The sequence below is a fragment of the Phalangium opilio genome, unplaced genomic scaffold, assembly GCF_054372755.1.
Source record: "Phalangium opilio isolate 3A_F unplaced genomic scaffold, DU_Popi_V2 ptg000013l_1, whole genome shotgun sequence".
In the NCBI taxonomy this organism is placed as follows: domain Eukaryota; kingdom Metazoa; phylum Arthropoda; class Arachnida; order Opiliones; family Phalangiidae; genus Phalangium; species Phalangium opilio.
In genome coordinates, this window is record NW_028324148.1 from 4,926,962 (window position 1) to 4,998,100 (window position 71,139).

The 71,139-nt window shown below is 37.7% G+C and overlaps 6 protein-coding genes across 11 annotated transcripts; 1 reads left to right on the forward strand and 5 right to left on the reverse strand.

Moving 5' to 3' along the window:
• Window positions 1-6,906: 6,906 nt before the first annotated feature.
• On the reverse strand, window positions 6,907-11,188 carry LOC149707900 (uncharacterized). 3 transcript variants are annotated; one of them, XR_016380711.1, is made up of 2 exons: window positions 11,078-11,188; window positions 6,907-7,810 (listed from the first exon to the last, which is right to left on the reverse strand). XR_016380711.1 is itself a non-coding variant. In XM_089864180.1 (2 exons), exon 2 carries the CDS (start codon window positions 10,351-10,353, stop codon window positions 10,048-10,050), a length of 306 nt encoding a protein of 101 aa, XP_089720306.1. In that variant the 5' UTR covers window positions 10,354-10,395; window positions 11,078-11,188; the 3' UTR covers window positions 9,666-10,047. The 3 variants fall into 3 exon arrangements, 2 of the variants coding, with proteins under 2 accessions (XP_089720306.1, XP_089720305.1); XM_089864180.1 differs by lacking the exon at window positions 6,907-7,810 and adding an exon at window positions 9,666-10,395; XM_089864179.1 differs by lacking the exon at window positions 6,907-7,810 and adding an exon at window positions 9,666-10,535.
• Window positions 11,189-12,131: 943 nt separating this feature from the next.
• LOC149707901 (uncharacterized) lies at window positions 12,132-14,638 on the reverse strand. The gene is made up of 2 exons (XM_089863833.1): window positions 14,511-14,638; window positions 12,132-13,700 (listed from the first exon to the last, which is right to left on the reverse strand). Exon 2 carries the CDS (start codon window positions 13,524-13,526, stop codon window positions 12,132-12,134), a length of 1,395 nt encoding a protein of 464 aa, XP_089719959.1. The 5' UTR covers window positions 13,527-13,700; window positions 14,511-14,638.
• Window positions 14,639-16,898: 2,260 nt separating this feature from the next.
• Window positions 16,899-28,725, reverse strand: LOC149707902 (uncharacterized). Its single transcript, XM_089862506.1, has 9 exons — window positions 28,682-28,725; window positions 28,356-28,601; window positions 28,152-28,257; window positions 27,916-28,080; window positions 27,609-27,744; window positions 27,308-27,525; window positions 26,355-26,629; window positions 18,655-18,835; window positions 16,899-17,353 (listed from the first exon to the last, which is right to left on the reverse strand). Exons 4-9 carry the CDS (start codon window positions 27,946-27,948, stop codon window positions 17,129-17,131), a joined length of 1,068 nt encoding a protein of 355 aa, XP_089718632.1. The 5' UTR covers window positions 27,949-28,080; window positions 28,152-28,257; window positions 28,356-28,601; window positions 28,682-28,725; the 3' UTR covers window positions 16,899-17,128.
• A 15,013-nt stretch (window positions 28,726-43,738) lies between these two features.
• LOC149707903 (uncharacterized) lies at window positions 43,739-44,838 on the reverse strand. Of its 3 annotated transcripts, none has more exons than XM_089864169.1 (2): window positions 44,743-44,838; window positions 43,739-44,674 (listed from the first exon to the last, which is right to left on the reverse strand). In XM_089864169.1, exon 2 carries the CDS (start codon window positions 44,650-44,652, stop codon window positions 43,927-43,929), a length of 726 nt encoding a protein of 241 aa, XP_089720295.1. In that variant the 5' UTR covers window positions 44,653-44,674; window positions 44,743-44,838; the 3' UTR covers window positions 43,739-43,926. The 3 variants fall into 3 exon arrangements, with proteins under 3 accessions (XP_089720295.1, XP_089720294.1, XP_089720296.1); XM_089864168.1 differs by having other exon boundaries at window positions 43,739-44,679; window positions 44,743-44,810; XM_089864170.1 differs by lacking the exon at window positions 44,743-44,838 and having other exon boundaries at window positions 44,307-44,409; window positions 44,487-44,667.
• A 107-nt stretch (window positions 44,839-44,945) lies between these two features.
• LOC149707904 (uncharacterized) lies at window positions 44,946-48,234 on the reverse strand. Of its 2 annotated transcripts, XM_089864166.1 has the most exons (3): window positions 46,864-48,234; window positions 45,652-46,791; window positions 44,946-45,084 (listed from the first exon to the last, which is right to left on the reverse strand). In XM_089864166.1, exons 1-3 carry the CDS (start codon window positions 47,075-47,077, stop codon window positions 44,954-44,956), a joined length of 1,485 nt encoding a protein of 494 aa, XP_089720292.1. In that variant the 5' UTR covers window positions 47,078-48,234; the 3' UTR covers window positions 44,946-44,953. The 2 variants fall into 2 exon arrangements, with proteins under 2 accessions (XP_089720292.1, XP_089720291.1); XM_089864165.1 differs by having other exon boundaries at window positions 44,962-46,791.
• An 18,221-nt stretch (window positions 48,235-66,455) lies between these two features.
• LOC149707905 (uncharacterized) lies at window positions 66,456-67,372 on the forward strand. The gene is made up of 4 exons (XM_089863834.1): window positions 66,456-66,465; window positions 66,584-66,759; window positions 66,958-67,214; window positions 67,279-67,372. The coding sequence occupies exons 1-4, from the start codon at window positions 66,456-66,458 to the stop codon at window positions 67,370-67,372; spliced, it is 537 nt and encodes a 178-aa protein (XP_089719960.1).
• Window positions 67,373-71,139: the final 3,767 nt, after the last annotated feature.

The window sequence follows — 71,139 nt, forward strand, 5'->3', positions numbered from 1 at the left end:
AGGCGAAGTCACGAATAATCGGTTGGAATCTTACAACCAAAAAATCAAAGGCATCTGCAGGCGCAACGCTGCCCTGGATGACTTTTATCGCGATATAAAGGTTCTTTGCACCTACGTAGAAAACATCAATGACCACGAAAAGTTCCAAGCCAAAACGAAAAAGGAATTCCATCGCTACACTTTTGAAAACTCTAATTTCCAAGATGCAGCTCGTGAAATTTTCGATAAAGTTGTCCCGGTATATTCGGGAAAAGTGGTCGAAAACCTCATGAAAGCGGGATCCAGCAAAAGTACATGTACTTCAGTCGATAATAGCGATTCCATTGTCATCAAAATTGATAACCTACCCCAAGTTATATCCAACGGTATTACTTGCACTTGTTCAACCTTCTCAAGAAATACCCTGCATTTACATTTTTATCGCCCGTATTCAACTGGGAAAGGCTATTTTCTCGGAGGAAATTTTGTCGAATAGGATTTCCAAAACAAGATGGGTTGAAGGCCTGAAATTCACGAGTGTTGCCCAAAAACGTTCCATTTTTAAATGTCAATATCCATCGAAACCAAACAAAAGCAAAACATCACAAGAAAAATACAGTGAAGCCATGCCCATTCTTCAGACTCTAGGCAACATTTTGTCTTCCTGCGGTCAAGAAACCTTTCAAAGACGAATGAGGATTATCACGAAGATGACTGAAACTTGGTCTGAAAGAAAAGATTTCAAACTCTTCATTGATCATAAAGAATATGATCCCGATAAGGTCATCGAAGATGTGGGCGAAGACAAGGGAGATGATGATAGTGATAAGAAAGATGATAATAGTGATAAGGGAGATGTTGATTGTTATAAGGGAGATGATGATTGTGATAAGGGAGGTGATGATTGTGATAAGGGAGGTGATGATAGTGATAAGGGAGATGATGATAGTGATAAGGGAGATGATGATAGTGATAAGGGAGATGATGATAGTGATAAGAGAGATGATGATAGTGATAAGAGAGATGATGATAGTGATAAGAGAGATGATGATAGTGATAAGAGAGATGATGATAGTGATAAGAGAGATGATGATAGTGATAAGAGAGATGATGATAGTGATAAGAGAGATGATGATAGTGATAAGAGAGATGATGATAGTGATAAGGAAGGTCTGATAAATGAAAGTGATAATGGAGAAGATGCAAAAGATGAAAAGAAGAATCGGGAAAAGGGCAAGGAAAGTCTGAAAAAATATCGAAATAAATTAAAACGGAAGAGTAAAACTCAAGAACAGAACAGTGAAATGCGAAGGAACTTGAAAGATGATTTTGACGAAACGGAACCGATTGAACAAGTTGGGAAAACCAAAATATTACCTCTCCGAGTCAAGAGGTCTACTACTACAAACTTATTTACCTAGATATGGAATTATTTCTCTTTTTTGAAGTAAAAATTTACGAAATATTGAAGCAATATTCCAAGCATAGCGAATATACAGTAAAGCAGACGACATTTTACATCCAATAAGGATAAATCTTGGACACATGGAAATCAGTCAATGGGGAAAAGATCAGGAAATGAAGTCTACGCTTCAGCTGTTTACCGTATATTCTGATAGCTACATTCACAACTGGTTTGCAGTGTAAACACTATCGTCTCGTCTCACCTCAACAATATTCTTAGTTTGCCAACATGAATTTTAACGTTAAATAACACCAAATCTAAATTGTAGCTAGACGCACTAATAGTCAATGCGCGCCATAAAGAGAATAAAAGTCTGTAGCTACTACCCGTTTATCATTAGCCCTTTTACTATTCTAATTGCCACCATGATCTTTTCTTCTATTATAAAACCTTAACCTGATTATTTAATAGTGTATTTAACTTTCGGCTCACTCTGAACCGTTGATGTCTCTTCATTTCAGACACGAAAATCAAAGCCCAAAATTTACTTCACCTCAGGCCTCAATTATTTACTCTTTGTTTCACTAAGCCTATTGCGGATGATACTTAATATACCCGCCGGAGTCTAGGTCTTAGTTTTCTTCATGAAATCACTAAACCAAGGATAATTCTATATACAGATGTAGTATAGCTTAAGTAATATATAAACAGCCATTTCAAATAACAATATTAAAAAAAATCTTTGGAATATCAAAATGAAACAGAGCTTTAAAGCTACAAAAGTACTAAATGCATCATAATTACGAAAAATACTTCCACATATTCACTTTATATTATGGAAAAAGGGAATATTAAGGTTCTGTATGATTTCTTAACACATCAACACAAGGCTAACTGCTAACGCGACGCACTAGTGTAACAATGGACGGACACACACAGACAAAAACATAGACTGCTTTTTAACTCTTTCCGTATTAATTTTGAGTTGAGAAACAAGATTATCTTTAATATTTAAATAAATATAATTATTTTTAATTATTTTAATCTTCAATAATTAACATTAATAATAGTTAAATCGTTTAAAATAAAGTTATACCTATTATCATCTCAAACTTTGCTAATATTGACGTTTAAAGTGAAGGGTACCCCTCTTGCCCGCTTTCTTCAAATTTTGGGGTATATATACGATTCGTTTCCATTTTAATAGTAAGGAAAAAGCGCAATTGCGAAAACCTTTGGTGGCGATCCCACCTTAGGGAGGCTAGACGTTTCTCGTAACCCTAGCTGATCGCCGCGTATATCCTAAAACCAAACGATGATAATGGAGTAGAAGCCAATGAGACAGATTGGTGTCTATGTGGAATAGACGGAAGACCAGTAGATGGTGGTGTTTAGAAGCCAGAATGTACAGACTGGTGTCCAAGTGGGATGGACAAAGACCAGAAGATGGTGGTGATTAGAAGCCAGTATGTATAGACTGGTGTCCAAGTGGGATGGACGAAGATCAAAAGATGGTGGTGATTAGAAGCCAGTAAGTACAGACTGGTGTCCGTGTGGGATGGACAAAGACCAGAAGTTGCTGGTGTGAGAACTCAAGTAGAGGAGCCATTTCCGTGACTGTGAAAGCAGTTCGGAAATGGCGAACACGTTTGCTCCGATTTGGAAACTGCGAACGCGGTCACGTGGGTGTAACAACAGACACACACACAGACACCCATACACAAACACACAGACAGACAGACACACACACACAGACACACACGATCGTTACAGAACCTCTCCGTGACATACGTCACTCGGAGAGGTAAAAATCAATCAAAATGGCAAAATTGAGCTCTTTGCCAGAAATTAGGGAACCTTTAAAACTAAGCGTTGTAGGTAGGCCCAAGGGCATTTTCCAAACGGTAATCGGACTCCGCAGAAAACGCCTACCGAAGAAACAGAATTTATGCGGTACTGAGTCAAGCCCTATTAGGGCGAGAAGTAACCGACATTCTTTAACGCCTGTTAAGGTGGGAGATGAAGTGTACCCGGAAAGTACTGAAAGAATAGAAGAAGCAGAAATTTGGCTTACAAAACCTCGAGTTTTAACCAAGGAACATGAACTAAGTGTTATTACGAGAGCCTATATCTTTTGCGAAGTAATAGACGCTGCTCAACTTATTTTAAAGGCACAGTTCAAAAATATAACAGCCGGACTGAACTCTTTGTTTAGAATTAGTACAGGCATCGGGAAGCAAGACATCCCTTTTATTCAAAACAATGTAGAGAATGAAGGTTTTTTTGTTCAAATTTACAATGTCAGAAGCCATTTGTTTTGCGCAGCCGGATATTACGGGGAAGAAGAAGCTAACATATCAATTTACGATTCCCTCACTTATCAATCTTTGGCGCACAGAATTCAAAGGTTACCACAGTTGGTATCGCTTTTAAGTGGACAGTTCAAGAATACGAACGTTGAAAAATTGAACTTGAAATATGTTAAGGTGACCGAACAGGTCGAAGTAGAGTGCGGCGCTCATGCCATTGCAAATGCCTTGAACGCCTGTTTAAATATAGAGCCAGGAACAGTAGAATATCATAAGGCCGATGACGCCATGAGAAAGCATTTGCACAGTTGCATGGAAAAAAACCATTTAACTCCGTTTAGTGTTCGTGTACACGATCCCACCTCTTCAAATGTGTTATACGAAAGTTCACACAAACTCGTGTACTGCGTTTGCAGAAAACAATACACAGGAGCTCGCATGATCCAGTGTGATAAGTGCTCGGAGTGGTTTCACGAAACGTGTGTGAAAACCTCCAAAAGACGGCCCAAAAAGGAATGCAAATGGTTTTGTGAATTTAGATGTGAACCCGACACAATTGATATCTAATTCACAAATATCTGAATGAAAAAATAATGTCCTCTATCGTTCATACCTTGTAAAATAACAAACAATTAATGTGATTTTTTTTTCTTTTTTTTTATCTTTTTACATCTTTCTGAAGAAAACTGATCTTATGCTCATCTTAACAAATATATTTTAGTTCATTAAAGTTTTATTGTGGTATTAGAAGTTTATTTATAACTTAGGTCTTTTCGTAGCTTTTTCCCACCAGGGAGGGAATCAATTTCCCACTCGGACTCTGCGTATGAGTAAGTTCTTACAGGGAAAGTATACAAAAAAACACATTTACATAGATAATTTGTAGATTCAAATATGTATGCCTCGTTGAAATAATCTTAACTTGATCAACTTTACACAATCAGTTTTATTAAAAAAAACTTATGTAGAAAATGTTACCGTGTGAACGCACCTTGATACTCAATCTTTCTCTTTCAGAAACACGGATTTAATAAAAACTAAGAATTAAATATTATCGTGTGAATGCATCTTGATGCAAATATCTAGGCTGGCGCACAACCGCCCCCCCCCCCCGGAGCGGCCGTGTCTATTTTGGCCTGAAGGAATTTGCATCACAAAAAAATGGCGAAAATAGCTGGCCGTTTGTTAACTTACTCTTTTGGTCTGATAATTTTGACGCCTGAAAAACAGGCCTAAATAGTAAGGTCCGCGCGGCCGTGTCTATTTTGACGCCCGAAAAACAGGCGTAAATAGGAAGGTCCGCGCGGTCGTGTCTATTTTGGCCAGAGGGAATTTTACGCTCAAAAAACAGGCGATAATAGCTGGCCGTTTGTTAACTTTCTATTTTGGCCTGATAATTTTGACGCCCGAAAAACAGGCGTAAATAGGAAGGTCCGCGCGGCCGTGTCTATATTTTTGGCCTAAGGGAATTTTACGCTCAAAAAACAGGCAATAATAGCTGGCCGTTTGTTAACTTACTATTTTGGCCTGATAATTTTGACGCCCGAAAAACAGGTGTAAATAGGAAGGTCCGCGCGGCCGTGTCTATTTTGGCCTGAGGGAATTTTACGCTCAAAAAACAGGCGATAATAGCTGGCCGTTTGTTAACTTACTATTTTGGCCTGATAATTTTGACGCCCGAAAAACAGGCGTAAATAGGAAGGTCCGCGCGGCCGTGTCTATTTTGGCCTGGTAATTTCGCCGCCCGAAAAACAGGCTTAAATAGGCTGTGAGTCCCAGAGAGCTATTTAGGCCTAGCATGAAAAACAGGCCTAAATAGCTCCGTCGGCCTCCTACACTATTTAAGCCTGTTTTTCGGGCCAAAATAGTGGGCCGCTTAGGGGCCGGCTAATTATGCCCGAAAAACAGGTATAAATAGCCCATGGATTATTTCCGCCCCGAAAACAGGCCAAAATAGACACGACGTAATAGGCCTTTGCAAGTTGGAAATTTCGAACACGATGAATACTTTACTAATTACATTAAACGACGTGATTTTTAAAACACAATATTCAGCGACATGTCATGTACCACTTTTCCTTTTTTTTCAAGCAGACGAACTCCTAAGACGGCTTGTTTTGGTCACAGCCGACTCGATCACGCTTTTGGCTGCACGAGCTATAGAGAATTTGGAAATGCCCGCCCAACGAATTTTTTCCTATGTAAAAGCGCTTACGAGGAATTTTCTGTTTTTTCGCTCGAAAAATCAAAGGAGTCAGCTTTTAACATGCCCGTCTATGGGAGGACCACCGTTTTTTTACCCTAATTTTGCAAATACTGGTTCAATATCTTGAAATTTTAATGAGATGTGCAAAATAAAGCTTGTTATTTTTGTGCAAAGCATCAAAAAAAGTTTCTCTTTTATAGTTTTTTGTGAGAAATTAAAACGGTTTTAATGTGTTTTCTTCGGTTTCACTGTTTCGAATCTCTTGAAATTTTAGGGATAGGTATAATGAAGGGTTTTAAATTATCGTGCAAAGTTTTAAAATAAATAGTTATTTAGTTCTCTCACGCCAAGAAGAACCGCAGGCGGCAGTGTAAGTGGACTAGCCTCCCGCGTTTAGCGAACGCAAGCTCCATCTAGTGAGAACAACTCTCCTAATATGGCGGCCCTTCCCCTGTGCGTTGGTTTCTCTTCAAGTATTTAATGGAATGGTCCATTAAATGCAATTCTTAACCTTACTAGCACAATTAAATACAATGCTCGACAATAAGATTAATAACTCCTTCCTTTTAAAACACTAACAAGCGAACATATATCATCACCATACCACAATCCCTCCCTTCAATGGCGAACCGCAACTTCCATACTACCAAAGGCGATAATGTGGCACGACTACTACAGGAAGGTCGGACTAATAGCCACATCGTAGATATACATCAAACGATGTGGCTACTTGTATAGAGATAGGAGATAGTTGCATTATCAGTGTCAGTGTTTCGATTTCACAAATTAAAATTCAAAACGCAAAAACTTTCAAAGATTGCCATCTTTTATTTATGTCTCCATTAAACAGTACAAAAGAAACGTTATTGAAAAAATGTAACAAGTACAATCGCAATTTTAAAGGACTTATTTAAAATTGCGTAAATTCAGAAAAAACATTTCTTGAACATGAAATTAGTTGAAAACATTTTTTGTTAAATAAAAACTACAAACATGTGAACGTTTATTTGGAATAAAGCTTTGAACAAAAACCCAGCAAAACTAGTAACTTTAAACAATAATAACTAAATAAGAGAAAACTAAACGTGAAAAAAAATTAGTATGCAATTCTATATTATTTTCTAAAAATTGCGTAGCTTTTGAAAGCAAATTATTGAATACGAAACTAATACGAAGATAACACAAGTGATAACCATGTGTGGGTTAATTTGAAAAAATGCTTTGGAAAAAAACCCCTGAAAATTGGGATTAATTTTCCCCTGTCACAGTGTAATCACTAAACAATATTTATGTAAGGGTGTAACTACAACTGCGCGCAATTCTAAATTACTTATTTAAAAATGCGCAGTTTTTAATAAAAATTATTCTTGGCACAAAATTCAATGACAACTCCTTTTGTTTAGAAAACAAATGCGCTAATTTGAACGAAAAAAAAAAACAAGAAACACAAGTAAACATTTGTGAAGTTACACTCGTTTTAACAACTTAATCTGAGCAATTGGGATCCAAGTCAGGAAAAAGCTGAATTAAAATACCAGCAGTGGTGTCCTCACTATATGGAAAGTAAATTGTGTTCTTCAATCTATTAAGGAGGTGTTTGGCCAAGTTCTCACTGACAACGGTACGAGTGAGGTAATATTTCAACAGATCTATATCGTAATAAGCCAACGTTTCGGTAATGGGAAGATGATAAGGAGATAACAAATTCTTGGCATAACTCTTGGGGTCAATACTGTCAATTACCATTTTAATGGATATATCGTCTTTGTTGCGAGCCAATTCAGAAATGATGTCATAAAAGAACGTTGAATCGATGGCTTTATTTATTTAACTCTTCTTTTGGGAATCTGGTCCAACAATATCTGAACAATAGCATACGGTTGTAGCGTCTGACAAAACTGAAGGATCCATCTGCAAAGTTTATCAAATCATAGCCATTTGTAGCTTCTATCGATCCTTTTATCTTGCAAATGTGATGGTCAAACGCCTTTACAAACTGCGTATTTGGCCACGCAAAGAATAATATAAGATCCATTAACTGTTCCGGCAGTTCTAAATGCGACACTAATTCACACATTTGCGTGCAATTTAACTGACTCAATAAATATCCCACAGCAGGTTCTTCTGAAAATTTTAAAAGTTCTTCTCTGTCATAAGTTGGCGCCTTAAAGGGAGACTCTCAGCTGAAAATCTTAGTGCCATGTTTTATTTTTTCCTGGTTTGTTTCAATTAAATATGAAGCCTCAAATTTTTTTCTGATTTTTCAAACAATTTTTTCAATGAAAATTAAATTTTTTAAAATTTGTTAGGCTTAGCAATGGGTCTCGATTTTAGCGCACTTACCTACCGGCCAATAAAAACCTCTTTAGGGATAGAGCCAAATCAGCCAATCCCGTGAGGGTTAGAAAATATTAAGTGGTATGTTGTCTGCTTCAAACCAGGCTTGGAAATAAGGTTTATTTCTGAACTAGTCCTCCGGACCAGTGACCCCTGATGTCTTAAATATGAAACTGGTCCCGGGACCAGTGACCCTTCCCCAATTTATTTTTCTACTGGTCCCAGGACTTGTGGTCGTTCTCTCTTCTAAAAAAATCTCTCTCGGCTTAGGGTTGTATACACAACAGGACTCCTGGAGTCGAAATTTATGTCAAAATGAAAATAATTAAAGAGGTCCCCATATCAATTTTTAATAAAAGTAGGAATTAATAAACTAGTCATTGGGACCAGTGACCCTCGCGTTTTGAATAAAAAAAGTGGTCCAAGCTATTAATAAACTGGTTTTTGACCTGTAAACCTGTCTTATTTCCTAGCCTGCTTCAAACAGGAAAAGCAGGGCGGGAAATAAGTATTTTTTCAGAGTGGGCTCGTTACCAGTGACTCCGCGGGGCCCGTCGTCTGCTAAAGTTTGAGGAGGATAGTAATTGTGTTGCAGCTTGACTCTGCTGAGGTGTAAAAGATGGGTTTTTAATTTTTTCCATCTCGAAGATCACAAAAAATAATAGTAACAATAATCTAAGAGCACAGATCTTCCCATTCCAAAGGCTAATAACTAGACACTCAAGATATACAACAAAATACGACCCGCCACATTTTAATATAATAAGATTACGAGAGTAATTTGAGTTTAAGTGAAACGTATAAAAGCGTAAACCTGCTAATTACTAAAGTTTCTAATCCGCTTATCGTTAAACGATCGAAAACGCGTCTTTCTTTCGAGTGCTAAAAAGTAGAATACATATTTCTGAACATAATGCAGACGACGCAAATGAGACTCGTCCGAGAAAACCTTTGGGGGCAGGGCCGGAAATAAGAAAAATTTGTTATAGGACATATGATGTGTCCAGTGACCCCCTGTTTGACTGGAAAATTTATAGGACATTGTCACTGGAGTGTGCAAAAATGGTGTCGCTTCTCCATAGTCAAGGTATCAAAACTTCGGAAAATTTATAGGTCAAAATGTCCAGTGACCCCCTTAGTTTTTAAAAAAATTATGGGACATTTTGAAATTTTATTGGACAATGTCCAGTGTCCTGTGCTTATTTCCGGCCCTGTTTGGGGGTTCACTCTTATAAATCGCGGGCGTTGATTGGCCGGTAGGTCGCTTTATCAAAATTCAAATGCATGTTTTGGATACAAAACTTCAAATATTGTTTGATACTATAAATAGCGCTTCAAAAAATCTGAAAAAATTCAAGGCGGCATATTTTAACATAAGGAATCAGAATAAAAATACTTAATTTTTGCCAATAGTGTCCCTTTAATAATATTTATGGCCTCAATTTTTCTTCTTCTGTTAAATTATTAAACAAAAATTGTACTGTTGACTCTCTAACTTGCAAACTATGAAAAACCATGACGAAAAATTGAACATCAATTGTCGTAAAAAAAGATGGGTCTAAAAAGGAATAATCCGGCGGGTCCAGCAAGAGCCCTCCTAATTTATAAATCCAGTATCTAACCATCAAATTTTCATCATCATCGAAATCTTTTAAATGCTGTTCTTCTCTGATTCTTGGCCACAATTCCATAATTTTATCCTCCAAACAATAATCACATGCCATTTTAAAACTGAATGACAAATCAAGGTCAGTTTGATTCTCTAGTAGTAACCTGGCCATCTTGAGCCGATTTAATGAGCCTTCAACAGTCTAGCTCAAATTGGAGAGTTGGTGATCCAAGGTAATATAAGTGACGTGGTCTTTAATTTCGTTAAGCCAATGAAATATTTCATCTCCTACATCATTCAATATCATTAGGGTCATTTCTTTAAAAAGTGTTGGTATGTTGGAACGATTCAATTCGGCAATTGCTCCGTCGTTCAGTGACTCGAGGTTTAACCGAAAACGCAGAGGATATCGCAAGGACTTTTTAATTGAACTAACCCATACTAACGAGGCGAATTTAGTCAGGGCTTGGCGTTGTAGAGAAATCATAGGCAGTTTGGCAAGCTCCATTTTGAATTGTTCAATACGGCTTTTAATAATTGGGCGTATTCCCTATGTGTTAATACTTGATGTATCGTTTCTTCAAAATTTCCAATAGCGAGTAATAATGTTAACTAATTTTTTTTTCATATGAATCTCTAATCCGTTCATCAGAAATTCTCCCTTTTGTTTAAATGCGTCTGACCTAAAACCTAGAACTAGATGTTATAAGGAATTTCTTCCATGCCAAACCAACATGCATTAATGCAGTCATTGCAAAATAAAACACAAATGAACGCAGCCAGAGCAAAATAAAACATTAAAAAAAAAGGGATTTCGAAAATGAAATACAATTCTATGCATTTTGCAAGAAGATAGATAAATAGATGGCTAAAAGGCATCACGATGGTACCCATAGTTAATTGTAGTTTCCGACAATTATCTTCAATTTGTCTAGCTTCCGAGATTCAAACAATGGTTTAAAATATGTATGGATTTAACAGCCACAGTAGAGTATGATGAAATACTAATTGAACGAGTACATCAAACAAATATATTTAAGTTAATGCCAAATTAAAGGAAATGCTACCCCATATGCCTCCCAAAACAAGCTCTAATTTCCTTCTAGAAAACGGATGAGAATTTGAGAAAGGACTCTATTTCCGCCCAAACGCCAAGTTTTCCAGCACAAAATAAACATCTATAAAGTGGCTTCGGCACAAAAGTTAATTTAGAACCAAGTAATTATAAATACCTTTGCAAGTTGCCAATTTCGAACACTCGATGAATACTAATTACATTAAACGACGTGATTTTTAATACACAATATTCAGCGACATGTCACGTTTCCCTTTTTTTTCAAGCAGACGAACTCCTAAGACGGCTTGTTTCGGTCACAGCCGACTCGATCACGCTTTTGGCTGCACGAGCTATAGAGAATTCAGAGATGCCCGTCCAAAGAATTTTTTCCTATGTAAAAGCGCTTACGAGGAATTTTCTGTTTTTTCGCTCGAAAAATCAAAGGAGTCAGCTTTTAACATGCCCGTCTATGGGAAAAACACCGTTTTTTTACCCTAATTTTGCAAATACTGGTTCAATATATCTTGAAATTTTAAGGCTTGTTATTTTTGTGCAAAGTGTCAAAAGTTTCTCTTTTATAGTTTTATTGTAAAATAATTGAAACGAAAATTAGCCATGATTAAAGGGCTAATAGCCACATTGTAGATGTGGCTACTTATAAAGAGATAGTTGCATTATCAGAAACAGCGTATCGATTTCACGAAATTAAAATTCAAAACGCACGAGTACCATCTTTTATTTATTATGTCTCCATTAAAGAGTACAAAAGAAAATTATTGAAAGAATGTAACAAGTACAATAGCAATATTTAAGGGACTTATTTAAAATTGCGTAGATTTCGGAAAAAAATCATTTCTTGAACATGAAATTAGTTGAAAACTTTGTTTGACAAAATTGTGTAGCATTTGAAAAAAAATTATTGAATACGAAACTAATAAGAACATAACAAAAATAATAGGCATGTGTGGGTTAATATAAAAAATGCTTTGAAAAGAAAAAACCTCTGTCACAGTGTAATCACTAAACAATAAACAATATTTATGTAAGGATGTGACTACAACTGCGCTCAATTCTAAATTACTTATTTAAAAATGCGCAGTTTTTTAAGAAAAACATTTCTCGGCACAAAATTCAACGACAACTTGTTTTGTTTAGAAAACAAATGCACCAATTTGGAAGAAAACAAAAAAAATAACAAGTATGTGTTAAGTTACACTCGTTGCAACAACTTAATCTGCGCAATTGGGATCTAACTCTGGGAAAAGTTGAATTAAAATACCAATAATGGTTCCCTTCATACCTAGAAAGTAATCAGGATTCTTCAATTTGTTAAAGATTTTTTTCGCCAAGTTCTTACTGACAACAGTACGAGCGAGGTAATATTTCAACAGATCCGTATCGTATGCAGCCAGCGTTTTATTAATGCGAAGATGATAATGAGATAACAAATTCTTGGCATAACTCTTGGGCTCAATGCTATCAATTAACATTTTAATGGACACAGTGTCTTTGTTGTTAGCCAATTCAGAAAAGATGTCATTAAATTTCATTGAACGCGTAGCTTTCTTTAATACTTCTTTTGGGAATCTAGTCCAACAATATCTGAACAAAATCGTGCGGTTGTAGCGTCTGACAAACTCGAAGGCTCCATAAGAAAACACCAAATCGTTGCCGTTTGTAGCTTCAATAGCGCCATTCATTTTGCCCATGTAATGGTCCAATGCCTTTAGAATATGTGTATTTGGCCACGCAAAGTCTGATATGTTCATCAATAATTCTTCAGGTGGTTTAAATTTGGATAATAATTCACACATTTGCGTGTAATTTAATTGACTCAATAAATATCCCGGACGTGATACTTGTGAATGTTGGAGAAGGTGGTCTCTTGCATAATTCGATTTTTTAAAAATAATATCCAAGGCCTGAATTTTTTCTTCTTCAGTTAAATTATTAAACAGAAATTTTGCTGTTGAATTTCTAAATTTTAAATCATAAACAACGTGGACGAAAAATTGGACATCAATTGAAGTTCCATCTAACAAACGGTCTAATAAGAAACTATCCAGCGGGCCCCCCAGCAAGTATCCGTCTAGTTTATAAAGCCAGTATTGTACCATCAAATTTCCTTGTATCATCGATATTCGTTCATCGAAATCGTCTAAATCCTGTTCTTCTTTGATTCGCGGCCACAGTTCCCTAACTTTATCCTCCAAACAGTACGTACATGCCATGTGAAAACTGAATGACAAATCGAGGTCACTTTGATTCTCTAGGAGTAAAGTGGCCATCTTGGGTCGATTTAAAGAGCCTTCAATCGTCCAACTCAAATTGGTGACTTGGTGTTCCAGGGTAATGTCAGTGACGTCGTCTTCAATTTCAGAAAACCAATCAAATATTTCACGTCCAACTTCAGGCAATATCATCATGGTCATCCCTTTAAACAGTGTTGGTATGTTGGAGCGTTTCAATTCGGCAATTGCTGCGTCGTTCAGTGACTCGAGTTTTAACCGAAAACGCAAAGGATATCGCAAGGATTTTTTAATTGAACTAACCCATACTAACGAGGCGAAATTAGTCAGGGCTTGGCGTTGTAGAGAAATCATAGGCAGTTTGGCAAGCTCCATTTTGAATTGTTCAATACGGCTTTTAATAAATGGGCGTAATCCCTATGTGTAAATACTTGATGTATCGAATCTTCAAAATTTCCAATAGCGAGTAATAATGTTAACTAAATTTTTTCGATATGAATCCGTAATCCATTCATCAGGAATTCTCCCTTTTGTTGCAATGCGACTGACCTAAAACAATAAAACCTAAATAAGAACTAGAGGTTATTAGGAGATTCTTCCACGCAAAAAAAAAAAAAAACATGCATTAATGCAGTCATAGTAAAATAAAACACAAATGCACGCAGCAAAAGCAAAATAAAACATTCCAAAAGGGATTTCTAAAATGAAATACAACTCCTTGCATCTTGCAAGAAGATACATTGCTAAAACGCGTCACGATGGTACCTATAGTTAATTGTAGCATAAGTTTATAAGATATGTTCCATAAGTATGTCACTACTTCGTAATGTTAGAGGCTTAATGAGAGCTAGTTCAAGAACGACGTGAGAATTGACTACACTCGGTTTTGCAGTCCATCCTCTTCTTAAGTCTGTACTAAGCCTTTGACAGCGCCTCACTAGGCGTCGCTTTACGAGAATCTATGACGTTTCACCTACGTCACTTCATGACAAGCTCTCATTAACGAGTGACACACTTATGGAACATATCTTATAAACTTATGATCGTAGTTACCGACAACTATCTTCAATTTGTCTAGCTTCAGAGCTTCAAACAATGGTTTAAAATATGTATGGATTTAACAGCCACAGTCAATTTAGTCAAACGTAAGGGTATGATGAAATACTAATTAAACGAGTACCCAACTAACATATTTAAGTTGATACCAATTAAAGGAAATGTCGCCCCACATGCCTCCCAAAACAAGCTATAATTTCTTTCTAGGAATGGATGAGAATTTGATAAAAAAAATTCTATTTCCGCCCAAACGCCAAGTATTCCAGCACAAAAGTAAATTAAGAACATTTTAATTATAAAAACCTTTGTTAGTAGCCAATTCCGAACACTCGATAAATACTTTACTAATTACATTAAACGACGAAATTTCCAATAGAAAATATTCAGCGAAATGTCACGGTTTCCCATGGTTTTCGAGCAGACGGTCCGAGTCTCTCACCAGTCACCACAGCCCACTCGATCACGCTGGCTGCCCGTTCAATCGGACAAAAATCGAGAATATGCCCGGTTAGTACTACTTGGTCAAAGGAGTCTAAAATTTAGCCTTAGGTCTAAGGGGAAAATGCCGTTTTTTGGGGTAATGTGGATCAAATGTCGCGAAATGTAGTTGCGTAGTAATGTTTTCTAAAGTCCTACAAATTTTGAAGTTTTAAGCGTAAATAGTCTTTCTGTAAGCAATTACGACTAGGCCCAACCGATAACGTTCGTCAAAGGAGCCTAAAATTTGCATTATTTCTATAGGAAAATGCAGTTTTTTTGAGGTCGTGGAAGCAGGCTTTAATGGAACAGGATTAGAAATAAGACAGCTCAGACATAATAAACATAGCCCCAATTCTATCTCGCGCCAAGTTTGAAAATTACAGTTTTCCTGTTCAAAGACTTTCGTAAAGTTATCTCTTAAAGTTCATCACTTGAAAATGGAAACGGTCGATTGGAACCGAGGCTGTTAAAATCGCTTCGAACTGGTAATGAAGAGGGTTCAAAACTAGTTAGGCAGACCAGTTCTGAACCGAACCAACTCCCTTGCAAGTTGCAACCAAGGTCTATAGAGTTGCCGCTAATGATGCGCTCGCATACCGAAAAAAGAGAGGAAAACTTTCAAAAGCGAAAACTGCTGCCCCGCTCCTATTCTTTATAGGCTTTTCGATATATAAACTAAAGTCTGAGTGATACCTATGTCAATTCCAAAACTACTATACGAAGTATATCAAGGTCACTCTAAATTTCAGTCTGACTGTTTAAAGTAGACACGCGGGGGGAAGTAAATAAGCTTGGGTTGGAAAAAATACTTATTTGCTTGCTGTGAATAGTATTAAGAAAGTTAGTAAAGAAATACCACTCTAATAATGTTTAAAACTTAATTTTCCAAATTAAAGTTTCTTTACAAATATGTACGAAGGGATAATCGGTGTACGCCTTATGACTGCAGCAAATTAAAATACAAAACTTGATGATTTTTCAAAGATTATAAACTTTAACTCTTCTCAATTTTTCACTAAACATTAAACAAAATTTGTGAAATGATGCAGGTAACTACAAGTGCAATTATAAATTCCTTTTTCAGAATCATGTATACCTAGGCATAGTTTGAAAAATAAAATAAAAGTTGTATAGCAAGTGGTAAAAACTGTTTAACAAAAACATGAAATAATCGAGTAATTTCATCAAAGATTAATGAAATAATGTAACTACACTTACATTTGCAAATTACTTAATTAATTGCACGGTTTTTTAAGAAAATTATTGAATTTTAAAAATGAAGACATTAAGTAACGGCTACTTAATTATCGCAGGAAAAATCTGAACTAAAATGTCAGCAATGACTTCCTTAAAATTATTTAATAACGCGTGTCTCTCTGATATCTCAAGTAGGTTTTCGGCCAACTCTTTACTGTAAACGGTTCGAGAGAGGTAATATTTCAAGAGATCCGAGTTGTAAATGTGCAAAATGGTGATAACGTTTAAACCATAACCAAATAACAAGTTCTTGGCGTAATCCTTGGGTTCAATGCTATCAATTACCATTTTAATGGACACAATATCTTTGTCGCGAGCCAGTTGACCAAAGATTTCAAACAAAAACGTTGAACGACAATCTTCCATTGCTTCTTTTAATTCTTCTCTTGGGAATCTGGTCCAACAATATCTGAACAAAATCGCTCGGTTGTAGCGTCTGACAAACTCGAACTCTCCATCAGCAAACTCTACCAAATCATTGCCGTTTGTAGCTTCAATGGCGCCTTCCATTTTGTCAATGCAATGGTCCAATGCCTTGAGAATATGTTTAGTGCTCATTTTACCTAACCACTCAATCGATATAAGTTAATCAGATTTTAGCGGGCTAAGATAGAATGTTTACGTTCCCAAGAAAAATTAATTCCGTCGGGAACATTAAGAAAAGACGATTGTTTCATTGGACTGAATCCAAAATCCACCAAATGGCGGTGTTTGCGGTTGTATTGGGAGATCGTGTCATTAAACCGAAAGTTTTTAAGATCTTCGTCTTCCGTCATACCATTCCATTTTGTATTCTTTTACTTTTTGTAGTCTATGTCCACTAACTTCACAAAGACAGTTTATATTCTTCGAGTAAAATATTATTATCTTCAAGGTTGCACGGGAAGGTGCATTAACGTTTCATTATTAAAAAAAATAATAATTATAGTCGTCACTATCATTTGGGCCTGTAAAATGGCAACTGTTCATACTCTTTATGAAAAGAGATTTTATGAAAGCTTCTCAGTTAATGATTGGTAAATAATTTCATGAAACAATAAAAACGACACCGAGAAGCGGGCGGGTTCTCGCATGATAAGTTAAAGAAATACAATAAATCATATCGACAAGCTTAACACGTTATTTAAGCAATCACCCATGTGATAGGTTGCAATTGTAAAATTCTCATTTGAGCAATTAGGTTTTTACGAGCGAGCGGAATGGCTTGACCGCCAACTCTTTTTGTTCTGAAAGTTTAATTCACTAAAAATATTATTTGGTGCAGTTTTCAATTTAACCTGTTTTTGCTTCCACTCGATGGGACTAGATGTCTCGCTAATGTTCCGTTGCACAGAATCCCATAGGATATATATTCCCTTCGACCGGAATAAAAAAACCATTGAGTCCCTAGGAACAGCCATTAATTCCCACTGAAAAGAAGTACAAAAATTTACACTTTCCCAATGAACAGAAATTAAATTTCTATTGAACAGAAATACGAAAGTGATACTTTCCCAATAAATAGACACCAAATTCCAATCGTATCAAAGAGCAAAACTGGAACCAACCCATGGTTTAAAGGAAATTTTATTGTGTCCAAAGGAGGCTCACACTGAACGGTCAAGGGAAAATTAACAATTTGGAAAAGATAGCAACTAATTACTTGGGTCAATAATTTGGAAAAGATGAAAACTAAATATTAGGGCATATATTTTTAAGTTTTAGGGCCAACATTTTTGAGAGGTGGCAACTTATTAGTAATAGTTCTACGCGAATGCGATTTGACATTTATTTTCAGTTCACAAACCTAACCCCACCTCCCTTTTCCTAATGTATAAAAAATCATTTTTAATTCACATACTAAATTGAGAAAATACTATATTAATAATGTGATAGTATTTAGAGCTCGGCATTTTCTATCCATTATCCACAAATTGGTGGATTATTTATAAACAAATTTGTGGATTATAATACGATTTGACACGTAAGTTTTGTGGATAATTATCGAGTATGGATAAAGATAAAATAACGTGGATAATGGATAGATAATGCCGAGCTCTAATAGTATTGTATCTAAAATACCTTTGGATATGAACCTTATTGACGCATCATTTAACGTATTTATTTGTCTAACCTAATCTAACCAAACCTTACCCGTCTTATTGTTTGCCGAATCTTCATTGTTGTTGTTACGCATACTAGCTTAACTAAGATATTTACGACACTTATTATCTCCTCCAAGGTTTAGACCCGAGTCTTTGAATTGGAAGCCTCACGCTCTGTGGTGATTCGAAATCCTGAATCAAAATTTAAAAAAAAATAACGGGTTTCTACCCTTTGGGACGTTTCGTCTTAATGCGATTTCTGTCCATTGGAACCTAACTTCCTAATGGAATTTCTGTCCATTGGAACCTAACTTCCTAATGGAATTACTGTCCATTAGGAAAGATACACTATGGAAAATCTGCCCATTGGGAAAGATCGTCCTTATGGAATTTCCGCCCATTGGGAAAGATCGTCCTTATGGAATTTCTTTCCATTGGGAAAGCACGACCCAGTTTGATTTCTATCGACAGGGAATTCTAGCGAATTGGATTTTTATCCAGTGGGTTTCTGTTCAATGGGAGAATTCCGATTTTTTTTACATCATGTTCCATGCTAGCTAATTTCTTTGAACATTAATTAAGGATTAAATCCCCAGTTGAGAGATCGAATTTATTATAGAAACTACCAATGATAAACTTGCTCCAATCAGTAAAACAAGAAAGGGCAATTTCAGGTTTCTTATTCCAAGTTCTTCCGTTGTCGTGGTTTTCAATTCATTGTACATCTTTTGTATGCAGTCTTCGCCATTTCTCATGAACTGGCCTTCCAGATAAGGCGGAATACCAGATTCGTAATAGTGTTGCATGCTATAAAAGTTAATAGGTATTAAGTTAAGATATTAGTTCGGCATTTTCAATATAACTGATCAACACTATTGTAATATATATTTTTCCCCCGGAAAATAGTGTGTCACTGGGGTTTAGATGAGAGTAATTCGCTTATGTCGCTGTTGGATCTAGATAGGTCTGGAAGACCTAGAGATGTGAGTCGGTAATTTACCGTCCGTAAATTACCGGTAATTTACCAAATACCGCGTAAATTACCGTTTTATACCTTACCGTAATTTTACAATGGTAATTTACCGGTAAATTACGGCGGTAAATTACCGTGGTAAATTACCAAACATTTTTATTACGCCTTAAAACTTCATTTTACACTTAAATTTACGATCAATTATTTCTGTGTTTACTTTCAAAATGACTCACTAGGCGCTACTCGCTAGCCAGTACTTACAAAGTTGCACTAGAAATTAGTCTTTTAATAGATTTTTAGTTAGAGATCAGATTAGAAGGCCACGGCTGCCGTCTTGGAAGCAAAAGCCGCAAATACGTGTAAAGCAGTCAAGATAGTGCTCACAATTAAACGTTGTTTAAAGTAATGGGATTGTAAGTACAGGGAAATATAAATTACCAAAAATTGCCGGCTGAACGGTAATTTTTGTGTTCCCTAAATTTCAATCGGTAAATTACCGGTAATTTATCGGTAATTTACCCGGTAAATTACCGTTTTTTAAAATTACGGTAATTTCACATCTCTAGGAAGACCTGTGGTGGGAAATGCTCGGCAGCATAGAGCCCTAATTCGAGACGCTAAAACTCTTGAGTTCTTGTCGATAAGACAATTACGAGACCGTTGGGAAGTTAGGGCCGGTGTTCGGGTTACCGCCCCAACTGTTTGGGGTAAATTAAAGAAGGCGGGCGTAAGGCGATGCAGGTCCGCAAACAAGCCATCTTTGACGCTAATGCATAAGAGAATACGCCTCCAGTTCTGCAGGGCACTTTTAGCCTGGCCAAGGGAAGATCTAGAACGATACATCCTATTTTCGGACGAAAAGGTTCAGCGACTAATGTCAATTAATTTTAGTCAAAGCTGTTAGCTGTTATGTCTTACTCTACCCGTATTATTTTATAGACGTTCCAAAGTTCATCTCGTCGCCTGTTGTGTGGGTCTCGAGGGTCCAAAACCAGCGATACGTTTCTGAGTATGCGAACGACACCAAAACCAGCCGTCGTTTTAACGTGAACGTTTGGGGTTGCATAGGCGATGGACGAGTGGGAATATTGCAACCAATTGAGGGTCGTCTCAACGGCAACGCGTATATAGATATCTTGAGAAACGCCATGTTCCCGTCTATGGCAGCTATATATAATGAAGACGACCGCGACCGGTATTAATAAACTAACCATTATTCGTTCTAATTTAAAATAATGTTTTAGTGAATGGTTTCAGCAGGACAATTGCCGAGCCCATTCGTCCCGACTCGTTGCTAGATTTCTGGAAAACGAAGGGATTGACGTTTTGGACTGGCCCGACTTAAACCCGATCGAAACCATGTGGCTTACATGGTTAATCACATGGAGAAACGAATACCCGCGAACAGGGTGGACTTATTGAATATGGTCATGGCAGCTTATAACGCTTTGCCTCCTAATTTTATACAGCGTTTATGACTGTCATTTAGGAAAGGATTAAGAATGTGTTTCAGGGCTAGGGTAGGTCCAATAAAATATTAAGCAACAATTGAAAGTGACTGTCTTGTTTGTGAAAGTTCAATAAAGCTAACGAACATTCTTCAATTTCAAACTCTGAGGAAGTCGTGTTATTTGCAAATTTTTTTTTTTATGTTATTAATTATTTTTCACTTTTTAACAAATTATCAATAAAAATATTAAATATAACGTTCGATTTCTTCCAAAAATTCTTTAAACGGGCACGGATTTTTCCTTCATAATAAAAGTCTTAAAACCCAAATATTCCCGAATATCCCAATCACATCCTGAGTAATAAATATAAGTGATGAAGTTAAAAACTGCATTGTTTTTTTTTTTGATAAGCCTCGATTCACGAAGTTAGTGATTTTGCCATAGAAGAGAAACGAAAGGAGTAGCAGGCTAGCAGCGCGTAGAGACCTACTTCACTTTTTACCATTTGGGCTCATTTTAGCTGTAAGCAGTTATTTTCGGTTTTAATCTTTGTTACCGGCTAGCATTTTTATCCATTTAATTTTTAGGCTTTTGAATACGGTAGCTTAGAACGTCAGTTGTGAAATGCGCCTTGCCATTTGCTTTAGTTGCGGGCGGCTTTATTATTATTAAGCCTAACATTTGCGCTAAACGCGGGAGGCTATAGGCAACACTAGGCTCCGTGTTCCTAGCATGAAAGCTATCTCCTCTGAAGTTGTTTTATATATGGAAGAGTCGAATTTGTCTATTTGAAGGGCTCTCGTGCAGCGCATATGCCATCAAGAATGAAATTTTCACTGGGCCCCAATGAGTCGGGCTGAGGACCCAGACATAATTAATGAGTTCTAGATTTTATTATATCATAGCCCAATTGACAACATTTTCAAACCGCTTTTGAAGGGCTCTCGTGCAGCGCATATGCCATCATGAATAAAATTTTCACTGGGCTGCAAGGAGTCGGGCTGAAGACCCAGACATAATTAACGAGTGCTAGATATTATTATTGACAACGAAACCGCTTATCCTCTTCAAAAAACGCGGGTTTTCTCTTAATGAACGACTGATTTGTTTCAAAGTATTGCGCCACAAGACCAATCATATTTCTATGCATAAAGCGCCATAACATCTAACAAGCATTATTTCGACAAAGATTCGATACTCGATTATTCATTATCGCCATTTAAATCCAAAAGCCAGATTTTGAATAAAGGCTGATTACTCGTGACCGATTCTCTCGTGTAGCGCATATGCCATCATGAATAAAATTTTCACTGGGCTGCAAGGAGTCGGGCTGAAGACCCAGACATAATTAACGAGTACTAGATATTATTATTGACAACGAAACCGCTTATCCTCTTCAAAAAACGCGGGTTTTCTCTTAATTTCTAAAGTGGTGGGGCATGAAGGGAGGGTACCTATCTATCTGTGGGGTCGGACATTTTATTATTTTAGGGTCTTTGAATTTTTTTTTCTTTTTATTTATGTGCTAATGAAATAGATAACGATGTGGCTACTATTAAGGCCCAGCCCTTGGGCCATCTTGTTTAATATGTTGCTCATATTCCGATGACTAAAACGACAAAAAAGGTTTTTTCGTATTAATAAAGAAACTAAACAAGACGGCCCAAGGGCTCGTAATAGTAGCCATATCGTACGAGTGAATAGCCCCTCTATACCCTACCCTAACGAGTGGATAACCCCTCTATACCTTACTCTAATGAGTGAATAAAGCTATCTTTTTCAATGCTTAAATGATTTACCGTGCATAAAATCAGAGTGAATAGCCCCTCGATTCCCTACTCTAAACAGTGATTAAATTATAACCGTATAAATTTACTTATGCTGTAATTCTAATATTCCGGCGAATCGAAGAACAGATAGTTTTTAGTGATAATCCCCTCGATGAGTTTACAACATAGACTTATGCTGATGCACACTTATCGCATCTTATAAATTTCTAACAAGGACTTATGCCCAGAAACTTTTGAAAGAGAAAGTTTAATTATAGTGATTACGCATTTTAGTGATTATCCCCTCGAATTACCTTTAGCAATGCTAAAATGATCAGACGCATAACGCCCATTTAACACTATGTTAGCTCTATCTAAACCCACATTTGAATTAACCGCCAAAACGTTCCAGTCAAACATAACATAGATGACGATAGCTACCGAACGAGAACGAAACACATGAGGAGCGAGGTAGGAAACGGGGAAAATCGTTATCTATTTAATTAGCACATACATAAAAAAATATAAAAACCCCAAACATGCAAATTCATAAGTATCCGACCCCACAGATAAAATTTCAAAAGTTTCCGACCCCACAGATTAAGAGGTACCCCACCCCACATCACCCCGACATTTTAGAGATAAGAATAAATAATAAAAAACTCGAGTTTTCTATCAAGTCTCTATGGTTGTGTGGGTAGAATGTTTGTCTACTACGCCAGCGGCCCGGGTTCGAATCCCGGGTCTGACCTGAAACAATTTTAATTAAAATTAAATCTCTAACCGAGCCCAGTAACCCCTATGGGTGGGTTGTGGTAATATAAAGTTCCTTTTAAGCTAAAATCTGACGATAACGAAGCGACAACCCCGGCCACTACTACTACTACTACTACTAGTACTAGTACTAGTACTACTACTACTACTACTACTACTACTACTACTACTACTACTACTACTACTACTACTACTACTACTACTACTACTACTACTACTACTACTACTACTACTACGACGGCTCGGGTCAAACTAAGAGCCTATCGTATACTACGATATGGCTAAAAACTACCGCGTCCGTAACCCTAATATCCACGCTAGCCTCTGCGTCGTGTTGCGTTCTGGGGAATTTCCGTTGTCACTTTTTACAACCTCTCAGACACGCCCTCTGTTCTTATAGGCTCCCTTATGTTCGGGAAATTCAAAAGCTAAAAAGAAACACACCTTTAGAGACAATTTTTTTTTCTGTTGGGACCGCCATTATCGCACGGCTCTCTCAGAGGCGAGAATTTGTGTGGTGGCGCTAGCGTCGTGCCGTTTGGCTGAATTTAGCCCTGAAGAGGGTATGAGGGAAAGCTAGGTTTTCGTACTCCAAGTGTGATGGACTCCTGATGATAGTTTATTAAATAACAATTAAAATCAAAAGTTATAGCAGTGCTAATGCGAGACTACTTGTTAATACCCCTAACGGAGTGGGGTCACCAAGTTCGAAGTCCAGTGCAGGTAAGTCGCGTGCCCAGTAATCGAATGCCTTTATCCAATCGAAGGGGTCTGGTTTTATAAATTCTAGGTGAGCGATAGCTCTCTTAGATAAGACTTCATACTGCTCTTAATGTATAAGGAGGGTTTTTGTTTGGATATAGTTTTTTTGTATTGTATTTTCTGTTTTGAAAAAATTCCACAGAACTACAATTCGGGCCCTCAATATGTGGTTAAAATTTCAAAAAGATCCACGCATTAGTTTATTTTATAAAAAAAATAAAGTTGCTAAGGGTGGTTTTCATTTCAATAAAATTTGTCAGTGTTTTTGGTGAAAACGTTCAAATTTTCACATAGAAATAACATGGGAGTTTTTCTCCATTTTATCCATTTTTTTGCCACCCTTTTGAAATGAAATATTCGTTTGTTACGTTTTTGAAAGGTTTTATATCAAAATATAAACCTTTTTTAGGACCATTTTTAAGGTTTTTGAGAAAAATTAAGTTATAGTGCTAAATTTCATGTTTTTTAATCATGCTTTGACTTACGTGTTTGCACCCTATATGTCATACTGTTGGACTTACGGCGTTTTACCGGGGATAAAGCCGAGAAGAAAGCCACTCTTGCACTTACGCTGTTTTACCGCGGACTTTTATCTGATTTTACTCTCTTTCGTTGCAAAAACTGAATGATTTTACGTAATAAAACTAGATTAACGATTACAGGTGATTAAGCTAGATTAACAATTACAGGTAATTAAGCTAGATTAACGATTACAGGTAATTAAGCTAGATTAACGATTACAGGTAATTAAGCTAGATTAACGATTACAGGTAATAAAACTATATTAACGATTACAGGTAATTAAGCTAGTTTAACGATTACAGGTAATTAAGCTATATTAGCGATTACAGCTAATTAAGCTATATTAGCGATTACAGGTAATTAAGCTATTTTAGCGATTACAGGTAATTAAGCTATATTAGCGATTACAGCTAATTAAGCTATTTTAGCGATTAGAGCTAATTAAGTTATATTAGCGATTACAGCTAATTAAGCTATATTAGCGATTACAGGTAATTAAGCTATATTAGCGATTACAGCTAATTAAGCTATATTAGCGATTACGGCTAATTAAGCTATATTAGCGATTACAGCTAATTAAGCTATAATAGCGATTACAGCTAATTAAGCTAGATTAGCGATTACAGCTAATTAAGCTAGATTAGCGATTACAGCTAATTAAGCTAGATTAGCGATTACAGCTAGGTAAGCTAGATTAGCGATTACAAATAATTAAGCTACATTAGAGATTACAGCTAATTAAGCTAAATTAGCGATTACAGCTAATTAAGCTAGATTAGCGAATGCAGCTAACTAAGCTAGATTAGCGAATGCAGCTAATTAAGCTAGATTAGCGATTACAGCTAATTAAGCTAGATTAGCGATTACAGCTAATTAAGCTATATTAGCGATTACAGCTAATTAAGCTAGATTAGCGATTACAGCTCAAGTAGTGAGGATTGATGTTATGTAATAGATGCTTGGCCCTAAAACGTTTTCTCTCGAAAGGTTTCTAAACTATTTTAATTAATATTAAGACTGAAGTAACAGATATTAATAAAAACTGTCTTTGTAGACAAAGACGGGAAAAAGTAAGAGAAAATTAATGCCTGAAGTAACAGATATTCAATTTTCACTTTTGAACACATAAAACATCAATTATTTGAAAAAATTCTTATCTTAGTTTTTTTCACCAAAATTTCATATGCGAAAAATAATTTTCATCATTACTTACCCTAGTATTTTACTCCCAATATTAGCTCTAGAAAAAGGCTTCTTCAAGAATTTTTTAAGGGATACTAGCTTGATACTAAGTTTTACCAGGGAGGAGAGCCTTGAGACTTAAGTCTCTCCTCCCTGGTTTTTCTTTCTACTGACATGGTCTTTAAGAAGGTTCAAATACTTGCATATCTGAAAAAATTGAGATTTATGAGTTTAATTTTTATATTTTTAAATGATAAATATTGCGAAGCGGAAATTAACATAGGCAGTTTGATTGTGATGTTGATATTAGTGTCGAAAAGAACTGTAGATTGATCGTGATCTTTAGAGAGCTATACATTACGTCAATTTTTGAAGCTTCGAAAACTTTGAAATTAACGAACACTTCTTGTTTTGATACGGTTTTTTCTTTATCAGCTATATATGTTTTTCTGTCCATTTTATTCCCCTTATAGGGCTCAACCTAATTGGAATTATTTGAGAGAAGGAAATGGAAAACGCGTATTATTTTTAAAATTATATACAAGTGTCATATTAAAATATTTTTACTAAAGTAATTTTGGTTAAAAAAACTAAGATAACAATTTTTTCAAATAATTGATGTTTTATAATCATGTGTTCAAAAGTGAAAATTGAATATCTGTACTTCAGGCATTTAATTTTCTACACTTATCTCTTACTTTTTCCCATCTAGTTTTTATTAATTTCTATAGGGGGTGTGATGGTATACCTTTTAAGTCGTGCCATCTTCAATTATTCATTTTGCAAGGACGCGACAATATCATTGGTAAATGAGTTAAGTTATAAATTAATACTTTAAAGTTAAAACTGATTTGCTTTGTTACTTTTTCAACAGTTTTTCACACAAAACTTACATGTTATAGTAGGTTTTCTTCAGCTGTGGATCAATCCCTTTTGATGTCGGATACGCCAATAAGAAGCTCAAAACGGTTTCATCCGAAATATGAAAGTAGTGTTCCGTATCATAATTGGAGCAGGTTGCTCCCACGATGGTGTAAATCGCCCGATATCCGATAAATCCCACCCATTGTCCACGATGAACACCATTAAAAATGTCCCGAAATTCAGATACTGCCTCTTCCTGCTGCATCCGCTGCGATATCTTTTGTTGAGCTAAAGTTCGTGGATTCTAAGGTAATAAACATAAGACTTAACAATTGAAACAATAGGCTGACTCTCTGTTATGCACTGTGATTTTTGTTTCCAATGTAAGCCTCAGGTTTGTTAAAGGGAGGGTGAAAAGAAAATTCAAGTGTTTTTTTATCGAATTTTCTTCTAATTATAAGACCAATCTACATAGTGGAGCATCCAGGAAATATACCAGAATTATTTTAGAATTCAAATTAGGTTAAGAGTTTACAGATAATTTGAAATGAGCACCTCCGAATAATCGCGTAACGCCCTGCCCTCTTGTTAACAAAATCATCGTGGCACGCTCCATGCCGAATGAAATTCAGCGATTTGACAATTGTGGCGCGAGATGCCGTGAATTTGGTTAACAGGAAGGCAGGGCGTTATGCTATTGGTCGAAGGTGCTCGTTTCAAACTATCCATAAAATCTCAACTTGATTTGAATTTTAAAATCATTCGGAGTTGGTTCCTAAATGTTTCACTATGCAGACTGGTCTTATTCTTAGTAGAAGAATCGATAAAAAATCGCTTGATTTTCCTTTTCACTCTACCCAGAAATAAGTCTAAAATATTCCTTAAAAACAAGAGCACTATTAACTTACACTATTTTAGTGTCATCGTTGCTCAAATTAAGTAAGATACTGATTGCACGTGTTAAATTCCCATTAAGTATTACCTTGAAAAACTGGTGTTCTGTTTGTGTGGTCGCCACCATGACTCTGAAGTTATTGAGTCTAATAAGGTCATCAAGACTGTTGATAAATTTTGGTTGGTTTATAGTGGTAATTTTCGTTAGTAACATGCTCTGGAAGGACTGTGATATGAAAAAAAACCCTAACAGACAGCAAAATCCAAAGATCCAAGTGCGAAAAGTAACGTGTCCACACGGAGAACCTAAATATACATTTTTCTTTGTAATTCTCAATTTTGAACTGGTGATTTGTAGTATCTTTGCTTTTGGGTTTTTCAACAGCTACCTTCTCCAATAATTATTGAAACTGCGTCCAACCATCTTATGAAACAAAACTTCCTTATTGTCATCTTGGTGGCTTCATAAATAAACAGACATAACAACGGATAAGTTGTTATGAATATCAAAAGAGCCGCCCATGTCTGGAATATTAAGATTATAAGAAAAATTAAGAACACTCTGTTATACTACTGCATGCATTGCTTGATTATCCGTGTCAATGAAGCATTTTTGTGGTCAGTGTGGTAAAACACAATACGATTTCCTTATCGCTCTCGTTTATATAAAATTCTCATTATAATAAATTTTCTAACCTTAAAATCGAATATAAAAATGACATCGAACATCCCAAATTCCCGATTTATTGGACCACCGCTGAAAATTTTTGATTCACCAATAAAGTAAGGGGCTTCTACACTAGACAGTAACAGATCAGATTCATCCTCCAAAATGTAAAACGGAAGAGCTATATCTGAAACCTTCGCAATAAAAATATAGCTATGTTACTTACTAATTTCTAAGAATAATATTATCCAAACGCTATACGAACATTGTCGTGAAGAAATTTGATGTATTCCCTCGGTAGTCCATTCTCATCCTTGGCGGAAAATGAAATATGTTCTAGTTGTAAAAGACGGAGCTGAATTTCATAACCACTGTAGCGAAATGAATATATCTCAGATTTAAATGTTTCGTACAAATAGAAAACCAGTTATCTCACCAGGTCAAAAACACTATCTACAAACTAAATTACCTAGAATTGCAATTATTGCTCTTTAGTGAATAGCAGATGGAGGCGTTAAAAATAGTGAATTATTAAAAGCTTCATTCACAACTTGATTCTTGTGAAAGTTCTGGCCATAGAGGATATACTTCTTACCCTCAATGGTCATACCTAAACAATACTCTTGATTTGAAAGCAAGACTGTTAACCTTTGTTCATACTAAAGCTGTACACGATCCGCTGGGGTGTAACACAAGACAGACAAACACACCCAGGCTTTATAAAAGAAAGACCAATCTGTCACATTGGATTTTACTCCTCCCGAAGGAAGCATTTTCACCGAAGTTTCACGCAACTGCACATTTTAGCCACATCGTATGATGAACATCTACGATGTGGGTCTTAGTTTGACCTGGCCTGTTGTTGGCGGTGGTGGTGGTGGTGGCGGCGTCGTGAAAGAGAACTTAGACAGCATAAAATTTTTGGATCGTCATTGAAGGGAGTGTGAAAGGGAGAAAATTGTGGCGGAGTGATATTTTTCGTTCGTGTATTTTAAAAGGAAGGGAATTATAACTGTTAGTTTAAGAATTGGATTTATTTGTACTAGTAAAGTTAAACATTAACAATTGTGTTTTACGTTTGCTCGATATATTTAGAGCGAGAGAGAGGATTATGGTATTGCCTTAATTTAAATGAACGGTTTAATACTCCCTTTAAAATTCCTGACACCCGTCGACAATAAGGGTTTTACGCTTTTTATCCCGCTCCACGGCTCCCCTATTGCAAAATTCAAAGAAATCCAGGGGAATTTTTAAGAAGCAAAAGAAAGTATATACCGACGTTATATTTAGAATGGTTTTAAGGCGGTGTTTATTATTGGAAGTTACGTCTATTTCTCCGAAAATCGAGAAGAGTTTTAAAAGAAGGTACTAGCTTGGGGCCTCAGATATTACAATTTTAACGTAAGTAAAGGATTTAAGGGTTATAATGTTAGAGCATCGAGGTGCTATTCACTCTGATCTTCAGTACTTATTTTAGTGGGTGGTTTCTGGTATATCGTTTTACCACTGTTAAAGGATGCGCATCGTGGGGGTACTAACTCACGTTTTCCGTTCGTGTCACACTGTTATAATTATAACAGAAATAAAAAAATTAAGTAATAATTTAACAACAGTTAAAGGTAGCGCATCGAGGAGCTATTCACTCAAATTTTTTTCTGTAGGCCGTCGCCTGTTAAGTATGGTACGATGTGGCTACTATTACGAGCCCTTGAGTCGCCTTGTTAGTATTAGTTTGGCTTGGTCTGAAGAAGAAAAAGAAGAAGAAGTATCGTTTGTCTTTTTAAAGGGAGAGTGAAAAAGGGATTTTTGGTTTTCAAAGGGTGGGGATTATGATTTGTCTATAACAGTGCAATGCGAATGTACAACGCACTTAGAGTGAAAGGGGTAAATTGTGTTAAGGTGATATTTTTCATTAATTGGTGATTTTAAAGGGGAAGGCTTATGATCTATCTCTAACAGTACAATGCATAGCACTGTGAAAATATTAATGAACACACAGTAATATCTGCAGTCTTTTATGAACACATAAATTTACCATATTGCCTTACCTAAAACGAAAAATTTCATTCTCTCTTTAAAATTTCTCATACTTTAAGCCATGAATTTTCTAAGAATCCGAACTTACTACACAATAACAATATGGCCCCGGCCAGATTAGAGCCCCATCGTTTGTAAGAGTCCATATATCGAGAACATTCTATCTTAGTTACCCTTAATCCCCATCCATTTTAAATCATCAATAAATCCCTATCACATTTAAAAGCATCAATGAAAATCACCAATGGAAAAAATCTTCATTAGTGAATAGCCCCTCGACGCGTTATCTTTAAGATGATTACCCGTAACGTCTAAGCAAGGAATATGGAGATAGGGAAGTTGCGTGTAACGCTATAACTCCGGACGTCCAAAAATCCCGTTTTCGGCGTGGATGTGCATGTGCGCACGCGCCGCACTTTTCTCGCGCATCGTGCTGAGGATAGGCGGCACTACCGGTTTCCTGCGCAGTTCAAACTAACGCCGAATATAAGTCATGTGACCTGCTATTTCGGGAAGAGAGATTCCTATACTGACCAAACTTCCCTATCTCCATGTTCCTTGGTCTAAGTATACCTTAATCCCAATTCCGTTCAAAATCGACGAGTGAGTAGCACCTCGATGATTAACCGTAATCCAGGCATAACTCCTAATATTTATAACATTGGCCCCTGAAGCGTTTGAAAGAGAAAGAATTTACAACATAGACTTATGCCGATGCACACTTATCGCATCTTATAAATTTCAAAAATGGACTTATGCCCTGAACCTTTTGAAGGAGAAAGTTTAATTACAGTGATTACCCATTTTAGTGATTATCCCCTCGATGAGTTACGTTTAGCAATGCTAAAATGATCAAACGCATAACGCTCATTTAACTTTACAACATAAACTTATGCCAACGCACACTTATCGCATCTTATAAATTTGATAGTTTTAGTTTAGCCTCTCGATGAATTGACAAAATAGACTTATGCGGACGCATACATATCGCATCTTATAAATTTATAACATGGACTTATGACCAGAAGCGTTTGAAAGAGAAAGAATTCGGTAAAACACCCAACTGGAGTTCTTTCTTTGTGTAAACCCCGAACTTTTTATTGTATAGAAAGTTCGGATTCTTAGAAAAGTCATGGCTTGATGTATGAGAAATTTCAAGGAGAGAATGAAATTTTTCGTTTTAGGTGAGGCAATATGGGGACCGTCCATAAACTACGTCACACTCTTATGGGGGGGAGGGGGTTTTTAACTTTGTGACGGTCCGTGACGAGGGGGGAGGGAGGGGCCCTACGATGCGTGACGTCATATTTAACATTAATTTTAATACGAAGTCAGTAAGAGGTCGATTGACCCTTTTGTTATAGAAGAAAAAACACAACGTTTCAAATTCCTCCGTGAGAACGACCTCTACAATAATTTAACAAAGTTTTTATTCCGTCATCGCTTAAATAGTAGAAACTGTAAGCATTTCACATACTTACTCGTACGTGTAGCCAATATAAAAAGCGCATTTAAAATAAAGAGACCTGTTCACTGCAGGACTAGCTACACGTACGCATAAGGACTGCTAAATGTAGTGTCAGCTTATCTCTCAAATATCATCTTTTATTCGCCACTAGCACTAGCAAGGATGAATAGGATCCTCCATCCGATTTAAATGGTTTCGCTTCCATCGCACATTTTTAAAATCTGAATCCCAAGCTCGATTAGCCCAAGGTTTTCAAGTGACAATGTCGAAAACTATTAAGTGTGCCCTTTCACTAAGCTTTATGGAAATATTTTGGAAGGTTATAAAAAAGCACATCCAGACAATAATGTTCTAAAGCTCAATCAGAGGCAAACGATGTTTGTAAAAGCTTAAAACGGAAAAGAACTTTGACTTTCAAGTCGAGCAAAAAATGTCTGAGCGGAAAAGAAGAAACAATCTCTTTTTAAATTAATCAAATTAAATTGATAAAAACAGGGGTAAATAACGAAAGGAGTTAGAGACGCTAGCTTCCGTAGTGTAGAATACAGTGGGACCTTGAAACGTCATAGAATTTGTAACTAACGTAGTGCCATCTTTGGAACTGTATTGTAAATAAGAGCAGAACCTTAAAAGTTTTGCCTTAAAATCTCGCGCCGCAAGGTATTCTGGGTAAAGTAAAATGGCGGGTGTCGATGTTGTGAAGTCGTCTCATAAACCAACCCAATATAATTAAACAGCGATTTAAAGAAGAAAGATAAGTCAACAATTTGCAATTTGAAGCCGGGGAAATCCTCAAAATGTGATCAAACTTGTTTTACCGTAAGTGCGCGGTTACAGAGTCGGCCCAGTGAGCCAAGGCTTAGTGGGAACTGTGGGATCAGGATCATCGACTGTATCTGTGACTAAAGAAATTAAAACAACTAAAACTGTATTGAAGGATGCAAAAACGACATTTAATTCCATTTCATTATCGAATAAGGAATTTACCAACTTTAAAGTTGCATTTAAATAAAATGAGTCTGATACTTCATGGAGTTGCATGTTTCTAATTCAAGTGCACCTTAATGAATAAACTTTACTCTAACCCTAATTGTCACTCAGTCGTAAGATGACGAACACTAGCAGACAGGCGAAAATCGATATCCCAGCATGCCTTTCGAATCTTTGCTGCCACGCTATTGGTTGCAAAATATCATACTTATTTTGAATTATAGGCGGCGCAACCGAGGCGTTTTCTCTCTTCTGTGTCTACGTTTGAAAGTCCCACTGCATTCTACACTACGGAAGCTAGCGTCTCTAACTCCTTTCGTTATTTACCCCTGATAAAAATTAAGACAAATCATAGTCCGTTGGGAGGGGTTAAAAAATGTGACGTGGTTTTCAGGAGAGGGGTCTTAGAAAACGTGACGAAGCGTGATCTGGGGGGATGGGGGGGTCAGAAAATGCCATTTTTTGCGTGACGTAGTTTATGGACGGTCCATTGATAAATTTGCGTGTTCATAAAAGACTACAGATATTACTGTTTGATCATTAATATTTTCACACTGCATCCGCATTGTACTGTTAGAGATGGATCATAAGCCATTCCCCTTTAAAATCACCAATTAATGAAAAATATCACCTTAACACAATTTATCCCTTTTCACTCTAAGTGCGTTCATTAACATGTGCGTTGTACATTCGCTTTGCACTGTTAGAGACAAATCATAATCCCCACCTTTGAAAATCAAAAATCCCTTTTTCACACTCCCTTTTAAACGACGAACGATACATCATCTTCTTCTACTACTACTTCTACTACTTATTCTTCTTCTTGTTCTTCTTCTTCAGACCAAGTCAAACTGATACCCCCATCGTTAGAGGTACATCAAGTTCGGGGTTTACACAACTCAAGTTGGGTGTTTTACCGAATTCTTTCTCTTTCAAACGCTTCTGGGCATAAGTTCATGTTATCACATGCGAAATGTATGCGTCAGCATGAGTATATGTTGTAAACTCATCGAGGGGTAATCACTAAAACTAAACTTTTAAAGAACGTACCATAGACGTACAGTTAGTGCTCTTTAAAGACGGCTTTTCTACTAGACAGTGGATAAGCTTGATAAAGGATAGTCAAGCCAAAGGCAGGAGCCAATCAGACCTAATGCACTAGGTTTGATTGGTTCCTGCCTTTGGCAAGATAAATTTCATGTCCAGAAAATTAGCCAGAATGCTAGGGGTGATAGTGGAGCCGCCGGTTGCTTGATAAATACCAAGTTGTTGAGATGCTAAGCATTTGCGATGTCATTTCATATTTCCTAAGAAAGATACAGCTTCTATTGCTTGGTTCACACTCCCTGGTTATTTTTACCTTGGGCTTGTATGTAAAGTAATCCTAAAAAACTTAATATTTTCTTTTTCATAAGAGAAAAATTTCGACATTTCGATGATTTATGTAGTTGTGTAGAATACACTACATTTTTATAATCCTATATGCAGATATAGACTTTTCTAGATGCAAAAAAAAGAAAATAATGCTCAAAATCTCTCTTGCCATTAAGGTTTTGTCGGTTCGGACTGAACCGAGTTCTAAGTAAAGATTCCCAAGAAGAATGTGATTAAAAACGGCGTTACGTTTTGACTATACCCTAAAGAGGCCTTAACGGTTCTGAGTGAGCCGAAAGTTATATACACATTTAATTGATAAGTTTTAAATATTTTATTAAAATCCAGGATCATGAACGCAACTTGGTCGCAGTAGTTAAAGATCTGATCGGGATTTTGTGGATAATCTCTTTTTGAGCGGCTAGAGATAATTCAGATTAAATATGGACAAAAAGTCAGCAATCATCAGAAGGGAATAAGAGAGAAGGGAGACATTAGAGCCTGCTTTGGTAACAAGAGTCCGACCAACCTCAAGAAAATCGCGAAAACTTTGCGCAAGTACACAGCTTTTAACCAATTTACTGCAAAAATAGTTCTTTAAGTTCTCCGCGGTATCGGCCCATTTGTCTGCTAGATTTTCATTCTCCACAGGCTTAGGGCTGTCAATGTTTCGTTCTTGTGAAATTATAACCTCAAGTATGTATTTTATTGAAACTAATTTGTATTTTTTAATATTAATTCAGAATAATTAGTTTTCATCTATTTATTACCTTCAAATTATCTGATTTTGGTATGTTTTCAATACCCGTGTATCTAAATTAATTGCACAGCTTGATTTCGTTAATCAACGTGAAATTCGGCCATTGTTATCTCCTTCAATGTAAAGTTGTAAACAAAACTACTTTTTATTCGTCAACCGAGACGTCACCTTCTTTTGTGACGTCATAGCTAAGGCAGAAGTTAGATAGCCAATCAGTGAAGGGTAGTTGATTTGAGGTTAGTAAGACTGTTGTTACGAATGTAAAGCATTATGGAGATATAAAGTGTGTCCCTTCTCTCTTATTCCCTTCTGCAATCATACTGGCAAACTACGAATATTGTTAATAATTAGTATATAACCAGTTGTGAATAGAACTTTTTATAAAGCTTGAATAATAGAGCGGTTTCAAAGGGGATGCAGTATCGTATGCTTTATTTAAGGTTAAGACGGAACATCCGGTATATAGATCCAAAGACGTTTATAGGATTTCAACGTAACCAGTCCACCAAAAAAGTAATTTCTAACGTCGTGCCTTCTTATGAAAAAAGGTGGTCTAGCACAAAGCTCCTTTCAGTCTCGACTAAAGAAAACGATGAACAATCAATAAATAGCAACAAAAAGCTGCATATTCAAGAAAGTAAGTGGTTAGTTCGCCACTTCGCCTTTCAACTCGGAGAGGCAAAGTTTTGGTTTCCCAACTATAACAAGCTGCAGCTCTGAGTCTCGAGATCTTGAGCGAATGCGATCAATCAGGGTTAAGTGACTAATCACTGAAGTATGTGAGATTTGATGAGGCGGTTACGGGCGGTGGATTTAGGGCAATCATCACCGACCTTATTACCTCTAAGTTTGTTACCCAGCATTGCGACACAGGGACCGTCCATAAACTACGTCACACTCTTATGGGGGGAGGGGGTTTTTAACTTTGTGACGGTCCGTGACGAGGGGGGAGGGAGGGGCCCTACGATGCGTGACGTCATATTTAACATTAATTTTAATACGAAGTCAGTAAGAGGTCGATTGACCCTTTTGTTATAGAAGAAAAAACACAACGTTTCAAATTCCTCCGTGAGAACGACCTCTACAATAATTTAACAAAGTTTTTATTCCGTCATCGCTTAAATAGTAGAAACTGTAAGCATTTCACATACTTACTCGTACGTGTAGCCAATATAAAAAGCGCATTTAAAATAAAGAGACCTGTTCACTGCAGGACTAGCTACACGTACGCATAAGGACTGCTAAATGTAGTGTCAGCTTATCTCTCAAATATCATCTTTTATTCGCCACTAGCACTAGCAAGGATGAATAGGATCCTCCATCCGATTTAAATGGTTTCGCTTCCATCGCACATTTTTAAAATCTGAATCCCAAGCTCGATTAGCCCAAGGTTTTCAAGTGACAATGTCGAAAACTATTAAGTGTGCCCTTTCACTAAGCTTTATGGAAATATTTTGGAAGGTTATAAAAAAGCACATCCAGACAATAATGTTCTAAAGCTCAATCAGAGGCAAACGATGTTTGTAAAAGCTTAAAACGGAAAAGAACTTTGACTTTCAAGTCGAGCAAAAAATGTCTGAGCGGAAAAGAAGAAACAATCTCTTTTTAAATTAATCAAATTAAATTGATAAAAACAGGGGTAAATAACGAAAGGAGTTAGAGACGCTAGCTTCCGTAGTGTAGAATACAGTGGGACCTTGAAACGTCATAGAATTTGTAACTAACGTAGTGCCATCTTTGGAACTGTATTGTAAATAAGAGCAGAACCTTAAAAGTTTTGCCTTAAAATCTCGCGCCGCAAGGTATTCTGGGTAAAGTAAAATGGCGGGTGTCGATGTTGTGAAGTCGTCTCATAAACCAACCCAATATAATTAAACAGCGATTTAAAGAAGAAAGATAAGTCAACAATTTGCAATTTGAAGCCGGGGAAATCCTCAAAATGTGATCAAACTTGTTTTACCGTAAGTGCGCGGTTACAGAGTCGGCCCAGTGAGCCAAGGCTTAGTGGGAACTGTGGGATCAGGATCATCGACTGTATCTGTGACTAAAGAAATTAAAACAACTAAAACTGTATTGAAGGATGCAAAAACGACATTTAATTCCATTTCATTATCGAATAAGGAATTTACCAACTTTAAAGTTGCATTTAAATAAAATGAGTCTGATACTTCATGGAGTTGCATGTTTCTAATTCAAGTGCACCTTAATGAATAAACTTTACTCTAACCCTAATTGTCACTCAGTCGTAAGATGACGAACACTAGCAGACAGGCGAAAATCGATATCCCAGCATGCCTTTCGAATCTTTGCTGCCACGCTATTGGTTGCAAAATATCATACTTATTTTGAATTATAGGCGGCGCAACCGAGGCGTTTTCTCTCTTCTGTGTCTACGTTTGAAAGTCCCACTGCATTCTACACTACGGAAGCTAGCGTCTCTAACTCCTTTCGTTATTTACCCCTGATAAAAATTAAGACAAATCATAGTCCGTTGGGAGGGGTTAAAAAAATGTGACGTGGTTTTCAGGAGAGGGGTCTTAGAAAACGTGACGAAGCGTGATCTGGGGGGATGGGGGGGTCAGAAAATGCCATTTTTTGCGTGACGTAGTTTATGGACGGTCCCACACTTCCGACAAAGGTAATTAGCTCACCATACATGACATTTAATCGTATTCATCTTATACTTATTTATACTCAGCGTTGCGACATGGATTCTGTTTAGCATGATACCAGGTTTTCATTTCATTTCAAATACACATTATAACTTCGTTGAGCTTGGAATTGGTACAAACGTTTTATTACGAAATACTTACCTCTGTTTTAAGGCTTGCACAACTGGATTAAAAAGCTTTCCAACTGCGCTGCCGAATATCTGTTCTTTCTCATGTTCGAGTGTAAAAATATGGAGAATTAACGTTACTACAATCCTAGCAGTTTTAGTGGCGTTCATCTGGAAGATAAATGCTTCCTTATGTGCTTTTTTTCTGTAGACTGTATTCCCCAAGTAGCCAGGGGAAGTAGCTGGAAAATGGTGTGGCGTGCAAAACTTGATGGCGAGGAATTGATCTACCAGAGTAAGTCTAGCTCTTTACCCAATCAATTTGGACTTCCATCCATGATTAAAAAGGGTTAAATATTAACTAATTAATAATTCGTGGTAACATTTTCGCTGGTTCGCGGGCCTCAAAACCACGATAAGCGTGAAGCCCCGAAAATTTAATGACCATTGTAGAGATGAGCATACAACTGACCCCGTGCAATTTTGCTAACTTACCTGTGCAGATATATATGAGACAATATGTAATAGTTAAGAAGTGATATCTGTATTGAATGTTGAATGAAAAAATTCTATGAATATAAGTTGGGAACAAAAAGTCTTTTCATGTTATACTCGGGTTGATTAACTCTCGAAAACTATTTCCGCGGTTTTTGATGCAAGTATAGTTATTTAACTAATTGCACTGCGATCAATAGCGCATATAGAAACGTATGTGTATAAGGGGGGGCTGGTTCCACCGGTATAGTACTGTTACAGTGACAGTCTACAGCCGGCTGAGAAATATGGATTAATTTAAACTGGACATGTGGTCAGTAGAGCCAAAGCACTTTTATTAGAACAGCTAGATACTGGCCACATATAATGGGAAACCTTGGAACTTTTTAATTAAATAAGTGGATACATGGGCAGTAGACCTTAAAGCTTTTTACCTCTCCGAGTGACGTATGTTCTAATTTCGACATGTCTGTGTGTCTGTGACCGCGTTCGCAGTTTGTAAATCGGAGCAAAGGTGTTTTCAATTTCCGGACCGCATGTACAGTTCCCGGAAAATGTATTCCACTTATAGGCTATTACTTCATTGCCTGTCTAACACCACAAGCATCGGAACAGGACATTGTATTGCCGAACGGCCACGTAATTGGCGATCACAGGGTGGCGTTGTTGAAGTTTGTTTTTCCTCTGAGATTTTTATTCTTCCTCTGGATACGAACTGTCTAGTACGTTGGGTGCTATCGTAATAGGGAGGAGATTATGTCATCACGCCAGGAAATGTTATCCGCTATACTTTGAGCGTTAACTTCATCGTCTAAAGTGCCAATAGGCCTTTTGATGGGTTCTTCCAAGAACAAGACATCACGTGATCGTATAACTTTACGACCGGTTCTATCGTTAAATCTATATCAGTCATCTTAATCGTAACTGATCAGGACATTTTTCACCGCCTTTCGATCAAACTTGGCTCCTCTTTGTGAAGGAATATGTGCGTAGGCAACTGTCGCAATGACACGAAGGTGTTTGATACTTGGCTTATGTCCGAACCAGATTTCATACGGCGATTTGCCTTCAATGGACGACTTTCCTGTACGATTGAGAAGGTAACCGGCAGCATTGACCTTGCTGACTCAACGATGGTACGTACCAATCAATCGCCTTACTCCGTACTTCGCAAATATAGAGCGAACTATTTCGTTGTCAAATTCACCACTGCCATCACAACGAAACGTCTTGACCGTGTGTCCTACGGTTTTGGCCTCATTCAAAAATTGCTCTATTCTAGCCGATGCTTCTGACTTATTCTTCAGGAAGTATACAGCGCAGACCGAGAAAAGTCATCTTTGAGCAACAGGAAGCACCACCTTCCTCCAATTAAAAAGTCAAATGGTCCGCATAGGTCTGAATGTACCTATTGTCGAAGCCCGATATTTTGTCCGAGACCAAAAAGGCTTTCGATACTCTTTGCCAAAATGGCAACCTTCGCAAGACGAATAGTCTTGGTGAACTTTCACATTGAACTCTACCTCTAGCATATTCCTAACGTGTCGCTTATTTTGATGGCCCATTCTCTCATGAAATAATTGAAGAATGTTTTCACTAACGGCAGAATTCACTTCGGATGACGAAAATTACTTAAAGACTCGAACAGAGAGTCCTTCTTTTCGGCGAGATCCCATAAAATGAACTTGACTTTCTATGACCAGAGTACAGCTCTCAGCTGCACAGAAAAAAATGTGTTAGGAAATTGAACACAATCTCTGAACATCTTCATGCAACACTCTCCTATACATGTTCAAATAGAAATCTGTTCTTTTTTCTAATGTATTCAATCCATTTTGTGTTTGATTTTGAACGTGTTTTTATTTAAGTGTTCTGCCTCTGAACATGTTAATTATGCAGAAAATGTGTTCAGGAGCTGAACACAATCCCTGAACACCTTCATGCGACTCTCTCTACTACACATGTTCAAAAATGAGCACATGTTCAAGTGAAAATATTTTCACTTTCTAATGTGTTCAAGACGATTTTTGTTTCGGTTTTGAACGTCTTTTACGTGTTAAGCATACACTCTAAGAAAATGGGGTGCGCTTTAACACCTTTAAAAGTAGTTTGGGTCCAAATTTGACATCATTACAGGTGTTCATTTACACCCCTGAAAGGGTTTAATAACACTTATTGAGCAATTGGTGCTATAAAATGGTGCAACAGAGGTGCAGTTTAACACCTTTTTAACTCTTATATCGAACTAAAACTTAATTTTTACTCTTACATGAGTGTTGTGCAATTCCTTAAAGGGTGCGGTATAGCACCTTTCAGAGTGTCGCATAACACCATTCAGAGTGTCTCATAACACCTTTCAGAGTGTCTCATAACACCTTTCAGAGTGTCTCATAACACCTTTCAGAGTGTCTCATAACACCTTAAAGAGTGGGTGATTTATTAGCAATCAGTGCTATACTCACAGCAAGGTTCCACTTTGAGTTAAATTAAGAGGAAAGTTCTTACACGCAGAACTATACCCCTTTAAGCAATGCTTGCAGGGCCGGATTAAGAGGGGGGCGAGGGGGCACTGGCCCCCGGACGCAAGTCTTGTTGGGGGCGCATAGAGTTAAACTATTCCCCCTTAGGGACATTTGCTGTTCTGTTTTATCCGACTTAAGGGGGCGGCCCCCGGTGCAAAATTGCTTAATCCGGCCCTGATTCTCGCATGCAGTGTGAAACTGCATAAAAGTTGGCCACTTGTTCGACTTTAAATTGAGCATAAAACTGCATGAAAAGTTGGTAATTTTTACCGACTTAATAGCCTCTGAAAAAGGCAGAAAGTTTTTAATTAGTATATATTCATCGGGTATTAAGTTGGTTTTGGAGGCCATAATATCCAAGCAGTAGACATAGACGTACTCCTTAAATTTAATAATCTCTTTTCACTAAGAATTTTTCGAGCACCAGAAACGCGTTTGACCTAATCTACTCTACAATATTTAAAAAAATTTCATTTTCTACTCTAATGCTTCTCAAAATAAAGATAAGACATGTCACAAAAGTTGGCGTCTATAGTCGCCCTACTAACATAGTCTCGTTTTTTAGTGTCGCACAATACTTTTAAGAGTATCGCTTAACACTTTCAAGAGTGCAGTAGCCTTGCTAGGGTTTGAAATTTGAGGGGGGGGGGGGTTTAAGTTTATTATTCGTATATTAAAGAATAACTTTTATTGATAAAGAGTACGGAACCGATCAGTTAGTGACTATGAGACAATTGTGGATGAAAGAATTTCACTCGTCTTTTATAAGTTCAGTTTCCGTTTGCTTTTAGTCCCCACTACTGTTTGATATTGAAATTCATTTCTACAAAGATAAAACTGAACGAACTTATCAAAATAATTTTTTACACTATATTGCCACAAAATTTTAGGGGAGAGTTTTAGTAGAGTTTACGGATTATTTTAAGGGGGCTAACTTTGAAATTTTAGGGGCGCTAAAGCCCCCAAAAAGACTTAGCGACGCCACTGCAAGAGTGTCCCATAACGCTTTTAAGAGTGTCACCTAACACGTTTCAGAGTGTCGCCTAACACGTTTCAGAGTGTCGCCTAACACGTTTCAGAGTGTCGCGTAACACGTTTCAGAGTGTCGCGTAACACGTTTCAGAGTGTCGCCTAACACGTTTAGCAGTGTTCTACAAAAGTACAATACCATCTGATTACGAATTTCTTTGTTAATTTTATTTAAAGGATAAAAATATATTCTTTCAAGAATATCATCTTTAAAAAATGTTTAACAATCAAGTTTTTCAATAATTTTTTACTGTTTGGATTGACTTTAATATTAAAACATTAATGAAAATGAAAGACCTTATTTAAGAAACCCGCAGTACTATAATTTTCCATTTTTAATTTCAAAACGGTTTTTAAAAGTTTTATTTTACACCGAATTTACACCTTAAATTGGCCCCACAAAAACTCAAGGTAATAAAACTCTCTGGGTGTTTTTACGGTGTAAAAAAGGTGTTTTCTTAAATTACACTTCCCTTTCTTAGAGTGTACGAACATGTTAAGTACAGTCGCCGCAATTAAAAACTTTCTCTCTCGCGACGTCTTGTTTCAACAATAGGCCGCAAATTATTGATCTGATACAATTGATAAAAAAAACTTATCGTATATTGTTGTTTTAATAAAGATTTGCGGCTTATTGTTGAAACAAGACGTCGCGAGAAAGAAAGATTTTAATTGCGGCGACTGTACCTCTCTCATTCTACAGTCCAAGAGAGATGTGTACGAGAATTTCTTACTTGTAATTTATAATTAATAGGTATTACTGTACTGAGGTTTAAGTTATTTTGCTAGTAAAAGGACTATTAAGTATTGAAATATATTTTTGTCACGTAATAGTTACTTAAAACATAGCCCACTTGATCACGCACGGTGGCTGCACGCGCTCTAGAAGCCCGTCCAAACGATTTTTTTTTACATGTTAACTCGCGAATACGGCGCGTCACATAGGTTCGGTCTAAACTTTCAAACCCGTCTGGTTTTAACATGGGCGTCTATGGGAGGGGACCAGTTTTTTCAACGTTTTTGACAATATTAGTGCATCTACTGGTTCAAATCTCTTGAATTTTTAATGAGACGTGTATTGAAAGGTTTGATACTATCCTGTAAAATTTAAAGTCTTCAGCTATAATAGTATGTTTATCTTCGTGGTATATTTTCGTCTTTGTGAATGATATTGCAACAGGAAATAAGAGTTTCGTCAAAGTTTATATCCCAAAAGATCTAAACATTTCCAAGTAGTACAAATCACATAGTACTGTCAGTGTCAACGTCGAAACAACATCATCGAACCTACTGACCTTAATTGTCAGTAGCTGATACGCTACAAGCTGTTTTAATAACATTGATCTTCGATAGTCACAGCTATCAAGTTGTTGTTGTAGATTGTTTCACACAATGATCATTTAAATTAATAACTTAAAAGTATGGACATCATTGTAAATAAGGTTAATCCTTAATGATTGATCCAATAAAAGCCTTTATTATTATATTGAATTTCAGTTGCAAAGCTTATGGTAAATTTAGGAAGTTCCAGAACCTCATTTTAAGGCTTCCAAGTAACCCAAAAGGAACATTAAGTCAAATCTTAGTTTCAATCTTGAGAGGCTTTAAAGGAAATATTATGGAATAATTATAAAAAATTGCATAGGCTTTGAGGGAGATTATCCAAATTTACAAAGTACCGGGAGCCCACCGGTCCTATAATTCCTATAAATTCCTATATTTTTGAACCTGTCCTATATTATCCTATAATTTCACGAAAGGTCCTATAATATCCTATATTTTTGACATAGTCCAAGTTTTCGTATAGTTTAGCATCAAATTTATCAAAATTTAGCTGTTTTTATCGATATGACATTTGAATAGCCACCGGAATTGCGGAACTCGCTTAGAATTTTTTATATATTATATATTTTAATTAAGGTCTTCTGAATTTTCGAAGTAAAATCCAATTTGTTTTTTTTTCGAGATTTTTCTACATAGTTTAAGCCACAAAATTGTATTAAATATGAGCATTTTTAGTCCTATATTTTCCTATAAAAACACATTTTTTCTCCTATAAAATCCTATAATTCCGTGAAAAAATTCCTATTTTTCCTATAAGGAATTTAAATTTCAGAGTGGGCTCCCTGTAAAAAGTAAAGGCCATCGTAGAATTCACAAGCTATGTGCTATTGAGCCACTTTTTGAAAATTAAGGGCGTAAACCTAACTTCTTAAAGGGAGTAATCTGATCTCAACTCTGTCCGAAGCTTCTCTAACTCAAATTACTAGACCATTTGAAGACTTGAAGTTTAAACTATCCTAGGCTTAGATTACTTATATTTAGATTTACTAGTTTACTATTTAATGTATTCCCACTAAATATAAATTTCCTGACTTTCATTAAAACTAGGAAATTGCTGATTGAAACTAAATTTTAGGTTTTTATTAAGAAATTGCACACGTTATTTAAATTAACAGCAAACAGGCGCCAAAAATGTTTTTATTTTTTTAATTGATATTACAAATATTGTCAGTTAAAAATAGTTAAATATTATTTAATAGGAAAATAATGACATACAAGAAGTTTAAAATGTTTTATTTGGCATTACACTTTATGAACCTTTCTAGAGAGCGGCTTTGTTACTAGTTCTTTAATTTTTTCATATTTCTCTGATGTTTTGCGAGAAATATTATCTATCAATGTCGGTACTAATTTTTGGCAAATAAGTTTGGCGGTTAAAAGAGAATGCTCACCGTCATTATCAAACTCACAAAGGAGGACAGGTGACCATTGAATTTTTTCCTCCAAAAATGTTGCCAAATTAGCAGAGACATTAGGGGAATTTTGCAAGTACGGCACCGCTCTCTCAACAAATCTTACTATAATAGAAATCATAATTACAAATGCTTGAGATGGGTATCGAAGTACTTCTGCACGATCTGCGCTCCGTTTGAGGTCGAGAAGAGGGGATTTTTGACAAGGCTCAGAAATATTCATTTGACGAAAACCACAAAACTCCCTCTCTTGCATCAATCTCAGTACATATCCCGCTAGATATGCGATGCTAGCCAATTTTAGGGTTGATCTCTGTGGAGTCGGGAGTACTGAGAGCTCATCTAAAATAGAGATTACATCAGATGGGAGTTGTGAAAGTGATACTCTACCTGTATTAGGTCCAGCAAGAGCTTGGTCTTGAAAATCATTGCTAGGCAGGGCAGGAAGTTCCTGGAAATTGTCATCTTCAACGTTGGCATCACTGGTGGAAGCATTCAGTTTTCCTTTTTTTAAGATGTTTTCGAGACTGAACAATGTTGCCCTAGCATCAAGCATGTCGTTTCCCCCTGATGACGCTCTAAGCTTGGAAAAAAAGAGTTCAATGTTATCACTTGTTAATTTTCTGGTCAAAACATAATGAAATACTTGCTCCAGAAGATAAGCAACACAGGCTACAGTAGACTATGTAGTGATCTTCATGGCTTCAAAGGTTTCATTTGAGAAAAAGTATTGTTGTTGTTCAAACTGGACATGGTTGACATAGTCCAAAAAAGTGGTTTGAAGCCATTCAAGCCTTTCATCATCGATGGTAGTGAAAGGCGCTTTGTTTTCATTACGAGACTGGTAGGAATGGCTCTTATTGCAGGTGCAAATCAAACCACTTTTGAATCATTTTCTTGTACGCAATGGTTGGCGCAGCTGTTCGGAATTTTAAAGATTGTGGATGACTGTTGCTATGCGTGCATAGATATTCAATAGCAGCGATCACTGGAATAGAAAAGATATCAATTGCACGCTGTACATTCATTTTCTCGAAATTGGATGGGTAAATATGTTTTCTTGTCAAACGCCTAACTGGCTTGACAGTTTCATTCTTTTAAAGCTCGTAAAGAAAAATTACATATTTCCCAGAAATCTCGTAAGATCCATCTTTGCTGACAAAATCTAAAAATCGGTTTCTGAGATTTTTGATTATGTGACTGGGATCGAAACTCAAGAAAATGCGCCTTGCTTCGTTGAAAGGATGTGCAATTTCAGGTTCTAAAGGGCGACGAGGGCCGCTGCACATACGACGCATCATGGCAACATTAGTCTTGGCGTTGTCAGTGACCACTCTCACAATCAAAAATCCACATTCTTCAACATCTTTAAGTACCGAAAGAACCAGTCGGTGCAAATCTTCTCCAGTGGTCTGTTTAGTAAAAAAATAAGCCGCAGGTATGGTGTAAGATGTTGAAATTCCATTAACCACAAAGCACAGGAGCTGGTTTGCAACAACTGGTTCTTTTGGCATTGTAAGTTCATCACTCACACCCTCCGCAAAATTGGACGAACCTTCAGTTGTTTTCTTAATGTCTTTCAATCCAAACACCCTGTCAATCCGTTTGTCATAAACGAGTTTGGGGTTGATAGCCATTTCGTCAATGATGAGTGAAACAAATCTCTCTTGGGGCTCCAGACGGTTCACTTCCGCTTTGAGACGTTCTTTCACCAGCTTGGTGCAACCAGTTTCACCATCAACTCCTCCAGTATACCTTTTTAGAGTACTCTTAGAGGGGAGCCTTAAAAATCCAGTTTTACGAGGATGGCTGCACCCTTTTGGCGAGGAAAAGTTCCAAACAGCGCATTGACGAACGACATCCGGATTCCAAGAAGGCCTTTTTTTCTGAAAGTTGTAAACAATGTCTAAGATGAAAGTAGCTTCTCCACAACCTTCATCAGCTTCTTCAATTATTCGTTTAAGTTTTTTGAAAGCACCCTGATCATACTGTTGTAGTTCAAACTCTGCATTTGTTAAGCGCTCTTGAAGCTCTTGCAATTTTTTCCCTTGTCGCCAAGTTTTGGATCTCAGATTAATTAGTTTTCTGTCCTCAAATGAACGCTGTGGAGGAATAATATTAGCTGGCTCACTAAATTCAAGATCAACGTTACTGTGACAAGGAAAAATGCTGTGAGCAGTAGTAGCAGAAGCATTTGTAGCTACATCAGTAGTTGCTGTATAGTCAGTGGTAACTCGGTCTATTTGGCTCGAAGTTGTTGTCAAATCTATAATATTTCGGTCTGTTTGACTCGAAGTTGTTGTCAAATCTGTATTATTTCGGTCTGTTTGACTCGAATTTGTTGTCAAATCTATTATATTTCGGTCTGTTTGACTCGAAGTTGTTGTCAAATCTGCATTATTTTGGTCTGTTTGACTTGAATTTGTCATCAAATCAGTGGTACATTGGTCTATTTGGCTCAAAGTTGTTTTTGTCAAATCAGTGGTATTTTGGTCAGTTTTGCTTGAAGTTGCTGTCAAGCTAGGATATGGTTCTGCTCCAGCAGCTTTACTGCGGCGTCGTCTTTTCGGGGGTGGTTCAGATCTTGCTCTTTCCTTTCTGTCCCTTTTAAAGGGTTCTTTTGGGATCATGTATTTAGGATAACCAGGAAATACAGATGGTAACACACCCTGTTTAAGTTTACGTATTTTCAAACCTAAAATATTTATAAATTTTCATCAGATTTAATAATATCTGAATTTTGTAGTTTACAAAATGATTACAATACCTTCGCAATAATCAGTTTCTTTGAAATGCAAACTGCAAACCATTCCAGTCTTAGAAGCAATGTTAAGATCTTGTCGGCTTATTCTCTTAGTCCATTCTTTACGTAGTTCTTCATCTTTCGGAAACATGTGAAAACTTAACATTTGTTTACTTGGTGTGGCAGACTCTTGGGCTGGTATGGTAGAGTCGCAAAATGGGACACAGCAGGAAGGCATCTTTCGGATTATTGCAGGTGTTAATCCTAAAAAATTGTCTAAGTTTTAAAAGCAATTCCGAGCTAAAATAGTAAGTACTTGGATATTCAGCTCATCGATCATGTGGAAAGTGTAGCGCTACATGGAAATACTTGTTTAATATTAACACAGACGAAATGTAGCCAAAACTGTTAAATCTAAGAGATATATAACTTTTCCTTCATTTAATTAAAACAATTAATACCTCAAAAAGCATTTGAAGCAAAGAAGGATTTGAAATTCAATGACGTAAACAAACTTTTTGAATATTCTTTTACAAAGTAATATAATTAATTTTCTCTTTTAAACAATGCAACATGCTTAAATCAAAATTTATACTTACCTGAATGCCTCAATATATTTTTTTATTCAATTTTGATCAAAATCAGTCATCAAATTAGGAGATAACCAGGTAAACACTAATGAAACTCCCGCGTCTTTTCACAGTTAAAAGGATACTGATAGCCTGCTAACTAACTTAGCTGAGAGAGGGAGACACAAAAGGACGCCAAACAAACCAGAAAAAACCAGATTCAACTAGTAAGAACTGGTTTTTCGCGGCAAATTTCCGCGCCAAAACCCTACCGGGAAAATTGAAAAAATCTCAATTCGGACTTCAATTTCTCTACTATGTGATGATTTTTATTTTTTATAAAAAAAACTATTATAGCTGAAGACTTTAAATTTTACAGGATAATATCAAACCTTTCAATACACGTCTCATTAAAAATTCAAGAGATTTGAACCAGTAGATGCACTAATATTGTCAAAAACGTTGAAAAAACTGGTCCCCTTCCATGGAGGCCCATGTTAAAACCAGACGGGTTTGAATTTTAGACCGAACCTATGTTATTCTCATTTTTAGGATCGATTGAGCGGGCTTCTATAGCGCGTGCAGCCAGCGTGATCAAGTGAGCTATGCTTAAAACTTACCCACAAAAAGGATTACACCTTTAATATTCTGAAGGGCCAAGGCTTAAAAATCCTGCCCAAAACTTATGTGCTGTTACTTTCGGGATCGGTTTTCTTATTAGCACTTTAGCAGCAGTAAAGGTTGCAGACGAATTTTAGAGAATATTAAAATTTCCCAAACATAAGTAAATGCAATTGCAAAAATGCTTTGTCAGAGAGTTCGTCTCATCGTCTGCACTTTGCCAAGAAACGTTTTCAAGGCGTAGTTTAATTAAATTCACATTCCAAATATTTCTTATTTAAAAATATGCTTACCAGTCTGGGGATTATTTTAGAGGGGTCTAAGTTTGAAATTTGGGGGGGGGAATAGGGGGCTATGATTCACCCCCCCCCCGAAAAAAAGGCCTAGCGACGCCACTGATTCATTGAATTGTATAATTACTTCAAGTTTAAATTCATTCTTGGGCGACAAAGAAAAGCCATGGATATAATGAATGCGCGTGAGGAAATAGGTTTTCACGCTATATGATAAGCAACTTCCTATCGCCGACGGGACCTTATTCGATGTATACTCTGTTCCAGCTTTAGTCGTCAGCACGCACAAAGCTACGTTACATAGAGATCTAGCTTAGAGTGTGCTGAGAACCAAAGCTGGAACAGAGTATATATCGAATAAGCTTCGTCGAAGTACGCCTTCAACTACAAGGTTACAGAACATGGAAACAAATGATCACGTTCGCTGTTCCTAAATTTTTAACGCGTTCATTGTGAAAGTGTTAAGATTTTGTGTTCAACTGTTACAATTTTTCCAAATAGAAACAAAAATTAGAAGTTGAACGCCAAAATTAAGCGAAGTGTTCAATAAATTACACTTTTTCATCACTTAAACATATCAAGAAACCAAAATCTGATTTTTGAACACTAAAATGTGTTCAAATCTTTAACACACTTTTTTCTGTGTGTCGAGTGACACGTGTCTCTAGAAACTAACCTAGAAAACCATAAGACTAATCTGTACTTGTGCCGCAAAAAACGGGTTGAAAATGGTTAATTCAAACTCAGGCGTTGGCTGGCGCCTTATCAGGGATACTGGATGTTTTAAGAGCAATGAGTAGCCCGAGCCTTTTCACGTACATTCCAACGCGTCTGAGGGAGCAGTTTATATTAACGGAGTCTAGAACGCGCCCCTTCTTGTTTTTCCCTTTCAAGGACAAATTAAGTCCTATTCCGAGCATTCCTCCACCATTTTTTGTGTCCCACCGGACCTATGCCGTTCAGATTTCGCACCCTCCCCCATAATCCTTGATTTGACCTTGAATGGTACAAAAATCTAGGAATTCGGTATACCCTTCTGCGCATGACACGCTGATAACGGTTCCAAAATTTCCCTCTTAAAACATCTAGTATCCCTGGCCATATATTCGTTTTACACGGCATAATATAGTACGGGCTTTGAATCTTCTCATTAGATCGAAGGCACTAAAGCGGCCATTACACGCTCAATGTTTTGCACAAATAAAGTGGGGGACATTTATAAAATTCATCATCTTATAAATTTTTCCCAAGACTTTTAACTAATTGCGCAAATAACAAGTTGGGAAACCAAAATAAACCTCTCCGAGCCGAGACGAATTTACTTTCTAAATTCTAATCTAAACACAGGTCCACCAGCCAGTGAGAAAAACCGGAAATACGTAGTTGTCGGGATATTGCGAAGGTCATTTGTTTAATCGTTTAACATTTCCCTGTGTATCCTCATAATTCTAATGAGGACCTAATATCTATCACTTACAGTAACAGGCGGCTCCATTATCACCCCTAGCATGCTGGCTAATCTTCTGGACACGAATTTTACCTTACCAAAGGCAGGAACCAATCAGACCTAATGCACTAGGTCCCATTGGTTCCTGGCTTTGGCTTAACTAGCCTTTGCCAAACTTAGCCAACGTGTAGCAGAAAGGCATCTTTCAGAGGCATCAACGGAGCCCACCTTTGCTTTAAGTGTGTATTTAACTTTCGGCTCACTCTGAACCGTTAACACCTCTTGAAAGAGGACACGAAACAAGGTCAATTCTAGTTTAAATCTAGGGTTTCTTATTCCATAGACCCAATCGCTTCAACACTTATTGAGACGAAGTATTAAAGTCCATATTATGTAGTGAAATTAAAAGTTGCGTTTACACTATATATAAATGTAGTAAAGCTGAATTAAAAAGTAAACACTAAATTTGAAATGTTAATATAAAAGATGTTCTTGGAATATTGGGATGAAACAGAGCTTTATAGCTACACAACTACTAAAAGAATCGTAATGCCGAAAAATATTTAAAATATTTCCATTTAATATTCTGCAAAAAGGAAATGTTATCGTTTTTAAGAGATCTTATCATCCTACTCGCTTTATATTAACTTTGATATGCGTGTAGTGTTTCGATTCGGATGCAATCTTCATTACTCGTTCTATATAAACTCTCACTTGTGTCATTACATAGAAATAAGTTTATCTTAAATAATTAAATAAATATAATTATTTTTAATTATTTTAATCTTCAATAATTAAAATTAATAATAGTTAAATCGTTTAAAATAAAGTTATTCCTATTATCTTTTGAAACTTTTCTAATATTGACGTTTAAAGTGAAGGGTACCCCTCTTGCCCGCTTTCTTCAAATTTTGGGGTATATATACGATTCGTTTCCATTATAATAATAGATAAAAACGCATTCGCGTGGACCCTTGGTGGAAGCCCTGCCCTGGGGAGGCTAGACGTTTCTCGTAACCCTAGCCGATCGCCGCGTATATCTTAAAACCGAACGATAATGATGGAGAAGGAGCCGGAATGGACAAAGACCTGAAGATGGTGGTGCATAGAAGCTGGTGTCAATGTGGGATTGATTAAGAACAGAAGATGGTGATGCATAGAAGCTGGTGTCAATGTGGGATTGATTAAGAACAGAAGATGGTGGTGCATAGAAGCTGGTGTCAATGTGGGATTGATTAAGAACAGAAGATGGTGGTGCATATAAGCTGGTGTCAATGTGGGATTGACGAAGAACAGAAGATGGTGGTGCTTACGAGCCAGCAAGTTCAGGCTAGTGTCCATGTGGGATGGACAAAGACTAGCAGACTGTGGTCCTTAGAAGCCAGTTAGTAAAGACTGGTGCTGGCAGATGAATGGCCAAATTTCCGTGAACCGCGAACGCGATCCGGAAATCGGGTATTTGTTTGCTCCGATTTGTAAACTGCGAACGCGGTCACGTGGGGTCTGACAGACACACACACAGACACACCCACACGTCCAGTGTAATACCTATCCGTGACATACGTCACTCGGAGAGGTAAAAATGTGTCATGATATTGAAAGCTCAATATGTAGAACAAAAATTTAAAATTTTATTGAACAAATATATTGATCATATTGCACACGATTTATTCAATTATATTGAATCTATTTTATCACAATAAAAAAGTTGATGTTGAGTCCATGGACCGTGTACAATTTTATTGACCAAACATAACGTATAAATCGATAAATACACAGACTTTAGTTTTATTTGAATGCGAAATATAATAAATATAGTTCGTATTTTGAATAACATTTTGAGCAATAAAAACTCACTCAATATATAAGCTCAGTTTTTTACGCAAATATTGTCCAAAATTTACCTCAAATGATTTTCCACTTCCTGATACATATTGTGGCATTATATTTGAACTTTGCACAAATATTAGTCTCAATAACGTTTCATTTATACTTTGTAAATTTTATAACGGCCCGCACGTTTTTTGCGCAAATTATTGAGCGTGTAGGGTGCCCTTTAAGTCGCACTAGTCAAGATCTTACTTTGTTGGTAGTAGGCATGGTAGGCCAACCGTTATCGGTAGATGTTTTTTAATCTAATGTTATCTTGGCTATACTTTTTTAATCTGACGTAATCTTTGTTATACGAGGTTATTTGATATTTGTGATAAGAGACTAAAGGTAGTTTGCCTGTACAATGCAACCTAACCAGACGTGAATAAAACTATCGTCCTCAGTAAGCTTAGTCGGGATTTATAAAACAACAAACATGGTGTCAGAAGTGGTTTAGTTTGTCCTATTTCGTGTATTAAAAACAAAGTTCCTAATGGCCGAAGAAGTGTTACAGCCCCAAGGGTTCGCGCACAACGTTCCAGCGCCAAGACCTATGCTGTGCACTGTGACTTGGCTGAAAACTTCTCCTGTTTTCAAGAAGCGTACAATGACTTTGCTGTGGCCACCGGATTTACGCTACGCCCAGCCCCATTCAAGTCGCTACTCTCCACTCCATATTGGGGGAGGACTGCCGCCGGATCCTGTGTTATCTTCAATTATCAGACACCCATTTCGCTCCAAACAAAAACCCACGTTATCAGCGTCACCTGTTTCGAGTGGAGTTTCAGCAACCAGCTGAATCGGTTGATCAGTACTATACGGCTACGGTCCCTCGTCAAAACCTGTCAGTACGGGACCCTTGAAGACGATCTACTTGGAGATCAGCTCATTTCGGAAAGCAATACAAGAAAACAAGGGCTCTCCTGGATCAATGTCCATATCTTACCTCATTGCCAGAGGCTCTACAGACATTGCGGGTGGCTGCTGCTTCAGCTGCTCAATTGACGCATATAAATATGGACGCCTTCGCAATCTCCACATTACAAAACCGGGCCACCGGTTTCAGCGGCATCAGGGTGCCAAAATTGCGGTTATCAACGTCCCCATCGATCAGGAGAACGGTGCCCGGCCTACGGCCAAACCTGTAACTACTGCTCGCGTCTCAACCTGTTCGCAGCTGTCTGCAGGAAGAAGTCAGCAAGTGTTTCACAGGCGGTTAATTTTACGTCGTACTCGTCAGGATACCAAACAGTAGATCACTTCGGACGTCTCGCCATGACCTCGGCGTCTTCGCAGTGACAGATCCCTAATCAACCGTCGGCAGGTAAACCAGAGCCTCAAGGACTTGTCCGCCAACATGAGCCATGTCTTTTTCAAGACTCGAGGAATCTTCAGAGATCGGAGCCCACAGAAGACCTATTTCAGCTACAAGTACATCACATCGGTAACAAGTCAACGCAATCAAAAATGGAAGCCAGAAAGAAACTCTACTGCGTCCTACATGTTTGCAGTGCGTCAGAGTCCAGACAAAGCTATCCCTTCAAATGCCAATTAGACATCGGGGCAACGTGCAATGTGATATACATCGAGGATATGAAAAAGTTACGGCAACCACTACCGCCCAGTAATCAATCCCCTCCGTCGGCCCTCACCATGTATGATGGGTCCCTTATGACCGTTTTGGGAGACTGTACGCTGTTGTGCCAAGCCGGTTCCATCACCAAACCACTCACGTTCAAAGTCGTCTCTGGACAAGGTCAAAACAAACCCCTACTACTATCGGCGTACACGTGCATGGATATGGGGTTAATTCAAGTTAACGAGATGTGCTTCGGCATCCAGACCACTGCCTGTGCCATGGACACAATACAAGCCCGTTACTCAGCACAGAAGATAGTAGATCGCTTTGGAGAGGTATTTGAAGGCTTGGGGAACTATCCGGAACGTACGAAATAGAGATGGACCCGAACATTAAGCCTGTCCAGCATGCACCCAGGAGGGTCCTCGTAGCAATATTTCCGCAACTAATGGAAAAATTTAACGATTCGGAGAAACTTAACATTATAACAAAGGTCTCAACATCGACAGACTGGATAAGTAAGTAGTTTGGTCATCGTACATAAAAGGAGCCAAGCAACCAGTCAATTAACAAATAATATCCGTATATGTTTTGACCCGAAGGACCTCAATAAAGCCATCAAAAGATCCAAATATCCTATGCCAACCCTCGAAGACGTCTTACCACAGTTAGCGGATGTCAAACTCTTCACAGTTCTCGACGCCAAAAACGGTTTTCATCAAGTCCGACTGACAGAAAAGCGCTCATACCTGACAACGTTCTGGACACCGTTTGGACGATATAGGTATTAGAGGATGCCCTTTGGCATCTCGTCGGCACCAGAAGAATTCAGGATTTAATGGAAGACATTGTAATACAACCCCTTTATAACGGGGCGGCTCACCAGAGAAAGATGGTGGAGCAATTGGAATGGCTGAATGGGGTACATGTAATACACAACGATAGTTTGGTAGTGGGTCGTGGAACTACCATGAAAGAAGGATTGGGGGTTGTTTCACATCACAACCTCACCCTACCATAGCTAGGCAAATGGCAAGGCAGAATCGGCGGTCAAAATCGTTAATCACGTCACAAGAAGGTGTAGTACGCGAAACAGGACGTGTTGCTCGCCATACTGGATTGGAGAAATACCCCGAAACAAGACGGCGTAACACCAACCGAGAAGGTGTTCTCGCGGCAAACCAAGTCTTTACTCCCCACAGATGTGGCAAAACTGAAACCAGAAGTCATACCAGATGTCCCAAAAATTATAGTCCAAAAACAAGAAAGAATGAAGGCATGGTACGACAGAGGAACAAAAGACCTGATACCATTGACTATCGGTCAAGAAGTCAAAATTAATCCGCGCAAAAGGCACCATCCTTGGATAAATGGCATATGTAAGGAATTGGTTGGCCCGAGATCCTACTTATTAGAAACGGAACATGGTAACACACTACGAAGGAATAGACGAGACATTTTAATTCCTGCAGGAAACAATAAGGTAGCTCGAGAGATTCCCCGAACGAGACAAAGTAGGCCAGGGTCCCCAAATGGATCGTTCGTTCCAATGGTACCAAGCTACGAGCCCCAGGAGGCGCAACTTAAGTACGTAAGACAGAGAGGACAAGAAACTAATACAACTCTTGAAAACGTGATTAGACCCAACAGCAGTCAACCAGAAAACAGTTACCGTTCATCACTCGTTAATCAGCAAGCTGGTGATGATGAACGTCGCAGCATGCAGGGAATCAACGAACCTCAAGTACCCGAAACCTTACAGAAGTCGACTCAGCGAACGGACCCGACTAACGCGGCACTTAGTCGGGATTTATAAAACAACAAACATGCTTAAAACGGGTGATTTTCAGAAGACCAGTTGCACTTTTCTATCCCATCCCTCATTCCCTCCATTATTTGTGTCAACTGTCTACCTTTTTGTTGTGGCATCTAAATTTAATTGACGTGAAAACCAGCCAACCTCGCTAAGATGGGCTTCCATCCGCTGCTGCCTTAACCTGTAACCTCACTCCCTCAAACATTTACAAAACATTCTCACTACACTTTTTTATATTCTAACCGAACAAAATAAAACTATTGTGGTCGGAAAACACTTCTCTGTGGTGGTTTTAATGGTTTTTGCATATAGTTATACGTAAAAATTGTTTTTATGAGGTCACTATCTTCATGACTTCGGTATTATGGATGACAAATTTTTCAAGGGGCCCGTGACCACCTCTAAATTTTTTGGAGGGGCTTGTGCCCCACGGGCCCATATAACTTTATGCCTATGAAATTAGCTAAAGTTATTTCTCACAATTTTAAATATTTATTTTCGAGGGATGTGAGTGTAGTGAATTGGGTTTGCGTAATGAGAAATTTGCTTGTTGAGTATTTCGGGGCAACATTTTTGCCTCTCCGAGTGACTATATCATGAGAAGGTTCTATTTCCGGCGTGTATGCCCGTCTGTTTTTACACGCTAGATAGTCGTGTTAGCATATTGCAGATCGAACCAAACATTTCCCAATTTCCGAACGGCATTCACATATCACCGTTTTCACGGAAATTTGGAAAATTGCACTTTGCTACGGTAAATATTGCACTCCTCCGCCGGTAAATATTGCACTCATCCGCCGGTAAACATTGGATTGTAACTGAAAACATAATAAATTGTTTTTCCGTCCTTTCCTCGTGTAGACCAATCTGTCATATTGGCTTCTACCACCGACATCTGCTGGTCTTAGGCCATTCCACATAGACACCCTTTCTGGCTTAGTAGCACCTACTATAGTCTTACGTCTACGAGGTTTCCACCAAAGTTTCACGCAATTGTCCTGTTCTTACCCTTAGCTGAGATTCGAAACCCTTAAATACTACCGATTTGCTAAGGCAAAACATCAGTCCTACGCTTCACTTCAAACGTCATATTTAGTCACCTCTCTCAAAAATGTTCATTGAAAAAACCGAAACTACCATATATTCATCCCACAGAAAAATTCTTAGGGCAGGTACTATCCTCTATTCAAATTAACTTGAAAATAGTTCAATATGAAACTTGTTATTGGAATGCAATAGGTGTGTAGACGGGTCCTGTATTACCTGGTGAAATTTTCAAATTATGTTCTGTCTCTAGATGAATCTACCACGGAGTGCTTAGATTAGGTGAAATAAATTTAATCTTGACTCATCTATATCTATATAAATCAAAGTCCTGACTGACAGACTGACTGATAATCAACGCCCAGCCCAAACCGCTTGCCCTAGAAGGCTGAAAATTTGCAGGAACGTTACTCATAAGTAGCAGGCGAGTATTACGAAAGATATAAAAAGAATCCGCCGCCATCTTAAAAAATGGCGCCCAGAAATGTAAAACCTATCGGCGGGCTGAATGGTCTTTTGGGTTCGATTTGTTGTCATCTTTTTAAATGGCGGCCAAAAATTTAAAGCCCTTCTGTATGGAATAATGTCCGAGTGAAAAGAAATAAAAAAATGTCCCGACGGGCTGCGGGCAACGCCGAGTGCCTTTTCTCCTAGGGTGCTACAAAAATATTAGTCATCAGTAAAATCTACCCATTCTTTATATCATTTTGATGGAATTTCTTGTTACAAGCGAGCGACGCCACGGGTAACAGCTAGTATATCTATATAAATCAAAGTCCTGACAGACTGACTGATAATCAACGCCCAGCCCAAACCGCTTGCCCTGGAAGGCTGAAAATTTGCAGGAACATTACTCATAAGTAGTAGGCGCGTACTAGGAAAGATTTTTCCAATCCGCCGTCATCTTAAAAAATGGCGCTCTGAAACGTAAAGAATCTTCTCTACGCAACAAAGTCCGCGCGTTTCAACCGATTTCACACGGATTTAGTACACTGGCTTCCTTTAAACTTAAGGCGGGCTGAATGGTCTTTCGGGTTCGATTTGTTGCCATCTTTTTAAATGGCGGCCAAAAACTTAAAAACCATTGTTTATGGAATAATGTCCGCGTGAAAAGTAATAAAAAATGTCCCTAGGGCTGACGGGCAACGCCGAGAACCTTCGCTCCTAGAGTGGTGTGTCTGTAAGAAATATTGTAATACTGTGTCTTATTGTGCATTGGCTACCTTGCTAAAACGACCAATGAAACAGTCATAGCATATTTACGTGACCAAGAAAGATCTTTGACGAATAAATAATCAAATCGCTTAAAACGTCACCGTTTCTCTAAAAAAATCTAATTAATAGAAGAATATTTTGGAAAAGGTGGCAGCTAACTATTAGGAGAATATTTTGGAAAAGGTGGCAGCTAATTAGTAGGAGAATATTTTGGAAAAGGTGGCAGCTAATTAGTAGGAGAATATTTTGGAAAAAGTGGCAGCTAATTAGTAGGAGAATATTTTGGAAAAAATGGCAGCTAATTAGTAGGAGAATATTTTGGAAAAGGTGGCAGCTAATTAGTAGGAGAATATTTTGGAAAAGGTGGCAGCTAATTAGTAGGAGAATATTTTGGTAAAGGTGGCAGCTAATTAGTAGGAGAATATTTTGGAAAAGGTGGCAGCTAATTAATAGGAGAATATTTTGGAAAAGGTGGCAGCTAATTAATAGGAGAATATTTTGGAAAAGGTGGCAGCTAATTAATAGCAGAATATTTTGGAAAAGGTGGCAGCTAATTAATAGGAAAATATTTAGAAAAAGGTGGCAAATAATTAATAGGAGAATATTTTGGAAAAGGTGGCAACGAATTATTGGAACCATTGTTTTGGAAAAGGTGGCAGCTAACTATTAGGAGAATATTTTGGAAAAGGTGGTAGCTAATTAGTAGGAGAATGTTTTGGAAAAGGTGGTAGCTAATTAATAGGAAAATAACCTAACCGAACCTAACCTAACCTAACCTACCCGAAACCAAAATATTAAAATTTTAATTTAAAACTTAAAAATTGATGGAACTACCATTAAGATTATACTTCATTTTAAGCACAATTTGTTTATTAATTCTAAATATCTCTTGGCTTGAAAGGAATGAAAGTGAGCGTTTTAATTAGTATCACGAAGCATTTAATTTATATATTTTAAAACTACACCACCGAATCGCTGACAGCTATCGTGTTTCAAGTTATATTGATGTATTTTTTAGGGCATATTCGGACGATTGGGATTTCGGTCCATCGGGAATATAGCCAGTGGGCTAGATTTTGAAATTCTAGCCAAACATTTTCTGTCGAATGCGATTCTGTCCATTGAGATTCGGTTGAATGGGAACCCCCCCCCCATCTGTTTCCGAGCGAGACTAGGGCTTTATCTGCGCACGTTTATAGCATATGTGATTTCCGTTAAACTAAAATCGGCTTACAATCAGTTTTATTTTCAAAAGTAACAACAGTGTAAAACAAGCTATGTCTTATTAAACCAAGATTTCACGCATCGTCTGAAGGGGGTATTAGGGCCCAAATGGGCCAGGAGTTTAAGAGCTTGTAACCCTGAAATGGTTCGGTTTAGACCAAAACGGCTCAGGAAATTTCGACTCCAAATTTTCCAAGGAATCTAGTGTTATAAATACTCGCCACTTTTTTTAAATTCAGAAGAACTGGATTGATAACATCTCTCATTTTTCCCCAGAATATAAGGCCATTCTCATCTTCAAATGTAAAATAGTGGCGAATTAACGTTAGAACAATTCTGGCAACTCAGTGGAGTTCATAAGGCTTGCAATCTGGACAATATAGTTGCCCTTAGGCTCTTATTTCCTCGCAATGCCGACAAAAGAAGAACTGGACCATGGAAATACAAGGATTTCAAAACAACACGCCTCAGCAACCAGCCATGAAAGAAATGCCTTTCATGGCTGGTTGCTGAGGCGTGCAAGAGAAGCGCGGGGCGTTTGTCACGACATGGCGCTGTGAATGATCTCCTGAGACGTGCCTTGCGTTCGGCCGAGGTGCCCTCCATACTGGAACCACCGGGGTTGTCCAGGGACGACGTAAAGCGCCCGGACGGGTTGTCGTTAGTCCCTTGGTCGGGCGGGAAATCTCTCGTTTGGGATTTCACATGCACTGACCCTCTCGCGCCTTCATACCTAGCCTCCTCAGCATCAGCCTTTCTCTGGGCCGCGTCCCAGGCTGAGAGTAATAAGAAGAGAGCGAAATATTCGTCGCTGGAGAACCGTTTTATGTTTGCGGCGGTGGCCATCGAAACTATGGGGTCATTTGGAAGGGAGGGACTCAACTTGGTCCATGACATCGGGCGCCGTATCCGCAACGTCTCTGGAGAAAAACGCGCTGTCGAGTTTTTAATACAACAAATCGCGGTCGCCGTTCAACGCGGCAACGCCGCATCTATTTTAGACACATTTTCTCCTGGTTCGTCTTTGGAGGATTATTTAGTATTTTTACCCTCACTTTGACGTGTCTTCATTGACTTTGTTTTTAGACCTTTTTTTCTCTTTTTGTACAAAATTTTTTTATTATAAACGTATTAAATAAACTATTTTAAATAATTAGAAATGCCTTAGTATTTTTTAAATCGAAAGAAAGAGTATATCATATTCCAAAGTATGGCATTTAGAAATTTCAATCATGACAATAATGAACTATTACCTTTTGTTTAAACCAATCACGTCACTGACCGTGACGTGTAAAAGCTTCTTTGTTGGATATTATTTGGAGCATTTTAACACTTAAACTCGCGAGCTAAACTCACTTTTTTAATCAAGCTGAATAACTCTTTGAGCTCAAGAAAATGTTCTAATGAAAGTTTTAAATGGACGAAGTTAACGTGGTTATTTCAATATCATTAAAAATTTAAAAGCATATAGAAAACTTTTTAAAACAGTATACGCGATAACCTTTCAAACTTAAACTAAAATATAATAAAAAACGATATTCAAATATCGTATGGAAAAGATCAGAGTGCCCACATTTTTCGGACATTTTATAAAAAAAAAACTCGAGAACAACGAGGAAATTAATTGTAGTCCATTTCCCAGACTCATGGCAATTTAATTAAAGAATTCTCTGGCATCCACTAAACAAATCGTTCATGTAGTTTCAAATTATAACAAAAATGAGTCACGCCGCTTTTTCGCCAACTAGTAAAAAGCGTACGACGACATGTTGTTTTTTACTCAACAAGAATTCACCTTGTAAATAGCAAAGCCAGTTTTCGTAATCATCACTTCTCGCTTGAATGTTAATTGCTAAGTCTTACGAATTGTCATACCCAGTAACCGCGTTGTGCAAATTGTGCCTAATCTTTTAATGAACATAATAAAGTGTTAAGTTTAACCTGCGCCTTTTTTCACTGCCGCTTCACGATACGACAATTAGCTTGGTACTGTACAGTCTGTTAGAAAAGTCTTTGCCCGTTGCTTTTTTTTAGGAAAATTTTGAATAACTCAAAAACCGTTGATCACAGAGAATTGATATTTGACACTAAGATAGATATTTTAGTTCCCCATCAAATGAGACCAAATTTGAAGTCGTAGGTCCAAGCACGTGCTAAAAAACGCGAAATTTTCGAAAATCTGAATATGTTCAACTTTTTAAATATTAGTTCTTGGAGAAAATAAATGTGATTTTCGTTATCAGGGGGGTCAATTTATATTCAGAAAGTGTCTTCAATTTCCTTGTATCTTTATTATTTCACAAGATATTTCAATTTGTTTAAATTTATAAAAGTGAGAACCCTCTAAGTTCCACAAAAAGTGAAAATGAAAACCGTTTACCCAGATATCCAGAACATCCCATATAGGGTATTTCTACCTATCTTTTTGTTGATATGACGAATTAGTAAGTTCCAGCTAACTTGAAATTTTCATTATGTTTAAAGGGATACATAAATGTTCTGAATTTTAAGAATTTTGTGTTTTACTTCAATATTGCATGGCCGTTGTAACTGTCACAAGGAATTTTTTTTTAAATGTAAAGACTACTTTCCCATTGGTTTAGTAGCAGGGCCCGAAATAAGGTAAAATTATTATATGACGTGTGTCCAGTAACCCCTCCTTTGACTGGAAAATATATAGAACCCTGCCCTCCGGAGTGTCCAAAAATAGTGTCGAAACCTAATAGTCAAGCTATCTCAACTTCGGAAATATTTTTCGGTCAAAATGAGAAGTGACCTTAATTTTTTTTTTAAATATGGGGCATTTTCAAATTTAATTGGACAATGTCCTGTGTCCTGTGCTTATTCCCGGCCCTGTTTAGTAGTGTTTACCTGTTTGGATTAAATCTCGTAATCTAAGCTGGTGTTAATGACCGAGCTTCACGATATTTTGACTTCACCATGAATAATCAGAACGGTCGGTCTACTCAAGCCAAATATAACCCGTAAGGTGAATGTTCAAAGTAGGTATATTCTTAAGTAGCTGTGATCTTATATTTGAAAAGTTAGTTTGTGTTTTAGTTTATTTGGTCTTTATGCACAGTCACGGTTAGTTAACCAATTTGACCACTAACAATAGAGGATGACTTCACATGTGGATTAGCTGAGGCTGGGTCCACGAATGCCTAGTTATTCACTCTCTTAGGAACGTCCTATTATAGACCCGTAACATATTAGTTTTATGAATAAACCCTGGTTAAGCATTGCTATTTTGAATTTGAGAGTTGTCAAACACATGGTTTAAGTCAATTTTTACAACACCTCTCCTTAGACAAAATCCCCTGTCGTTTTCCCCCATTCTCTAGGCAAAATCCCCCGTCATTTTCCCTCATCCTAGAAGAAAGTAAAGCCCCCAATCTCAAGGCAAAATCCCCGGTCATTTTCCCTCATCCTAGAAGAAAGTAAAGCCCCCATCCATTCTCAAGGCAAAATCCCCGGTCATTTTCCCTCATCCTAGAAGAAAGTAACACCCCCCCCATTCTCAAGGCAAAATCCCCCGGTCATTTTCCCTCATCCTAGAAGAAAGTAAAGCCCCCCATTCTCAAGGCAAAATCCCCGGTCATTTTCCCTCATCCTAGAAGAAAGTAAAGCCCCCCAACCATTCTCAAGGCAAAATCCCCCGGTCATTTTCCCTCAACCTAGAAGAAAGTGAAGCCCCCCCCCCCATTCTCAAGGCAAAATCCCCCGGTCATTTTCCCTCATCCTAGAAGAAAGTAAAGCCCCCCACCCATTCTCAAGGCAAAATCCCCCGGTCATTTTCCCTCAACCTAGAATAAAGTAAAGCCCCCCATTCTCAAGGCAAAATCCCCCGGTCATCTTCCCTCATCCTAGAAGAAAGTAAAGCCTCCACCCATTCTCAAGGCAAAATCCCCCGGTCATTTTACCTCATCCTAGAAGAAAGAAACCCCCCCCCCCAATTCTCAAGGCAAAATCCCCCGGTCATTTTACCGCTATCTTAGAAACACCTCACTTGGACAGACTGTTGGATTTCTTACTTACGGTTTCAGTGTTACTTTTGCCAATTAATATTAAAAAAATTCCTTTTTATATAAAAATATTTTATTATCATAAGTAATTATGTGTTTAACTGCTTAAGGTTTTGAAATATGTAGAGCTCCAATAAATTGATAAAAGAGGCAAACAAGATAGAGACTGTGGCAGTTACAATAAACGTCCTGCATGATTCGTGTGCCGAAATTACCAAGATCTACTTAACATACTTTATAAATTTTAAATTCCAATAGCTCAACTCGGCTCGCATTTTGGCTTCATAAAAACATTGAAACTAATGAATATTTTTCGAAATTTTTAAAAACTAGGACTACGTTGCATATAATATAGGAAGCAATGATAACATTATAATCAAAATCTTCCTAGACCCACAACGGAGGCGTTTAAATATGAACTATGAATTCATTTTATGTGAAATTGTTTCATACGGACTAAGGAAGACTTAGCATTAAACACCAAGATCAGTTATACAGAAAAATATTTATTAACAATTTTGTTTCAAAAATTATTTAGTAATCGAGCATACGACCGTGCACACTTAAACATTTTATTAGCCGTTTGCGAAACGACAGGCATAGGGTTTCACAATAGTTTGACGGCAGCAAATTGTAAGCGTTTTGGACCATCAGCAGTAGATCTTCGTTATTATTTGGAACTCTTTTCTCCATGAGTTGAACTACTGCTGACCAAAGGTTCTCAACCGGGTTCAAATCGGGGGACTAGGCAGGCCAGTTCAACGTCTGTATTCCTTCACCGTTCAAGAAGGCCGTTACGACCCTAGCAGTGTGCGCTGGACACTGCATGAAATGGAAACTGAAAACCAAAAATATTTATAAAACATCATGGTCCTTCGGGGAAAACAGTAAATTAATAATACTCTGCTGCATGTTGCAATTCGTAAATTGCGGCTGCCGATGGAATCATGGCTTCCGGCAAAACGTTTATGTAAGCGTTACCGGTCAACCTGCCCTGGATATAGTGGAGGATTCCGGCTTGATTATTTCCCAAGCAACACCACATATTGACGCTGAAGCGGCCACTCGTCTTAGTCTCTTCGATGTTCCGCTGTTGCGCTCTTTGGGAGCGCCTCCTGGATACCCACAAAGTTGGCGCGGAAGAAGAGCTCTGGAAGGTCTAAAATGGATATCTCAAAGTGAGCGTTTAAACGCTTATTGAACAACAACTACTATATAATACTTTTTCTTCAGAAAAGAGAATATATTTCTCCAAAGTTTCTCTTGGCCAAGTCAAGAACTCTCGAAAAAACTCCATTCGCTCTCGTCTGTGCCTTGCCGTTAACATTGATTTACATAAAGAGCGTCGTCGTCTTACACCGTGCTTCTTGAGGTTTCGCAACAGGGTTGGAACCGACAGACTGCTTCCGGTGATGTCTTCCCACATATGTCCAATATTTCGCAATGAAAGCTTCGGCCTGCGAAGAGCCTCTCTTGCCAGTCTTCGTCCCTGGACATCGTTTAATACCGGTGGTCTACCTTCTCGTGGTAAATCTTTCACAACGAGAAGTAACAGAAAGATTATTGGCTATTTACAACGAAAATACTAATTGAACCACGATGAAATAAACCCATTACAACCGTGAAACTAATTTACACAAATATACCATACCATGACACGACCATGTTGACGATATCTGGTGTAAGTATACTTAGCGCCGCATACGGAACATCCAATCGCACCTGCAATATTCGCCCATGTTTCCCCTCGATCTCTCAACGCGACAATTTGAACTCGATCAGCTTCCGTAATTCGAGGCATGATTGAGAATAAGTGACATTTATCCGAGAAGGGATATTTATATAGTCGAATACCTTTAAACATAACCAAAATGAGAAGTTTTTTTGGATAAATGTTTGGGTTTGAGTAAAATATATGTCTTGTCGATCTTGGACATTTTTAACGTAGTCCTCTAATTCGGCCTTATACGCTCTTTTTTCCACAAATTAAATGGGGGACATCGATAAAATTCATTATCTTAAAGATTTTAAACAAAACATTTCACTAATTGTGCAAATCAAAATCCAACATATTGTAGAATGCCTAATATTTAAAAAAACATTAAAACCGCAAATGATGTTCCGTTTCCTAAAAAACTATTGAGGCATTTTATTTGAACTTTGCAGAAAATAATTGTGTGGATAACGTTTTATTTATACTTTGTAACTAAAACGACGGGCCCCACGTTTTTTTTGCGCAGATTATTGAGTGTGTAGGGTTCCCTTTATCCAAAAAAGATCGAGGGGAAACATGGGCGAATATTGCAGGTGCGATTGGATGTTCCGTATGCGGCGCTAAGTATACTTACACCAGATATCGTCAACATGGTCGTGTCATGGTCAGTGTTGTGCACATTTATTTCGATATATCTTTTTACCTATCAAAATATTTTTGTTTTCGCCCCTATCAATTTTTTACCTATCAAAATATTTTTGTTTTCGCCCCTATCAATTTTTTACCTATCAAAATATTTTTGTTTTCGCCCCTATCAATTTTTTACCTATCAAAATATTTTTGTTTTCGCCCCTATCAATTTTTTACCTATCAAAATATTTTTGTTTTCGCCCCTATCAATTTTTTACCTATCAAAATATTTTTGTTTTCGCCCCTATCAATTTTTTACCTATCAAAATATTTTTGTTTTCGCCCCTATCAATTTTTTACCTATCAAAATATTTTGGATTTCGCCCCTATCAATTTTTTACCTATCAAAATATTTTGGATTTCGCCCCTATCAATTTTTTACCTATCAAAATATTTTGGATTTCGCCCCTATCAATTTTTTACCTATCAAAATATTTTGGATTTCGCACCTATCAATTTTTTACCTATCAAAATATTTTGGATTTCGCACCTATCAATTTTTTACCTATCAAAATATTTTGGATTTCGCACCTATCAATTTTTAACCTATCAAAATATTTTGGATTTTGCACCTATCAATTTTTTACCTATCAAGGATAGGTTTTTACAAGTTCCCGTGATGAAATAGATAACATACATAAGGAGAAGGAGCTTAGTTACTACCGCGAAATTTCCGATTAATTTTATGTGTAATTTCTTTTGACTGATCACTAGAATATATAAACCGATTCGCGGAAACAATCCAATGAATCTGCAGGCCAGCTTCGGAGGGAGAAATACCGCGAAAAGGGACAGATTCAAAATAACTGAGGAGTTACAGCCTTTCATTCCTTCGGCATATTGTCCATCGCTTGAAACTTTCGTTCACACCGGGAGGGTGGGACCGTGGGAGGGGTGGCGAGAGTTAGCAGATTCCGGGTTAGAGCCCTGAGACCTAACCGAGGCTCTTTTTTTCAGGCGCATGCGCGATTTTTTTCTCCGGACCGTCGGCCGCTAAAATTTACTCTCGCGTGAGTCGCGACGGCGCGAGTCGTTAGGCTTAGAAATTTGAAACTTGGTTTTTTCTCTCTCTAACGTCAGTGATGACGTACTTGCGCACCGCTGATGCGTAGTAGCTACTAGTCGGCCTCGGGTATTTCTCTCTCCAGACCTACCGCTGCTGTATACCGGGAAGAGGGAACGAAAGCAATTCACAAAAATTTTATTAAATATATTAGATATATCATTTTTGCTTTCAAATATTTTTAATAGGTAGCGATACCTATCAAATTTAAATTAAATTAAATATTCTTAAAAACTAATGAATCAGGAAAAGTATCAAAAAAATTCCTTAGGAATCGGAACTTTCAAACTCAATTTTTCATGCCTATCATTTATAGGTTGATCTATCACTATCAAAATCGGTCAAATGATAGCTAGATTTTTTTCCAACTATCAAATAAAGTATCAGATTCAAAAAAGATATGATAGTGCCCATCACTGGTCATTTACACAAATATACCATACCATGACTCATGGTATGGTGTATTTGTCTAAATTAGTTTCACGGTTGTAATGGGTTTATTTCATCGTGGTTCAATTAGTATTTTCGTTGTAAATAGCCAATAATCTTTCTGTTACTTCTCGTTGTGAAAGATTTACCACGAGAAGGTAGACCACCGGTATTAAACGATGTCCAGGGACGAAGACTGGCAAGAGAGGCTCTTCGCAGGCCGAAGCTTTCATTGCGAAATATTGGACATATGTGGGAAGACATCACCGGAAGCAGTCTGTCGGTTCCAACCCTGTTGCGAAACCTCAAGAAGCACGGTGTAAGACGACGACGCTCTTTATGTAAATCAATGTTAACGGCAAGGCACAGACGAGAGCGAATGGAGTTTTTTCGAGAGTTCTTGACTTGGCCAAGAGAAACTTTGGAGAAATATATTCTCTTTTCTGAAGAAAAAGTATTATATAGTAGTTGTTGTTCAATAAGCGTTTAAACGCTCACTTTGAGATATCCATTTTAGACCTTCCAGAGCTCTTCTTCCGCGCCAACTTTGTGGGTATCCAGGAGGCGCTCCCAAAGAGCGCAACAGCGGAACATCGAAGAGACTAAGACGAGTGGCCGCTTCAGCGTCAATATGTGGTGTTGCTTGGGAAATAATCAAGCCGGAATCCTCCACCATATCCAGGGCAGGTTGACCGGTAACGCTTACATAAACGTTTTGCCGGAAACCATGATTCCATCGGCAGCCGCAATTTACGAATTGCAACATGCAGCAGAGTATTATTAATTTACTGTTTTCCCCGAAGGACCATGATGTTTTATAAATATTTTTGGTTTTCAGTTTCCATTTCATGCAGTGTCCAGCGCACACTGCTAGGGTCGTAACGGCCTTCTTGAACGGTGAAGGAATACAGACGTTGAACTGGCCTGCCTAGTCCCCCGATTTGAACCCGGTTGAGAACCTTTGGTCAGCAGTAGTTCAACTCATGGAGAAAAGAGTTCCAAATAATAACGAAGATCTACTGCTGATGGTCCAAAACGCTTACAATTTGCTGCCGTCAAACTATTGTGAAACCCTATGCCTGTCGTTTCGCAAACGGCTAATAAAATGTTTAAGTGTGCACGGTCGTATGCTCGATTACTAAATAATTTTTGAAACAAAATTGTTAATAAATATTTTTCTGTATAACTGATCTTGGTGTTTAATGCTAATTCTTCCTTAGTCCGTATGAAACAATTTCTCATAAAATGAATTCATAGTTCATATTTAAACGCCTCCGTTGTGGGTCTAGGAAGATTTTGATTATAATGTTATCATTGCTTCCTATATTATATGCAACGTAGTCCTAGTTTTTAAAAATTTCGAAAAATATTCATTAGTTTCAGTGTTTTTATGAAGCCAAAATGCGAGCCGAGTTGAGCTATTGGAATTTAAAATTTATAAAGTATGTTAAGTAGATCTTGGTAATTTCGACACACGAATCATGCAGGACGTTTATTGTAACTGCCGCAGTTAAACACATAATTACTTATGATAATAAAATATTTTTATATAAAAAGGAATTTTTTTAATATTAATTGGCAAAAGTAACACTGAAACCGTAAGTAAGAAATCCAACAGTCTGTCCAAGTGAGGTGTTTCTAAGATAGCGGTAAAATGACCGGGGGATTTTGCCTTGAGAATGGGGGGGTTACTTTCTTCTAGGATAAGGGAAAATGACCGGGGGATTTTGCCTTGAGAATGGGTGGGGGGCTTTACTTTCTTCTAGGATGAGGGAAGATGACCGGGGGATTTTGCCTTGAGAATGGGGGGCTTTACTTTATTCTAGGTTGAGGGAAAATGACCGGGGGATTTTGCCTTGAGAATGGGTGGGGGGCTTTACTTTCTTCTAGGATGAGGGAAAATGACCGGGGGATTTTGCCTTGAGAATGGGGGGGCTTCACTTTCTTCTAGGTTGAGGGAAAATGACCGGGGAATTTTGCCTTGAGAATGGGTGGGGGGCTTTACTTTCTTCTATGATGAGGGAAAATGACCGGGGATTTTGCCTTGAGAATGGGGGGGCTTTACTTTCTTCTAGGATGAGGGAAAATGACCGGGGGATTTTGCCTTGAGAATGGGGGGGGGGTTACTTTCTTCTAGGATGAGGGAAAATGACCGGGGGATTTTGACTTGAGAATGGGGGGGTGTTACTTTCTTCTAGGATGAGTGAAAATGACCGGGGATTTTGCCTTGAGAATGGGTGGGGGCTTTACTTTCTTCTAGGATGAGGGAAAATGACCGGGGATTTTGCCTTGAGATTGGGGGGCTTTACTTTCTTCTAGGATGAGGGAAAATGACGGGGGATTTTGCCTAGAGAATGGGGGGTTTACTCTCTTCTAGGATAGGCGAAACGGACCAGAGGATTTTGCCTTGAGAATGGGAGGGGGGTTACTTTCTTCTAGGATGGGTGAAAATGACCGGGGGATTTTGCCTTGAGAATGGGGGAAAACGACAGGGGATTTTGTCTAAGGAGAGGTGTTGTAAAAATTGACTTAAACCATGTGTTTGACAACTCTCAAATTCAAAATAGCAATGCTTAACCAGGGTTTATTCATAAAACTAATATGTTACGGGTCTATAATAGGACGTTCCTAAGAGAGTGTATAACTAGGCATTCGTAGACCAAGCCTCAGCTAATCCACATGTGAAGTCATCCTCTATTGTTAGTGGTCAAATTGGTTAAATAACCGTGACTGTGCATAAAGACCAAATAAACTAAAACACAAACTAACTTTTCAAATATAAGTTCACAGCTACTTAAGAAAATACCTACTTTGAACATTCACCTTACGGGTTATATTTGGCTTGAGTAGACCGACCGTTCTGATTATTCATGGTGAAGTCAAAATATCGTGAAGCTCGGTCATTAACACCAGCTTAGATTACGAGATTTAATCCAAACAGGTAAACACTACTAAACAGGGCCGGGAATAAGCACAGGACACAGGACATTGTCCAATTAAATTTGAAAATGCCCCATATTTAAAAAAAAATTAAGGTCACTTCTCATTTTGACCGATAAATATTTCCGAAGTTGAGATAGCTTGACTATTAGGTTTCGACACTATTTTTGGACACTCCGGAGGACAGGGTTCTATATATTTTCCAGTCAAAGGAGGGGTTACTGGACACACGTCATATAATAATTTTACCTTATTTCGGGCCCTGCTACTAAACCAATGGGAAAGTAGTCTTTACATTTAAAAAAAAATTCCTTGTGACAGTTACAACGGCCATGCAATATTGAAGTAAAACACAAAATTCTTAAAATTCAGAACATTTATGTATCCCTTTAAACATAATGAAAATTTCAAGTTAGCTGGAACTTACTAATTCGTCATATCAACAAAAAGATAGGTAGAAATACCCTATATGGGATGTTCTGGATATCTGGGTAAACGGTTTTCATTTTCACTTTTTGTGGAACTTAGAGGGTTCTCAATTTTATAAATTTAAACAAATTGAAATATCTTGTGAAATAATAAAGATACATGGAAATTGAAGACACTTTCTGAATATAAATTGACCCCCCTGATAACGAAAATCACATTTATTTTCTCCAAGAACTAATATTTAAAAAGTTGAACATATTCAGATTTTCGAAAATTTCGCGTTTTTTAGCACGTGCTTGGACCTACGACTTCAAATTTGGTCTCATTTGATGGGGAACTAAAATATCTATCTTAGTGTCAAATATCAATTCTCTGTGATCAACGGTTTTTGAATTATTCAAAATTTTCCTAAAAAAAAGCAACGGGCAAAGACTTTTCTAACAGACTGTACTTCGTTATGATGGCGCGTTTTACTAATCGCGAAAAGTTGGATATGATTTACGTTATGGGTGAATGCCGAGGAAATTCTCGCCAGGCAGTTATTTTGTACACCGAACGCTTTCCGAACCGAAGGCCACCTGCTCGAAGGACTTTTGGTAAGCTAGAATCTAACCTACTAGCAGAAGGTAGCTTTACGGTTCAACGACGTCTACGTAGGGTTGACCGGATAGTTGGAAACGAAGCCCGAGAGATGGACATTGTGGCAAGGTTCGAAGCCGACCCTCACATCAGCAGTAGAGCGGTAGGAGACGAGTGTTGCATTAGCCATCGTACAGTTCTGTCGATTTTGCATCGAAACCGATTCCATCCTTACCGAATTCACCTACACCAAGCGTTAACAGGGGATGACTATCTTAGGCGTCAGGACTTTTGTATGGCAATGCGGTACCTCGATGAAGAAATGCCAGGTTTCCTTAGCAAGGTTATGTTCTCTGACGAAGCTACATTCCATCGAGATGGAACAGTCAACCGACATAACCTTCACTATTGGTCGCAGCAAAATCCTCACTGGCTTCGGGAGCATTACCATCAGGTGCGTTGGAAAACCAATGTGTGGGTTGGCATCATGGGCGACAGAATCATTGGGCCATTCTTTTTTGACGAGAACATCACCGGGCAACGTTACTTGGAGTTTTTGCGTCAAGAGTTTTCTGATGCCATTAATGATTTACCATTGGCAGTAGTGAGGGATATGTGGTTCCATCAGGATGGCGCGCCACCGCACTTCGCCGTACCCGTAAGAGAGTGGCTGAATAACCAGTTCCCTAACCGATGGATTGGTAGGGGTGGACCAACACCCTGGCCTCCGAGGTCTCCTGACCTAACTCCG

What these genes read in the sequence shown, in the direction of transcription:
- LOC149707905 (XM_089863834.1), top strand. An exon ending in GAAACCTCAAGAAGCACGGT is followed by an intron (nt 66,760 to 66,957) that starts GTAAGACGACGA and finishes TATCCATTTTAG; the next exon opens with ACCTTCCAGAGCTCTTCTTC. An exon ending in GAATTGCAACATGCAGCAGA is followed by an intron (nt 67,215 to 67,278) that starts GTATTATTAATT and finishes TTTGGTTTTCAG; the next exon opens with TTTCCATTTCATGCAGTGTC.
- LOC149707903 (XM_089864169.1), bottom strand. Translation starts at nt 44,652, where the DNA reads ATGCTTGATGCTAGGGCAACATTGTTCAGTCTCGAAAACATCTTAAAA.
- LOC149707904 (XM_089864165.1), bottom strand. Translation starts at nt 47,077, where the DNA reads ATGCCTTCCTGCTGTGTCCCATTTTGCGACTCTACCATACCAGCCCAA. An exon ending in AGAAACTGATTATTGCGAAG is followed by an intron (nt 46,792 to 46,863) that starts GTATTGTAATCA and finishes TAAATATTTTAG; the next exon opens with GTTTGAAAATACGTAAACTT.
- LOC149707902 (XM_089862506.1), bottom strand. Translation starts at nt 27,948, where the DNA reads ATGTTCGATGTCATTTTTATATTCGATTTTAAG. An exon ending in TTTTTATATTCGATTTTAAG is followed by an intron (nt 27,745 to 27,915) that starts GTTAGAAAATTT and finishes TTAATATTCCAG; the next exon opens with ACATGGGCGGCTCTTTTGAT. An exon ending in TTGGAGCAAGTTTATCATTG is followed by an intron (nt 17,354 to 18,654) that starts GTAGTTTCTATA and finishes ACTTCTTTTCAG; the next exon opens with TGGGAATTAATGGCTGTTCC.
- LOC149707900 (XM_089864180.1), bottom strand. Translation starts at nt 10,353, where the DNA reads ATGGAGCTTGCCAAACTGCCTATGATTTCTCTACAACGCCAAGCCCTG.
- LOC149707901 (XM_089863833.1), bottom strand. Translation starts at nt 13,526, where the DNA reads ATGGAGCTTGCCAAACTGCCTATGATTTCTCTACAACGCCAAGCCCTG.